This window comes from Lycium ferocissimum, chromosome 12, assembly GCF_029784015.1.
Source record: "Lycium ferocissimum isolate CSIRO_LF1 chromosome 12, AGI_CSIRO_Lferr_CH_V1, whole genome shotgun sequence".
Classification (NCBI taxonomy): Eukaryota; Viridiplantae; Streptophyta; class Magnoliopsida; order Solanales; family Solanaceae; genus Lycium; species Lycium ferocissimum.
Window position 1 is genome coordinate 36,605,511 of NC_081353.1, and position 72,089 is coordinate 36,677,599.

General features: G+C 34.8%; 4 protein-coding genes and 3 pseudogenes across 6 annotated transcripts; 2 read left to right on the forward strand and 5 right to left on the reverse strand.

Moving 5' to 3' along the window:
- Window positions 1–1,652: 1,652 nt before the first annotated feature.
- Window positions 1,653–2,374, reverse strand: LOC132039271 (putative F-box protein At3g47150; annotated as a pseudogene).
- A 1,833-nt stretch (window positions 2,375–4,207) lies between these two features.
- LOC132039272 (F-box/kelch-repeat protein At3g06240-like) lies at window positions 4,208–4,885 on the reverse strand. The gene has a single exon (XM_059429796.1). The coding sequence runs from the start codon at window positions 4,883–4,885 to the stop codon at window positions 4,208–4,210; it is 678 nt and encodes a 225-aa protein (XP_059285779.1).
- Window positions 4,886–12,214: 7,329 nt separating this feature from the next.
- Window positions 12,215–14,185, reverse strand: LOC132039273 (pentatricopeptide repeat-containing protein At3g24000, mitochondrial-like; annotated as a pseudogene).
- A 365-nt stretch (window positions 14,186–14,550) lies between these two features.
- Window positions 14,551–17,211, forward strand: LOC132039274 (pentatricopeptide repeat-containing protein At3g24000, mitochondrial-like; annotated as a pseudogene).
- Window positions 17,212–18,016: 805 nt separating this feature from the next.
- Window positions 18,017–23,845, reverse strand: LOC132038918 (uncharacterized). The gene is made up of 15 exons (XM_059429410.1): window positions 23,360–23,845; window positions 22,482–22,658; window positions 22,273–22,397; window positions 22,057–22,192; window positions 21,430–21,579; window positions 21,288–21,341; window positions 21,096–21,191; window positions 20,929–20,988; window positions 20,767–20,841; window positions 20,626–20,679; window positions 20,427–20,528; window positions 19,719–20,333; window positions 19,528–19,626; window positions 19,128–19,235; window positions 18,017–18,425 (listed from the first exon to the last, which is right to left on the reverse strand). Exons 1-15 carry the CDS (start codon window positions 23,783–23,785, stop codon window positions 18,276–18,278), a joined length of 2,427 nt encoding a protein of 808 aa, XP_059285393.1. The 5' UTR covers window positions 23,786–23,845; the 3' UTR covers window positions 18,017–18,275.
- A 3,618-nt stretch (window positions 23,846–27,463) lies between these two features.
- On the forward strand, window positions 27,464–30,218 carry LOC132039544 (scarecrow-like protein 3). Its single transcript, XM_059430022.1, has one exon. It carries the CDS (start codon window positions 28,674–28,676, stop codon window positions 30,021–30,023), a length of 1,350 nt encoding a protein of 449 aa, XP_059286005.1. The 5' UTR covers window positions 27,464–28,673; the 3' UTR covers window positions 30,024–30,218.
- A 7,008-nt stretch (window positions 30,219–37,226) lies between these two features.
- On the reverse strand, window positions 37,227–59,929 carry LOC132041200 (protein CHROMATIN REMODELING 5). Of its 3 annotated transcripts, none has more exons than XM_059432032.1 (31): window positions 59,626–59,916; window positions 55,491–56,231; window positions 55,061–55,116; window positions 49,993–50,433; window positions 49,396–49,620; window positions 49,171–49,254; window positions 48,589–48,648; window positions 48,403–48,506; window positions 48,180–48,231; window positions 46,837–46,900; window positions 46,536–46,629; window positions 46,321–46,408; window positions 46,100–46,234; window positions 44,638–44,829; window positions 44,456–44,523; window positions 43,683–43,776; window positions 43,434–43,558; window positions 43,276–43,339; window positions 42,509–42,721; window positions 42,067–42,309; window positions 41,818–41,928; window positions 41,570–41,656; window positions 41,214–41,396; window positions 40,884–40,964; window positions 40,563–40,793; window positions 40,184–40,339; window positions 39,925–40,102; window positions 39,637–39,818; window positions 38,522–38,875; window positions 38,333–38,426; window positions 37,227–38,105 (listed from the first exon to the last, which is right to left on the reverse strand). In XM_059432032.1, exons 2-31 carry the CDS (start codon window positions 56,128–56,130, stop codon window positions 37,684–37,686), a joined length of 5,121 nt encoding a protein of 1,706 aa, XP_059288015.1. In that variant the 5' UTR covers window positions 56,131–56,231; window positions 59,626–59,916; the 3' UTR covers window positions 37,227–37,683. The 3 variants fall into 3 exon arrangements, with proteins under 3 accessions (XP_059288015.1, XP_059288014.1, XP_059288016.1); XM_059432031.1 differs by having other exon boundaries at window positions 55,491–56,229; window positions 59,622–59,916; XM_059432033.1 differs by lacking the exons at window positions 37,227–38,105; window positions 38,333–38,426; window positions 38,522–38,875; window positions 39,637–39,818 and having other exon boundaries at window positions 39,962–40,102; window positions 40,204–40,339; window positions 55,491–56,229; window positions 59,622–59,929.
- Window positions 59,930–72,089: the final 12,160 nt, after the last annotated feature.

Genomic DNA, 72,089 nt, shown 5'->3' on the forward strand with positions numbered 1-72,089 from the left:
TAGTTTAGTTCAATACTAGTTTTCAAACAAATCGTTCAACACCGACCCTAGATACGGTCTCATTACCCATACTCAAAGTTCCAAAGTCACCCGGAGTATAGGATGAGAAAAATTCCTTCCGTGATGTCACATGAGATGGGGCACTGTCCACAACCCGTGACTTGACTCGTCACGCGGCAATATTTATCGAATCCGCATCAAGGATAGTAACAAGATCTTCGTAGTGACGGCAACACGATTGCCATCTTCTTTCTTTTCCTCCTTTATCTCTATTCTCCTTTTTCAAAATCCGTGAGAACTTCTTTGTGTGCCACTTTTTTCCATGAATGATAGCACTCGATATCTTTAAACGCTTCGAATTTGCTTCTATGATGTTCTCTATTTTGAAAACCACGATTATTGCCTCTCCCACAGTGTCGATGCACCAAGACATCGATGAGGAGGAACCTTGAGATTTTCTTCTCATCTCTTCATTTAAAAGTATTCTTGGCAAGATCCATAGAGATCACACCATCCAGAGCGATTTGATAATGAAGTTCTAATAATTTCCCAAGAATACTGGTAGGGAACCAAGTAGAAACAAGCCTTGAATTTCTTCATCAAAGTTAATGCCCATAGCGAGATACCGGTTCATGATCTCGAAAAATATTCGGATGATCTGTAATTACGGAACAATCGTGGTATTTTAAACCCGGCATTTGCTTTATCAAAAACATCTTGTTGTTACCGAGTTTTCCGAACATACAAACTTTCAAGATGCTCATAGGGTCTACATGTGTCTCCCGTAAATATGGTTCAACACATTATCGTCGACCCATTTGTCTAATAAAGCCGCAAACTCGCCGATGCAACAAATTTCACTCTTCGTCGATTTATTATCGGGCTTTTATTTGCAAAGACGGGTTGATGAAAATTCTTGACATAGAGCAAATCTTCCATTTTGCCTCTTCCAAATGGCATAATTTACGCCATTTAAAGTAACCATTCTACTAGTGTTGGCTTATCGTTTATCACAAATACAAATACTATTTTATTCGAAGACCAAAAGTAATTTCTTTTCGATGTGGAAGTTCGGACTATGCCGCAACCACGAGCATACTCGGACGAGAACCTTGGCTCGATACCATTTGGAATAAAATAGCCCCTTAAAAATAATATTCACGGTATTAGTGATAAACGCGGAACACTAATTTATGGTTAAATTAGCAAGAATAAAATGCAACAATAATGACACCAAGGTTTTACGTGGAAACCCTTAGAATAAGGGAAAAACACGGCCAAGAGGAGCGAGGTGATATCACTATAGCAAGGAATTTTACATTATGTAGTAACGAGTATAAATACTCCTAAGACCACTACACCCCAAAAGAAAAACACTCTTTTGATTTTTCCCACCTTACTACAATATCACTCCACTATTTTTCTTCACGAGACTATTTTCTTACGATCTATGGAATACCTCACTTTGGTCTCGCTCGGATGTATTGTACGAGATTTTCTTGGTGTCCTTTCCAAATAAAGCTTAGAACTCTATTTATAAGCTTCGTAAAACGCGTGAACGATTGCAAACGGTCGCCAAGCGTTTTATACGCGTGAACAGTACCACGCGTATTTACTATTCAACTCTGGTGGGCCCCACATGTCTGAGGGACCTACTCAACAGGATGTTTATTCGTTAATCTCCACGAACCACTTTTCAGCGCGAGAATTTCACTGCGAAATTTGTGATCAATCTTGAGGATCTTATAGTCCTCACTAGTTTAGTCATATCCCAATCCCCAAGTACAACAGTCCGCCGGTGGATATTCTGGAGGAGGAAGGACTATTGATTCTCTTGTGGAGGGGTTCCATAGAAAAAGTGTGATGTGGTTAGAATGAGAATATTCACGAACTCCAATGTCCTTTTGTTTTGTTGTCTCGAAGAGACAAAAGTACTCATATAAATGGTGCTAATTCCCGTAAGAGCCAAGCCATCGTAACAACAATATATTATGCAACTCCACGGTTTAAATTTTAAAGGCACTTGTACACCCTCAACCAGTTGAACCGATGATAAAGAAGAACAATACAAGGAAAACTTGTCCTTATGAGGGTACTATTGGCTAACAAGAATCTTTTGGGAATTTTGGTCATTCTTCGCATGATTGAGATGCTTCATCTTAAAGTAAGGCTCCGAGATTGACTTTTTCCAAAACTTTGAAACACATTTGAATCGAAGAAGAGACCACACAGGTAGCCTGCTGAGGATGTCCATAATTATTTCTTCTTGCATGTGAATTCCCATAGCCCCATCAATATCCATCTGCTTTGTTTCCTCTGAGTGCTTCACAACTCTCTTCCCTGCAATTAACAATTATGCTTAGTCCCACATAGACCATAAAACACAGGGGTGTAGCTGAGGCAAACATTTTGATTCTGTATGCCGAAGTCTCGGTATCTTTGACAGAAGCGAATTCAGAATTTTGAGTTTATGAGTTTTGGATAATTGAAAAGACAGCTTATTGGGTTCTAGAGAATTTATTATACATTATAAGTGAATTTTTTTAAACACAAATACAGGATTTTTGTCAAAGTTACTTGTTATGCCGAACCCGTTACCAGTTTGGAGATAGTAGGCAACACTACTAGAAAAAGAGGCTTTCCCCACGGTGAATCAGTGGGAAGTTTGTTCCTTAAACATGATTTTTTCCACCTCATTCCCACCGAACCAGCTCACTGAGAAAAAGTGGTGAGAAACAGGAAAGCTGGGAAAATTCCTAAATTTTCTGTGTGAAAACATTACTATCTTTTCTTTTCTCACTGATTTCTATGGGAATAGCCACTAAATATTTTTCGGTGGGAAAATATTGATTTTCTATTAGTGTAATCAACAAAATAGTCGAGGTGCTTAAAAGCTAACTTAGATGTTACCATTACAAGAAGGAGAAAACACACAAGCAGATAATACACAGAAACCTTTGCAAATATTTGTCTGGCAATTGGAAGGTCCTGATTTCTTCATCTGGTGACCTTTAAATATTTGCCTCTCTCTCTATTGCTTTGATTTTAGTGCTTAGGGTTTCTCGTTTTTAAATTTTTTTTTTTTTATTGGTTTCCTATTTTTTATATGGTAGTGTTATTTCCTTTTTCTTTTTATTGTTTTCGGTAATTTATTGTTAACCACCTTAAATCATTCACATTACAATACCCCAACCATCTAATATTACGTTGATATACTTTCTTTAACTTCTTTGAAAAAAATATTTTGCTTGTGAATTAGTAGATATATGAAAAGATCAAAACAACAATGCTTAGTTATTATATTTAGTTGAACAAAAACAATTGAAAATCAAAATAAAAGAAAAAAATAGGTTAACTCTTAAAAGAATAAAATAGTGTTACATAAATTCCGACATTGTAAATATAAAATTGAGGAACCTTGTTTGACATTATACAACGCGTCGACGTTCACATTAATGTAGTACTTTAGAAATTGGAGAGTCTTGTTTAAGAGGAATAATTTATTCCCTTGACATTTTTGTACTCATTTTCCTTAGTAGATAGTTCATCTATCCTGTAAAAATGTAGGTCAATTGATCAAATCACGCTAAATTATTCTCTGTTATACCATTATCTGACTATATACTTGTTTATTTATTAACTAGATGCATGTGTCGATGCGGATTTATGCTCGATGTTATTCGTTTTATGTTGTTAAACGAATAACTTACATAATTTTGAATTATTTTCCTCTTCGGGATGCATAAAGTAGTGTACTCAAGAAAATTGGAAGAAGCTAAAAAAGTTAAACAGAAATAATCTCTTAATAATGGTTTTAGTTTGAGTAGCTGACAGTAAAATGTAATTGTACAACAATAAATTAAACAGGCGTCTGAGCTATGGTCATGCCAATTTAACGATAAATTTATATCATTACTAGCTATTAGCAGCAACAACAACGCCTCAGTACCAAATAAGATGAGATCGGTTATATGAATCACCACAAACCATATTTCTGATTTAAATTCATCTCATTTTTCTAACTGAGGAGCTACACTAACTTCTCTTAATGGAAGCTTTGTGAGGACCATTCCAATCGCAATAATAGTACTACTTTCAACTATATTGCATCAGAAAGTTGAATTTATGATATTACAACGAATAAGGTTGTAACATGTTTAGCGAAGAACAAAAAGAAAAAAGTGTCTCGATTATACACAATCAAACATTAACTAATTAGTAATTTCAGAGATATAAAGCTATCTGTATAAACAAATCCTCCTTGAAAGGTATCATCACATAGATGTCGTAATCCAAATGGTCCTTTGGATGTCTTAAGTACGGAACTGCTAGGTTCTGAAGATTTGCACAAGAGTAGCACTTTATCATCTTCAAACCCATATTTCGGTATGATTGAATAAAGACCGGTTCCTTGTACAGTAAACACTTGATTCCAGGATTCCTTCACGCCATAGTCTTTCATTACCCATAGCTTAAAAGTTCCCTTCCCCTCACTAAAAGTAGAATAACCACAGAGCATTTCTCCCAATAAAGTAACGCCACGTTTGATGTATCGTAAGTTGAAAATCAAGCACATTTCCTCTGACAACGGTATCTCTCCGTACACCTCATTTGAAATACTAAATGAAACCACAGAATAACTTAGTGATGAACCAAGCCAATGAAATGCACCATTTACAAATGCCATAGAGTCCATACCAGACAACACAGGGTAAACACTGGTAGGATGTCTATCCATTAATCTCCACGAACCACTTTTCAAAGCGAGAATTTCACTGCGTAATTTGCGATCAATCTTAAGGATCTTATAGTCATCACTAGTTGAGTCATATCCCAATCCCCAAGTACAAAAGTCCTTCGGTGGAAATTCTGGAGGGGGTTCCATAGCAAAATTTTGAGGTCAGTAAGAATATTTATGAACTCCCATAAGAGCCAAGCCATCATAACAACAATATATTCTACAAGTCCATGGTTTACAGTTAAAAGGCGAATCAAGTTTCATTTGTACACCCTCAACCAGTTGATCGGATTCTGAAGAATAAGAATACAAAGAAAACTCGCCCTTATCATCGCACCATTGACTAACAAGAATTTTTTGGGAATGTTGGTTATACTTCCCATGATTGCGATGCTTCATCTTAAAGTAAGGATTGGCGATTATTTTTTTCCAAAAATTTGAAACACGTTTGAACCGAAGAAGAGACTGCATAGGTAGCCTGATGAGGATGTCCATAATTATTTCTTCCGGGAAGAGAATACCCGTAGCCCCATCAACATCAAATGCTTAACACCTCTCTTCCCTGCAATTAAAGTTCCTGGCTTCACCAAGGAGATTCAAAATATTATGAATTAAACATACAAAGAAGCTAACGAGATTCAATATCTGCTATAGTTTATTTATATATTAAAAACAAATTGACCTTATATATGCAGGTAATTTTACGGCGTACGCGCTCTAGCTCCACCCATGGGCAAGTTTTTCTTTTTCCATCTACCTTAGTCTTGGTATGCAGAGTTTAAGTTAGAGATAGTAGATACTCAGCGAAATGGTCAAGGTGCATAAAACCAAACCCAGAAATAGCGGCTACAAGAAAAACAAAAGCACACACAAACATAAGCATTACACCATCAAGGGTTCTGGTGGAGTGGTCCTTCATCCTTAACCAGAGGTCTCGAGTTCGAGCCCTAGGTATGGAATTGTCTTTGTAAGGGAGTGTTTTACGTCCAATGACTTCATGACACGAATCTAGATTTAGTCATGCCCAATTGTGTTTACCAACAACGAGTGAGAAACCAAAAACAAAGTAGAAAATACACAGAGATCTAACGGAAAGAAACAGATACCTTTGCGAATGTGAAAGACTTTTACATGGCGATTGAAAGTTACTGATTTCTTCTTTGATTGGCCTTTGAAAAGATTTTCCTTTCGTCTCATCTTTGAAAGGATGTCCATAATTATTTCTTCCTGGAAGAGAATTCCCATAGCCCCATCAACATCTACCTGCTTTGTTTTCTTTGAATGCTTCACAACTCCATTCCCTGCAGTCAGAATTTGTGGTTAGCCTTGTGCAGCTTGTGGAGACACTAGGATTCTCATCAAGAGGTTTCAAAATAAAAAGAATTAAACATAAAAAAAAGGCTAATGAGATTCAGCATCTACTATAGTCTATATACAAATAAAAAAATAATAATAATAATAATAAAAAAAATTGACCTTACATATGCAGGTAATTTTTCAGCGTGTGCATACTAGCTAGATCCTCCCATAGGTGGAGTTGTGCAATAACAACAATATACCCAGTGAAATCCCACAAACTGGGGTCTGGGGAGGGTAGGGTTTACACAGACCTTACCGCTACCTTTAAAGGTAGAGAGGTTGTTTTCTGTAGACCCTTAGCGGGTGGAGGCTGTGCAGCGGAGGTAATTTTTTCTTTTTCCTTCTACATAAGTCTTGGTATGCAAAGTTTCAGTTAGAGATAGTAAATATTCAGCGAAATAGTCGAGGTGCGTAAAAGCTAACTCAAAAACTGCCGCTACAAGAAGAACAAAAACACACACAAAAACAAGCAGAAAATACATCACGGGTTGTGGTGGAGTGGTCCTTCATATTTAACCAAAGTTCTCGAGTTCGAGCGCTGTATATGAAATCGTCTTTGTGAGGGAGCATTTTACCCATTGTAATGCTTCCCTGCATTTCTCAGGTACCGAATCTTTGGGTGAGAAACCAAAAATAAAACAGAAAATACACAGCAATGCAGCAGAAAGAAACAGATACCTCTGCAAATTTTACCGGCTTTTCTGTGGCTATTGAGAATTACTGATTTTATTTTCTTCAGTTTTCCTTTGAAAATATTTGTTTATTGTCTCATAATTTGGAGTTTTCCACATCTCTTTTGCTTAGTTTTGAATGCTAGTTTTTTTATATATATTGTTTGTACTCTCTTTTTCTAACTTTTATATGATGAATAATTTCCTTTTTCACTTTTTTGCAATGGTATTTTAATATTAACGCCCTTGAATCACTCTGCTAGTCAAGTTCCCAGCACACTCAGAGCCCGTTTGGATTGGCTTATAAGTTCTACTTATAAGTTGTTTTTGTTTTAAGTGACTTAAAATCATTTTGTGCTTAAAATAAGCCAAAAAATAATTGGATCCATTTGGCTTTTATAAAAGTAGTTTAAAAAAAAATAAATAAGCTAAACATTTTTTTTTTTTTTTTTTTTTTTTACTTATAAAGGCGTTTTTTTTTTAAGGAACTCTTATTTTTCGTTTTAAGGACTTAGAGGGTGTTTGGATTGCTTTACTAAAGTAGCTTTTGCTTTTGGCTTTTGCTTATTTTTGGTACTTTTTTAGCGTAAAAGTTGATGCTTATAAATACTTTTTGTCTTTCTGAAACCCACAAAAAGTAGAAAAGAGCTTAAAAGTCAATAAACACTTAAAATAAGTCAATCCAAACACCCTCTTATAATTATTTTAGTGATTAGAAATATGAATGCAAGGCACATAATTACAGAATATATAGTTACTCCCAACTTTGTATTAAGCTCAAATAAAAAAAAAATACACACAAGTTTAGGCACAATACATATAAATATTTGACTTTTTCCTACTTCATATGAACAACCTGAAAATGCTGTGACATGTCTCATAAGAAGTTTTCAACTTCCTTGGCTCTCCTAGCAGCACAAAATGCCCTAAACCTTAGGTTACGGTTGAATTAAAAAAAAAAACTGCTTGAATAAATGAAAATATCAGAACAATAATAATTTGCGAAAATCATAGTAAAAGAAAAATAGTTTGACTCTTCAAATAATGACAGGTTTGGACGTTGGACTTTGGGTGTTTATTACATGTTGGCTTGTAGCGTTTTCATCAGTAACCTAGGCACACAAGGCGATAAATTTAATGCTATGTTTTTTTTTTAACTTAACATATAAATATATTTTTACATGTAAATTTATTTGGCATTCCTTCTGTCCCGATTTATGTGATACCGTTCATATTTGAAGGGTCAAACTTCTTTATTTTGACCGTGAATTCCAACATACAATCTTTAAGCTTTTTGAAAAATAATTTACATATTTAGAAACTACATAAAAAGTATTATAAGTCATAATAATTAACAATTTAAAATATTTAAAGGACATAAGAATAAATCGCGATTAAAAAATTTCTTGTTTGACTCTAAAAATCCGAACTGTATCACATAAATTAGGACAAAAGGAGTATTTTCTTGGTTTAGTTTTATAAAATCAAAAACCTAAGTTAATTATTCATTACAATTGTAATTTATATAGAAACCTACGATTTTGTTAAATGAAACCTAATAATCAATTAGATAGAACTCAATTCTGTCATTTCATTCGGTTTTTAAAGAACCATTAACACCCCTAATTGTAATGGGAATGATTTAAGGATACGGATATGAATTTACCACATAACAAAAAGAGAGGAAAATTACGTGACATATCAAAAGTAGAAAAGAGTTAAAGGTATATATATATATATATATATATATATATATATATATATATATATATATAAACCCTAGTCCCTAGCTAGAAATATTAAGCAACAGAGAAGTAGAAGCTCCAAAGATGACACAAAAAGCAACTCCTTTCAAAGGTATCGGCTTGCGTACCCCCCTTTGTTATAACGGCAGTATGTGAGCCAGCTTTTACCTATCTCGATTATTGTGCCGAATACCTTTGGGTGCTATTTTGCTTGTGTTATCCTATATATGAAGCTAACCACGGATTATACATGGTTATCCACGTGAAATAGTACAGTCAAACCTCTCTATAATTGTCATTCGTTATAACAGCATTTCATTATAACGGTCTGATTTTCTCCGAAATCGATTTTTTCATGTTATATTTTACTTCTCTATAACGGCATTCTGCCTATAAAAGCAATGACATCCATTATGACAGTACACTCTTTGTAAAATTACCTCTCTATAAAAGCCTACTCAAATAGCGTGTAATAATATTTTGTAAGAAATATAGTATGTGACAACAAAAGTGTCGATGAAGAGCCTCAACCTAAAGCTACTTGGAGATAATAGAAGAGTCAACTGTTAAGCACTTAGACAGCCTTTGAGGGAAAGCTATTGAATCACCTTTTGCTGAAAGTTTAGACAAAATTCTTCGTCAGTTCAAGCATTATATTATCACTAAGAAACTAAAATTTATGAAACAGCCTAAATTGTAGAGTTCTTACGTCAAACTTGAAATATTTAAATTTTCAATTAATTTAAAATGCATATGTTCTATAGATTTTAATTATTTATCTGTGTGATACAACTAGTTATGGATTTAGTAATAATTTATTAGTCTTTTCAATTTTTTATTTATGAGATATGAAAATCAATTGAGATTCTAAAATTTACAAGTATATTGTTTTCGTTTATAACATAAAAAGTACAAAAAAGTTAATTGGTTGCGTACTTTTGTTTATAACAACTAAATGAGATCTAAATATCGAATGCAGGTATATATATGTCTGTTGTACACCTCACTATAACGACCATGAATTTTCGGACCGTATTTGCCACTATAGAGAGGATTGACTATATATTACACACATCTTTAATTTAGGACCACAAAATTCAAGTTCGTACTTAGTTAAACTAAGTTAAATTGGGACGGAGGGAGTATTATACAACTACCGTCTATTTTTAGTTTACGGATGGATTATGCATACATAATACAACTGCCGTCTATTTTTTGTTTAAGCGGCGAATGGACAGCTATTTAGGTTAATTCGTTTTAATTGCAGGGAAGAGAGTTGCAAAGCATTCAAAGAAGACAAAGCAGATGGATGTTGATGGGGCTATGGGAATTCACTTGCAAGAAGAAATAATTATGGACATCCTCAGCAGGCTACCTGTGCGGTCTCTTCTTCGATTCAAATGTGTTTCAAAGTTTTGGATCACATTGATCTCCGAGCCCTACTTTACGATGAAGCATCTCCATCGTGCAAAGAATAACAAAAATTCACAAAAGTTTCTTGTTAGCCAATGGTACCCTCATAAATACGAGCTTTCCTTGTATTGTTCTTCCTTATCGTCAGTTCAACGGGTTGAGGAAGTACAAAAACTTGATTGTCCTTCTAACGGTATGCCATGGCGTCACACATTATATTGTTGTTATGATAGCTTGGCGCTTATCGGGGTTTGCAATTATCCTTGTGAAGGCCTCATGCTTTTGCTATGGAACCCCTCAACAAGGAAATCAATAGTACTTCCCCATCCAATTTTTTTTCCAAATTGTTTATGTACTTGGGGATTGGGCTCTGACTTAACTAGTGATGACTATAAGATCCTTAAGATTGATGACAAATCACGCAGTGAAATTCTAGAGTCGAAAAGTGGTTCCTGGAGATTAACGAATAAACATCCTACTGGCTTTTGCCCTCTGTTAATGTTTGTAGATTCCTTGGTATTTGTGGAAGGGGCATTTCATTGGCTTGGTCGGTTAACCGATGTTGAATATCGGTGATTTCATTTAGTATCTCAGACGAGGCGTACGGAGAGATACCGTTGCCAGAGCAAATGTGCTCGATTTTCTCCTGGTTGTGCGGAAGGGGTATTTCAGTATTAGCAGAAATGCTTTGTGCTTATTCTCATTATTATGATGAGTCCCACACGGGGAACATATTTAAATTTTGGGTAATGAAAGACTATGGTGTCAAGGAATCTTGGACTGGATTGTTTAATATACGAGATACCGATCTTCATTCAGTCGTACCGAAATATAGGTTTTCGGATGGAGAAGTGCTACTCTGTTGCAGTCGTTTGAATCCTTCTTCTTATGTATTTAGGACATCCAGAGGACCATTTGGATTATGGCCTCAATCTGATTATGTCATTCAGCCAGTATTCGTTTATACAGAAAGTTTGATCTTCCCTAAAATAATTAGTTAGTATTTGCTTATATATGAGCGAGTCACTTTTTTTTCTTGTTTCTTTATTAGTCTTTTTTTATGGTAATCATGTTACAACCTCTTATGTCTTTTCATATCTCAAATTGACCTTTATTGTGCAGTGTAGTTGAATGCACTAGACCCCAATTATCCTCATGTATGGCATTTGTTTAATTTTATAGCAGTGGTGTGTAAACCCACCATTTCGCTCCATCTCGATTAATTAAAAAGATTCGCTGCCTCCCACATGACTGAAGATATATGGCGTGTATCTGCATTCTGCACCAAAAGAAAAGCTACAACCAATAACACTAGCTAGAAAAAGTAGAAGAGCATATGTACTTGCAAAAGGAGAACATGTAACTTAGGTAGATTACAGGTGCAAAATTTCCTCAAACAGAAACAAAAAAGAATCAGAACAACCAACATAAATATCGAACCAGCTCACCTCACGTACTCGAACAACATAATACAAACACTAAACATAGAAAGAATAAATCAGCGTATAGCTTAAAACAGAACTCAAGCAATTGGCGGTACCTATGTCTTTGCAGTCCATTAAGGAGGACCAACAAAGGATACAAATGCAAGTACACAAATCCGAAAAAAGGAGACAACAAACCTATGACCGAGCGAATGCTGAGGTCAGAAGATGGATAGTAGAAAGGCATAACTCCAGATAACACAATACAGGAAAACAGAACCATGGAGGTCCAGAATATAAAGCAGAAGCTGCGCGGTCAATCCTAACTGGTTCGGCAAAGTGATAAGAGATTAAATATGCAAAAACGAGGGCTGCAAAGTTAATTGAGCTCAACAGATGACACGATTCAGCGAGAAAGCTTAAGAACCATGCTGGAAATATGCACCAAAATAAAGGTGTTAATAGACCTGGAAGAATAGCTCAGGTCGCGTAAAACAAGAACCAATTTACCGGTCTCCCACACGAGTAAGCAAGTAGGACAACACATAGGCCCGTACTCGGCCTTAATTAATAGTGGTAATATATGTAGTATTTTGGATGTGGGAAGAGTTTTATTGTAACCAGGTGCAAATGTGTTTTAGATTGTTAAGAGAACTTGAAATACAGCATTTTTCTAATGATATCTAACATACATAAATAAGAAGGAAATAGATAAAAACTTAGAAATAAAAGCCTTACTAACAATCAGATTGAATACTACAAAAAGAAACCAAGCAAAACTCCAGAATTACTTCATGTTACCACGTGCAAACATGTCTTAGCTACATTGCTAACAATTGCACGTATGGACAATTATATTTTGCACTACCAGTAGTCTCCACAAGAACAAGATCCACTAAGAAAATGATGGAATCGTTTCGGGTCTCTCAAGATGATTTCCCTGTTCACCACCTTTGAGACGAGCTTAAATACAGTGTGGCCATCACCATTAACTCTAAAGTTCTTCTTGATATGAATAGTGGACCCAGTTGGAGTGTTTAGAACTGCAAATGTTAAAGCAAGTCTTTCGCTACTGTTTTGCAACCTCTCTTCCCTCTTCTGCCGATCTTCCACAAACCAAAGCTCATATGGCTAGCGTCTGGGACGTAGCCAATTTCCTTAATTTTATCAATTATCATCTTCCATATTTTACTTATCTCCTCAATCCGTGGATGGTCATCACCTTGTGGCATAAATGTATGAACAACATTCTCAATCTCCACCCAACTACAAGCAGGTTCTTTCTTGCTCCACTCGCATTCATCCTTTTTCAGACTCTTTTAGCATCTTTTATCCTACCGGCAGAAGCATAGATGTTGGACAGCAAAATAAGTGGCCCTGCGTCATAGGGATCAAGTTCAAACACACGTTCAGCAGCATGAACACCCAACTCCATATTCCTATAAATCCTACAAGTTCCAAGAAAACATTTCCAGGCATTTGCATTTGGTTTAATTGGCATTTCGTTTATGAACATTTCAGCACGGTCAAGTTGGCCTGAACGAGAAAGTAGATCTACAATGGTCGTATAATGTGAACTATTAGGAACTATCGTAGATTTCTTCATTAATTCGAAATAATGCATTCCTTCGTCTAGAAGTCCTGCATGACTGCAAGCCGTAAGAACACAAAGAAAAGTCACATCATTAGGTTCAAGTCCTATCTTACACATTTCCTCAAAGCATTCCACGGCTTCTTTTCCAAGTCCATGTTGAGCATAGGCGTTAAGCATCGAGCTCCACGAGACCACATCCTTTTCCACCAATCGATCAAAAACCTTTTTGGCATCATCAATGCTACCAGACTTAGCTTACATATCAAGAAGAGTATTCCCAACAAAATCAAGAAGTTTTAAGCCTGACTTTATCATATGCGCATGCACCCATTCCCGGGCTCAAGAGATCCGATGCTTGCACAGGCTGAAAAAACACTAGAAAATGTATAGTGGGTCGGCTGAAAACCACCTCTTTTCATCTCTGAGAAAAGCTTCAGGGCAATTTCTCCATCACTTTTCCTTGCATGTCCGGCAATCAAAGCATTCCAAGAAACCTCATTTTTGCACCTTAATTTGTCAAAAGCACTTTTTGCACCATCCGTTAGTCCACACTTTGCATACATATTCACAATAGCAGTCCCAACGTTCACTTCCTCCTCACATCCACCTTTCATACACGTCCCATGTAGTTGCCTGCCCGTTACGCCACTACCTAAAGCACCTGCAGCCTTGCAAACACTGCCAAAAGTAAACGGGTCTGGCATAAATCCAAACCTCAACATCTCACAAAACAAAACCAACGGCTCCTCAGCGTCCTCATTCTGCGAATACCCAGTGATTAACGCAGTCCAAGAAACCACATTTCTCTCAGGCATTTCATCAAATACCTTGCGAGAATCACCCATGCTCTCACACTATGCATACATACTGATCAACATATTATTCGGAATAATATGATGTCTAAACTTTGACCTCAGGAAATGCTCATGAACCACTTTTCCTTCTTCCAGCAGTTCACATTCGGTACATTTCTTTAATAACCGGCAGTAAAACTTCCTAAATTTGCATCAATCGTGCCATCATCAATAAGATTTAGCACTAAAAGCTTTCCATTTGGGGTCTTCTTAGTCTTTATCTCCTATTACATTAATAGATGAACAATATTTGTTTACCCTTTCAGGCTTTGCTACTACAGACAATGTAGATAACAAGAATTGCTGCCTAGCTATGGAAATGAATGAACTGAAAATTGCTCGACTACTTGTCACGTACATTTTCATGTTTAAAGCCTCCAGGATCATAGAATGAACAACCAGGAGCAACTTGTTATTTTTGAATTTTGAGAGTCTCTGACATGGAGAAAGGGACAAAACAAAGTCTGTAAAAGATGGACCACAAATCACTTTCGTACAGTAGTCAAAACAAAATTGAGATATGGTCTGAAGACTCTGAAATCAGAAAATGACAAAATAAAACTAATCACCTGTTGCCACGTATGTCATTTAATAAAAACAGTCTTTGTATGCATTGATCATCACTGACAGTACGTAAATAGAAAGTGTACGTGTACGTGTACGCACGTGCTAATTCCCTTTGCCATTTTCCCTTAATTTAGCTGTAATGAGCTGATAAAACTTCATACCCTGTAACTTTAGTTCATGTAAAAATGGATTATTGCGCCTATGTAAGTTTACCACCATGTTTTTGGCATTCTTGAACTGCCAATTTCCGTCACATAATCCAGCATAATTTATGTGACACTTTTTGCTTATCGAGATTTATTTTTCTGTGATCTTTGACTAATATTTTTAAATATATTTTTCATCGTATTAACATGAGAAAAATTGCAACTTATATTACGTTTCATAGAGTTTTTGAATATGTAAAATTTAGTTTTAAAATATTGAGTTGATCTAATCTAATTCAACTTCGAAAATTAATCAGATCCTCGATAAGCGAAAAATATCAGGACCGAGGGAGTACTTGTTATTTTCTGAATTCAGTCTCTGATCATATCAAATGGGATGGAGAAAGGGACAAAACAAAAGGCTGTAAAAATGGGACCAAAAATCAAACAAAATTTGCGATATGGTCTGAGACTTTGAATTACAAAATAAAACTAATCAGTTGTTGCCACGTAAGAACACAGTCTTTGCATGCACTGACAGAACACGTATATGGAGTGTACGTACTATTTCCCTTTGCCATTTTCCCTTTATTTAGCTGTAATGAGCTGATAAAATTACTCCATTAATACCTGTAAATTTAGTTCATACATCATGTCAACATGGATTATTGCGTCTAAGTTTTATTACTACTAATAGACGTGAAAATGAAACCCATGTACACCATGTTTTTTGCATTCTTGAACTGACTATTTCTATCATATATTCAGGTCAGTTAATTCATGAGCTAATTCTGCATGTTGTTCTATTTCATATTCCTTTAAACTTAGACAATATATATGTCGTACTATATAGATGATAAAAAGGCTAAGTAAATTGCTAGTGCTAAATTTGTTCAATCATTTGATAACCATAGTCATTCGCGATTAGCGACCCATTAAGGCTATAAACATGAAAAAGTACGTGACAAATAGTCGAGCAATTTTCAATTTGATAATCTCCATAGCTAGGCAGCAATTCTTGTTATCTACATTGTCTGTAGTAGCAGAGCCAGAAAGGGTAAACAAATGTTGTTCATCTATTACTGTTATAGATGATAAAGAGCTACTTAAGAAGACTTCAAATGGAAAGCTTTTAGTGCTAAATTTAATTGATAATGGCTTGATGGACACAAATTTGGGAAGTTTATACCGCCGGTTATTAAAGAAATGTACCGTATGTGAACTACTGGAAGAAGGAAAAATGGTTCATGAGCACTTCCTGAGGTCAAAGTTTAGACAAGATACTGTTCCAAACACCATGTTGATTAGTATGTATGCAAAGTGTGAGAGCATGGATGATGCTTGCGAGGTGTTTGATAAAATGCCTGAGAGAAATGCGGTTTCGTGGACTGCGTTAATCACTGGGTATGCGCAGAATGAGGGTGCTGAGGAGGCGTTGGTTTTGTTTCGTGAGATGTTGAGGTTTGGATTTATGCCAGACCCGTTTACTTTTGGGAGTGTTCTCAAGGCTGCAGGTGCTTTAGGTTGTGCTGAAACAGGCAGGCAACTACATGGGACATGTATGAAATGGGGATGTGAGGAGGAAGTACTTGTTGGGAATGCTATTGTGACTATGTATGCAAAGTGTGGACTAATTGATGATGCAAAACTTGCTTTTGACAAGTTAAGGTGCAAGAATGAGGTGTCTTGGACCTCAATGCTTACCGCCTATGCTCAACATGGACTTGGAAAAGAAGCTGTGGAATGTTTTGAGGAAATGCGTAAGATAGGACTTGAACCTAATGAAGTGACTTTTCAATCTGTTCTTACGGCTTGCAGTTGTGCTGGGCTTCTAGATGAAGGAATGCATTATTTCAAATTAATGAAGAAATCTACGATAGTTCCTAACAGTTCACATTACACGACCATTGTTGATCTAGTTTCTCGTTCAGGCCAACTTGACCGTGCTAAAATGTTCATAAATGAAATGCCTATTAAACCAAATGCAAACGTCTGGAAAGCTTTGCTTGGAGCTTGTAGGATTTATAGGAATATGGAGTTGCGTGTTCATGCAGCTGAACATGTGTTTGAACTTGACCCCTATGACGCAGGGTCACATATTTTGCTTTCCAACATCTATGCTTCTGCCGGTAAGATAACTGATGCTAAAAGAGTCCGAAAAGGGATGAATGAGAGTGGAGTCAAGCAAGAACCTGCTTGTAGTTGGGTGGAGATTTAGAATGTTGTACATACATTTATGGCACAAGATGATGCCCATCTACAGATTGAGGAGATTCACAAAATGTGGAAGAAGATGACTGATAAAATTAAGGAAATTGGCTATGTCCCAGACGTTAGCCATGAGCTTTGGTTTGTGGAAGTCCAGCAGGAGAGGGAAAAGAAGTTGCAAAACCATAGAGAAAAACTTGCTTTAGCATTTGCACTTCTCAATACTCCAGCGGGGTCCGCTGTCCGTATCAAGAAGAACATCAGATTTTGTGGTGATTGCCACACTGCGTTTAAATTCACCTCGAAGTTAATGGAGAGGGAAATCATCTTGAGAGACAGAAAGCGGTTCCATCATTTCCATAATGGATCTTGTTCTTGTGGAGACTACTGGTAGTGCAAAGAAATGTCCATATGTGTAACTGTTGACAATCTAATTAAGACACACTTGCACGTGGTAATATGAAGTAATCTCGAGTCTTGCTTTTATTAAAATCTATTTTGCTTCATTTTCCTCTGTGTTTATGGAGTTAAATCCTTCTGATACTGCCTCCGTTTTGACTTGGTCAGAGGTGAGTTTTCTGCTCTTCTTTTTTCGTCTCCTTTACCTGATTCTGTACCTTCGTTCATATCCTTTTTTGGCTGCTTACTGGCGTCTGAGAGCCAAGTTATTCCTCTTTGATGGACTGCAAATATATAGGTACTGTTAAATGCTGGCCGATAGTTTGTATATGCACAAATTTATTGTTATAGTTCTGTTTTAAGCTGTACATTGATTTATTCTTTCTTTGTTTACTTTTGGATTATGGTGTCCAAGTACATGAGATCAATCCGGTTCAACAGTTATGTTGGTTATTCTGGTTCGTTTTTTTTTCCTGCTTGAGTAAATTTTGCACCTTGAAGGCCGTTCCTTTTGTGCTCAGATATTGGTAATTGCTTTAAGCTGATAGTGCCTCTGGTGCACGAGATGGAAACAAAAATCCTTGTTCCTCGTAAACTTCTGTCTATTACACGGTCAGCTCCCTTTGTCTTGTTTAGTAACTCTGACTGACTGCAGACGTGGTAATCAGAGTAGAACAAAACTTTTCTTTCGATGTGTGACAGGCCCATAAGTAAATATTGTGACGAAACAGTTGTTTACCTTACAGGTAGGGAGCTTCCATGTTCAGAATATCATATCTATGCTGGTAGCATTCTTGCCATCTCAAAGATGACTAGTAAAATCTATAGGTCCCTAAATAGAGCAATTTTAACTTTTTCGTTCAAGCTGGAATAATGTTAAACTTACGTATCAATAACATTTGCAAGAAGATCTATAGTAAATTTATGAAAAAAAATGCATATGGAGAGACTACCTTTAAAGTTGTACAGGCAAACAAAAAGAATCGCCTCTGCTTTTTCGAATAAAAAATTACTCACTGACAGTATTGTCAACAATAGATTAGGACCAAAATTGCACAATCAAATATTGAAAAACAGCAATAATCAAGCAAAGCCCCTTTTCTGCTTCTCTGCTTTTTCTTTTGACAAAATTGGATGGAAGAAAGCTAGTTTTCTCTCTACTTCCAAGCTTTTCTCCCTCGAAATTGTTTGCCAGCGCGCGCATTCTTCCTCTTTTTCTCTATCTTAGATCTTGCTACTTTGGATCTCTTTGCTGCTAATGGCATGAGTTTTTTGTGCTCTTTTTGCTGATTGCTTGAACCACCCGTCTGCAAAATTGAAACAAAAATGTGATCACATCATCCAAATCACAAGTGCATTTCATTAGAATGGTAACCTTTAACTACTAAAGTTCCACATCCTTTTTGCGCAAAATGAGGACCTTAGTTCATGCAAGTGTGAAGGTTATGTGAGATGTGAAAGCAAGAGTAGGAAATTTGAAAGATAGGGAGAACAGGGTAGGAAGGGAAGAGATGAAGTTGTGTGTAACTGGTGCGGGAAAACAGGAGACTAATAAACAAAGTAGAGATCCACCTGATGGTATAACTCGAAACCAAAACAAAATTTTAGGAAGAAGTGTGGCTTTCGATATCTTGTTTTTTCAAAATCTTCCTAGTTCCAACACAATAAATCGACGAAAGAAAATTAGGATGTCTTTAAATTCTAAAGATCCTATAACATTCATAATAGATCCACAGGAAGTAGATGCAAAGTGCGCTTTGGATACAGGTATACAGCGAGTAAATCATCAAATCCCATTCATGCACTTCCAAAATAAAAATAGTTTTCTATGTATTAAAGTGTAAAGTTCCTTGTGAAATGCCTGAGTTCCCCATTCTTAGGAGAAAAAAAATAGGTAAGTAACTGGGAAACTTAGCCAATAGTAAGAAAAAGCTGGGCAATAAGAGAAATTTAGAAATATGCAATGCTAAGCTCATGTAAATAAAATCATTTACAAACAATAAATGTACCTTTTTCTTTTTCAGAGCAGTTTTAGCCTGGTATCTCCCTCTATCCTCTCTGCCAGCCCGAATAATCGCCAGTCTCTCTTCCTTGCTAAGCTTCTTTCGTATGTTAGCCTAGAGTACAAGACATAATAGCATAAGATGCATCCTGTTAGGGCAGAAGATTGCAATTAACAAGAAACAAAACAGCCAACTCCAAAAGTAAATCAAACAAAGGGGTGCAAAAGTTTGTGTCCAGCGATCAGAATTTGAAAGCAACTACAGCACAATCCAAAATCCTCTTTTATCAGCTTAACATGGGGGAAGCATTGTCCTTTTCTTCCCTCTTTTTTTTTACGGGGGAAGCATTTTCTTCTGAGCCAATTCGTAATTGCAAATATAACAGTGACTGTGTGAGGCATCTAACCTCAAGTTTAGCAGCATCAACTCTTTTAGTACTAAGTTGGTCTGAGGTGGGAAGCTTAAATCCATGTTGAGCTAAAACATTCCTCGCATCCTTTTTGGCCTAATGAGCAAGAACAGAGAACTAGTAAGGCCACAGAACATAAATAAAGGACTCATTGCAAGTGGGATTCAGTTTCTTCACAATCAGCATACCTTGAGTTCTTTGATTCTTTGGAAGTCCTCATTAGATAGAATACCATCCTCCTCTGTATTCAAGGCGTTAGGTTCCATTTTCACACCTGCTAATTTCTTTAAAGCACGAAGGCTATTACTGGCAGCATTTACATCAATATCAGATATTTTCCTTTTTATTCCTTTAGACTCCTTTTCATCCACATCATCATCTTCAGAAGCCGAGCTACTATTATCCTGAGTTTTACTGCCATCAACATCCTCTGCTTCACCATCACTCTCATCATCTTCAGAGGCACTATCACCTGCATCATCATCTTCTGAAAATTCTTCATCACTATCACATTCATCATCAATTTCAAGATCATCACCAGACTCATTGTTGGAAGCATTATCTCCGTCGTTTTCACAATTGATATCCTCTTCGCCAGGGCCAGCATCTTCATCACTTTGATCATCATGGTCAGACAAGCCAACAGACCCCTCCTCTATATCATCACTGTCATTATCCTCCTGATCCAGCAACTCAATGCCCGGAACGCTGCTGACAACACTAACCTCACCAAATGCTTTAGGCCTTGCTTTTGGGTTATTAGGACGCCCTCTGTCCTTCTTAACTAGAAGTGAAGGGCAAATCTGCAAGCAATTGTTGCGGTCGAACCAAATAAACCTCACGGATTCTTAACATGCATATTTAAGGACAGGGGGAAAGAGGGAAATTCTTCGTACCTCTCTGAACAAAGTAAGAAGTGATCGAGCCGCTGCTGAAACTGCCTTCTCATTCGATTTTTTATATAGCACAAGGTCTTGTAGCAAATCTTCTGTCATCAACTAAACAAAAAAGATGAGATGACAAAAGTTGTGAATATACTAACACGTAAAACAGTAAATTATTAATGCCAAATACTTGGAGAAATGTTGTACATACCAAAGGCATGCGTAAACATATTTCTCGGACTACATTGATTCCAACAGATATAGCCTGCAAATGTCAAATACAGAAATAACATGAACTTTATGTGCGTACAACATATATGATCCTAACGAGATATGAGGTCATTTTGAATACCTCAGGCCTTGAACGGTCATGCACAAACTGATTGACTACTTGTTTAAATAATGGTTCAACTGCATCAGGAGGCACCTGTCAAGATAAGATATCATCTGAGCAGGAGAGGCTAGCAAGTTGAAGATGAAACAAAAAGACATTGCAGAACAAAAAGCACCGTACCATATCATGACATGCCTGAACCGCTGCAGCAAGCAAACTTGTCACATCACGCTGATGGGGCTGCAATTAAAAGCACACCAACGCACCAAACTTAAGTATGAATGAAAAAGTACACTGCCAAAAGAAATATCAACTGTGATGCCAAAGGAAATTTCATAATTAGATACCTGAACATATCTCTGAAGGTACGGATAGAAGTTCAACAAAATCAAGTGATGAAGCCCAACTGTTCGGGCAATTACTTTCAGCATCATCATCTTAATCTGGAGGGAGTCAAGAAACGGAAAAATATGTAATTGGGAAGGTCCATTCCAGTCGTACCAAAGAAAAACTACAGGAAGTAAATAAAGGTAATCTACCTCAAACCTCTCATTGCAAGTCTGAAGACGTGAGAATAGCTTTTCAGCGAATCCCTGCAAAAAAATATGTACTATAGGTATCATTTCCACATATTCCAAATCACAAAGATTGCATCATAGAGTACTAAGAACTAAAAAAAACCTGAGCATCCTTTAAGTGGTTCAATGGAGAATAATAACTAGTGTTGTTATTTTCGGATTGCACGCGCTGCTGCTTCTTCATGCTGCGGACGACACGCTGCAACTTTGCTTGCTTTTTCTTTTTGCTGGACGATGTACCCTTATTATTTGCCTAGATGTGCAAGCAGTCGTAAGTACAACAGATTTGATGAATATTTACCACAACTGAGGACAAACTTTCATTACTCTCTTGAGAGTTTGAACTAAGTTAAGTATTGAAAACCAGAGACATCGGCCGTAAGTTGTTCCGACATTCAAAAATCAGAATATGGAAACTCATTATTCCACTCTAAAACAGAAGGATCAGGTCTGAATGCAAAAACTCATCTGCTTGTTTTCCAACCTAAACCGAAATGCACTACATCTTGAACAGACCGTTATTCAATACTAGTGCCAAAAGATCAAATCTCATTGAACTAAAAAAACAAAGAGTGGAACAAAGACGCTGACATGGATTAAATAACCATTTAATGAATGACACACATTAGAATTATAAACCATTCACTGTAATCACTAGTGCAGGCATCATTGCTCCGCAGACGTGTATTATATAAGGAATGTCCATAGAGGATTTCATATGAGAACCAACCTTGTAAATAGCCTCTTTATTTACCACAACCTGAGGATTGGCTGTCTGCTCATCTTCACTTTCTGCCATATCGCTATCCGAGTCATCTTCAATTTTCTCATAATCAAGAAGAAAGGATAAAGAGGCAATCATAATCCTGAGAAATTTAAACAAGTAGAAAGAGCTTTAGTTGTAAAGTGATGAATGCAGTGAGCAACTATTAGCAACAAAGCCTACCTCGATGATGAATGAAAGCATGCCGAGCATATAGCATTTGCTGTTCTATCATCAAACCACACCCTTCTTCGATGAAGCTCACAAAGTGTGATGAGTGATCTTTTTGCTTTTGCTTCATCCTCTTGCTATCACATTTACAAATAAGCAGAATTTCAACCTTCAACCAAAAAGAAATTCAGAAGGCATTACAAGAAAAGGCAGAACCAAACCTGTAGCAAGGCAAACAAAATATTCTGAAGTGCCCGATTCTTCGTATCATTCTTGTGCTTCTGATTCATACGTCTAATACTATGGACAATATGTGAGAAAGCCAATTTTCTCAAAACCCTATCCCCCAGAGTCTGGAGCTCCATGAACAATTCAAGTGTCTCCCCAATGTCAACAATCTGAAATACAACATAACATCAAGGTTGATCTACAGTAGTTCCTTTTTTAATTTGTTGGGTAAAATTTCATCAATGTTGATCTACATCAGTTCCTTAACCATCTGATTACAAGGTATTCAATTGATTCTTTCATGGCTAACAAACAAATGTTGAGTGAACTTTCATTACTAGTATTGTGCTGCTTGAAGTGAAGTGAAGTGAAGTGAAATTTTGTGCTGCTTGTTCTTTGAATAGATTCATAGATGATTTGCATTGATTGTATACTGAAATTAGTTCCATTCATAACCTTCTGGATCACATTTCATCTTTGATTGTAGAGTTTCTCTGGATGTTAGTTCTGATTCGTAACTTTCGATTAATTAGTAAAATCATTACCTTTCTCTTTTTAACCACTACGTTATTATTTTCTCAACAAATCAAATTTTAGACTACGTGCCCAATCAAACAACATCACATAAAACGAAACGAAGGCATCAGTACAATATATTACAACAATAACTACAACTACAACAACAACAACAACAAGTACAACTACAACTACAACTACAACTACAACAACAACAACTATATTAATATATTCTACACAAGTCAAATTTGAACTACGTGCTCAATCAAACAGCACCACATACATTACGAAACGAAGACATTAGTACTATATATTGAATTCAACATTAAAAAAACATCAAATTGAGAACTAATACCTTTCGATTAATGAGCAAAATCAAAGCTTGAGAAACACAAACACGTAATCCAGACGGCAACGTCCTCGCCGAAGATTTCAGCAATTTCGCCAACTCTTTCGGGAAATTAACAAGTAATTTAGGGTAAAAAGGCGTAACATGCGCTAAAAACATCGATCGATCACCTAAATCCTTAGAAACATTCGTATCAGTTGATACACCACTAAGTGAAGTGAAATTACGTGCTGCTTGTTCTTCGAATAGATTCATAGATGATTTGAATTGTTCGTATACTAATAATAGTTCCGATTCGTAACCTTCGGGATCGCATTTCATTTTTGATTGGAGAATTGGTAAGCTTAGGTTTTCCGATGATAAACCTGAGGCGGCGATACCTTCGGCGGTGAGTTCTGACGGCGGCGCGCGGCGGCCGGAAAATGGAGACATCGCGGCGGAAATAGGGTTTGTGTGTATGGAATTGAAACCCTAATAAAACCCTAGAAAATAGGGATTTTGAGATTGTGACGGTTTTCTAAGTTGGAAAAGGGTATTTTTTGTACAACTTTCGGGTCGGGTCGAGGTAAAACAATGGGTCGACTGGTTTTTAATGGGCAAGTTACATGTTTAGCCGGTGAGCAAAAATAATTACATCTCTAAAGGATTTTTTTTCATGAGAAAGTTACGAAAATATATTTAAATGGGTTACATGAAGTAGACGTGAACTCCTATTTACTGGGTTAAATGACCATACATAAGCATGCCATAAATGTAATAAGATTTGTTGAGTACATATTGTGTCCATGTTTTGTTAACTAAGATGGGAAAATTGTATATAATTGTAATTTTTTCTTTTTCTTTGTTTTTGTTTGAGCATCTAGTAAATCTTTGATTATATTTAATTTTTTTATTTTTTTTCTTTATGCATCGGTTCTTGAAAGTATATTGGAGTGATTAGTTTAGATGCACCAAGAAGGTTCACTATGATTTCCAGTACTCACTTTATATGAAATTTCAGAACTGAGCAAGAAGACACTTCTTAGTCTGAATATTTCTCAAAAAACAATTCAACTGTCTAAAAGGGTTGAGGAGAAAGGAGCTGAGACAGAGGAAAGAAATGAGTTGTTGAGTGCTCTTAAGTTTTAGAGCAAGTAAGCAATTTACAAATATTCTGGCAAGTAAGAAAAATGTATCAATATCTATCCTTGAGATCAAGATTCCATCACATTACGTTAGAGTTTAAAGAAGTTTTTGAACTTCAGAAGTGTGTTTAAACTTACAACGAAATGCCACAAGTGGGTCTGGAAGGGTAAGATGTACGCAAACTTACATTTATCTTTACGAGATATAGAGGTTGTTTCCAATAATGTATTAGAATTTAAGGGGTAAAAGCTTCGATCTCAAGCACATTGTTCGTAGTTTTTTCATATTATAGCTAGGTGAATATTTTTTTTCAAAATTATTCTAAAAGGTAATTAATTTTCAATTATATTTCAAATTGTGGCTAAATTTTGTGGGGCAATTTGCACGGTTTTCCTTCGTTGGGTGGTCTTTAATTTTTGCCCCTCAAATTGCTGGTCTTTAATTTTTGTACTTCGCCTAAAATATGCCCAACGGTTCTTTAGGCCATGAAAATAAATAAAAAATCGCAAGGCAAGGCTATACGTGTGAAACTTTTCCTTAAAGATAACTAAACAAGAAGACACTTATTAGTATAATTATTATTGAAATTTTTTCAACTTTAAGCTACGGCAAAGGAAGAAAATAAGATATTTTGAGTTCTTACAGAAAAAGACAAAAAATTAAAGAATCAATTTTAGGACAAAATTAATCCGCACAAAAAAATGAATTTTGTTATTTAGTTTCTGACACATGAAATCTTTAAATTTTGCCCAAGCTTAAATACGGGTTAGGTTCGAACCCCCCATCAAAAATTTTAAAAAAAATTGAGTTCAAGTTCCATCACATTATGCTAAAGTTTATAGAAGTTTTTGAACTTCAAAAGTGTGTTATTGGTCCGCATAAAAAATCTTCACCGCAAGATAAACTTGTAAAAACTTCGATCATACTTATGCCAGCACATTGTTCGGAGTTTCTTCACATTATAGCTAGGTGAATTTTTATTCAAAATTATTCTAAAAAGTAATTATTTTACGGTTATATTTCAAATTGTGGCCAACTTTAAAATATTGCATACACTGCAACTTTTTTTTAAATTAGAGCGGGGGTTCGAACCACCCATGATGCCGAATTTGCAGGCGCAAAAATAAGTTATTGGGATAATTTGTATGAAAATACCACCCCAAAAGAAGGGCAATCCGCGCAAAAAAATGAAAAATAAAGCAGGCCTACGAATGAAAAAGAATGCAGGTATGAGCCTAAAAGCCCATAAATAAATTCAAACCTGACCCAAAACCAATAGACAACGTGGCATTCTTTAACAATGTAAACGTGGCTATTCTTTCAACACTATCTTTAAGATTTCGCTTACATTTCAAAATTTTCAAAAAATAACAAAAGTGGTTAGTTGCCTTTAATTTCCCACAGGATTGCAAAAACCAGCCAAATTTTCTATTCATTGTTGTGGCTAAGAGTCTAACAAGTGGATGACAAAAACATAAACGGTGGAGTCGACATTTGGCTGTTTCTTTAACTCCTTTGCCTCTTTGTCTTGTTATTAATAGGACAAAAGAAGATACATACTAATTTGAAAAGTCTTTTGGCCATATTATACAAACAAACAAAACATTACTTGCCATTCCCACTATTCCCTACTAAGGAACAAAAGGAAATGATGGCAATTTTTCTTTGTCTTTATTAGGGCATGTTTGGACTCAAGTAGCCTTTTTAGAATATTTAATCTTTTTAGCCACCCTTTGATTCCCTATACATCTTATGTCATGACAAACATATAACCAAAAAGTAGTTCCACACATTAGATTCTCTTAGAGACAAAGAAAAAGGTGGTGGAGAGGTGGGGACTAGGGTTTGATTTATTTTTGTTTTTTCATTATGTTTTCAATATTGTATTAGGTCTCGACTTATTTAAATTCAAATCTCATAAGGCCATCTTAAAAGAAAAGCGCTATTTACTAAATATTTCTCCATGCCTAATATTCGAATACGAGACCTCGGATCAAGAAGTTTGATTAATTAAGCTTTAATAAAGTCTTCTCTGAATATATTATCATATACTTATATATGAGTAATAATTAAAGGTAGTCACTATGCAACAAAACGTTTTACCTTTTCCCTCTTTTAGTGATTAATAAAGTTTAAGTTTTTCTATCATAGGAAGAAGAATTTCAAATTAACAAATAAAATAGTTCTTTTCTTAAACTTTTTTGTCCATAGTCGACGAACCAAATTACACTAGTTTGTCATGGTGAAAAATAAATTTGAGATAAGAATATCTAATGATTAACTCGAGGTGGAAGTTATAGCTTTTTTGTCGTAGAGTTTAATTTTATATGTTACATAATCATTTAAAGACTCTTTACATTAACGAATTACTCAAACACTAACCTAACATGGAAATAAGATGTAAAATCAATAAAAGTTTGTTGGATTTGAATCAATTTAAATGATTCATAGAAATCCAATATCAAGTCGATAAGAGTACAAAAATTATTTTGTCATTCACTAAATTCTAAATTGTACGTCGTAGATTATGGTTATAAAAAAGCAAGATAAAGTAATCAACTACCATCATTAAGATAAAATAAAACACTAATCTTAATTTCTAACGAACAACAAAAACAAGTTCTTGTTTGATTTTGGTGGGAGTGGGTGGTGACGGGCTTTAATTTTATTCAAAATATAAAAAAGTAAATACATTAAGAAGTCAAAGCGAATTTAACGTCTATTATATATACATACAAAATAATTTTAACCATATATAAACAGTATAATTTTCTGCCGACCGAACCCCCCGGCCCATCCTCCCTCCACCCCGGGGTGTGTGGGGGAGTGGGGTTAGAGAGAGAGATTTTTGGAAAGACTAATAAATGCTTAACACAAAGTGCCAAAAAAGGGAGCTCATTTTTCTCACAAATTCCATGTTATTCTGAAAAAAGATGCAAAAAGACAATGACAAAAACAGTAAGGACAAAAATCACACCCACGCCATCGTAGACAAAAAACGTAGCCATGAAGAAATTCTTTCATAACCTGACACATTAACTCTTTCTCTCTCTCACACACACACACACATTACATACTTTAATTGAACCCCAAAAGTCCCAATTCTTCATTCACTACTTCTATCTTTCTTTCTTTAAAAAAAAAAACAGAGTCTTGAACTAGTTTTAGTAAATATTTCTCAATATAGCAAGTGAGTTTTGAGGAATTGTTTTGTGTTTTTTTGTGGGGTTTTGATGATTTGAAGAACCCTTAAAGGAATTTGTTGTTCTTTCTCTATTTGGTTAGTTCTTGCCTAATTTGTCAAATTACTCTGTTTTAGCAAAGATTTGAAATTTCTCATTATAGCAAGTGAGTTGTGAGGAATTTTTTTGTGTTTTTTTTAGTGGGGTTTTGATGATTTGAAGAACCCTTAAAGGAATTTGTTGTTGTTCCTCTATTTGGTAAGTTCTTGCCAAATTTGTCAAACTACTCTGTTTTTACTCTGTTCTCAAATCTTGCCATATCCCAATTCCTCATTCATTTCCTCTCTCTCTTTCCTTATTCAACATCAAGTTAAAAAAACAGAGTCTTGAACTACTAGTTTTAGCAAAGATTTGAGATTTCTCATTATAGCAAGTGAGTTTTGAGGAATTGTTTAGTGTTTTTTTGTGGGGTTTTGATGATTTGAAGAACCCTTAAAGGAATTTATTGTTGTTCTTCTATTTGGTGAGTTCTGGCCAAATTTGTCTCTCCTTTTACTGAGACTTTAGCTCTGTTTTTCCTCTGTTCTCTGCTTGGTTATTTTTCAACAACTGAGCCAAGATTTCATTTTTGCTTTTTTGCTGAACTTTTCCAATTTGGACTGAAATAGTAGTTGAAAAGACTGGAACTTTTGCTTTATTTTCTGTTTGGTTATTTTTCCCTATTCATTTTTGCTTTTCTGCTGAAGTTTTACAATTTGGACTAAAATAGTAGTAGTTGACTCAGCCTCTTTTCCTTGTTTCACCTATTTTTAGTATTGCATCCAGTTTAATATGCTCTCTCTATGCCCTTTTCCCCCTCTAAGTTGTTCTTAATACTTTGTAAGAACTTCCTTTTGTTTTCTTGATCTGATATATTGGGAAAGTTTGTGTCTTGATTCAAGATTCTTTTTTCCATTCAACTTCTTGTTGTATTGGGACACAACAATTCCTTGTTGTAATTCAGTTTTGTGACAATGTTACAAGATGATGGTTCATCATCTGTAACTTCATCATCACCCCTTCAAATAGTTCCCATGATGTCATCAATATCACCTAGCTTAGGTTCATCAAATCAGTGGCTTAAGGAGCTAAAATCAGAAGAAAGAGGGTTGTATTTAATACACCTTTTACTTGCTTGTGCTAATCATGTTGCTTCTGGTAGCCTTGAAAATGCTAATATAGCACTTGACCATATTTCCCAACTAGCATCTCCTAATGGAGACACTATGCAAAGAATTGCTTCGTATTTTACTGAGGCTTTAGCTGATAGGGTACTAAGGAGTTGGCCTGGTCTGTACAAGGCCTTGCGTTCAACTAAGTTATCAGTTGTCTCAGAAGATATTTTAGTGAGGAAGATGTTTTTCGAGTTCTTTCCATTCTTGAAAGTGGCGTTTGTGGTCACTAATCAAGCTATAGTTGAAGCTATGGAAGGTGAAAAGATGGTTCATATTATTGATCTTAATGCTGCTGAACCCTTGCAGTGGCGCGCGTTGCTTCAGGACTTGAGCGCTCGTCCTGAAGGACCGCCCCATTTGCGTATTACTGGGGTTCACCAGCAAAAAGTGGTGTTGGAGCAAATGGCTCATGTGCTTACTGAAGAAGCCGAAAAGCTTGATATCCCTTTTCAGTTCAATCAAGTAGTTTGTAAATTGGAACATCTTGATGTTGAGAAGCTTCGCGTTAAAACGGGGGAGGCACTTGCGATTAGCTCAGTTATGCAGATGCACACTCTTCTTGGCCATGATAATGAAAAGAAGTCACCCTTGAATTTTAAGCATTCAAAAGATATCGCTAATGGTTATAGTCCAGGCAATGACACGGCTTCTTCGTCCCCTCTATGTTCAACTGGTTCAGCAAAGATGGATAGTTTCCTCAATGCTTTGTGGGGTTTGTCACCAAAGGTCATGGTGGTAACAGAACAAGATTCTAACCATAATGGAACAACTCTCATGGAGAGGCTATCAGAGTCTTTACATTTCTATGCTGCATTATTCGACTGTCTAGAATCCACACTACCAAGAACATCATTAGAGAGATTAAAGGTGGAAAAGATGCTACTAGGTGAGGAGATTAAGAACATTATAGCATGTGAAGGGATCGAACGAAAGGAGAGGCATGAAAAGCTCGAAAAGTGGTGTCAAAGATTCAATACATCGGGTTTTAGAAATGTGCCTTTGAGTTATTATGCTATGTTGCAAGCAAGAAGGTTGTTGCAGAGTTATAGTTGTGAAGGATACAAGATCAAAGAAGAGAACGGTTGCGTGGTGATATGCTGGCAAGATCGAGCCCTTTTCTCCGTTTCGTCTTGGAGATGCAGGAAGTGAGATTAAACTTAATTCTCATTGTACGGTTTTAATTTATCTCTTCTTTCTTGTTTTGTAACATAATTTGTAGGATGAACTTTTGTAAGTGAGACTCTTCATTGACATGTTGAGTCACTCTACCATCTTTTTTTATCTAAGTCGCGCTTTTGTTGAATTCCATTTAGATGAGGATCAATAAAGATGGTATTTTCTTGATGTTCTTGAATAAGGTCACATTTCTCGCTATGTGTTAGTGCTAGCTAGTGACATTAGAGAACTCTCTGATTCTACGTTATTGTTGCATATCAAAAATCTGTTTAACTAGCGAAGAATCAATTTCAATCTGCTATAATGTATTGGGTAATAAAGATTGCAGCATGTAAACAGAAATGACAGTCAGAGGCGGATTCGGGATTTGAAGCTTGTGGGTCCTAGCTAGCAGTGTCTGTTATTACTAGGTTATCAGCTCAAATTTCTTATATATTCGAAGGATTTCACATTATAAATATAAGGTTCGGATAAAAGTTGTGTGTTCCCGCGAACTCACACCCAATGGTGTGGATCCGCCCCTGATGACAGTAGATGTTACGCATCTAAATTCATAAAGTTCTATTTTGGTCAGCTGATTTTGCTCATCACTTTTTTTTATCTATCGCTGTAGAGCACCATCATATTTGTCTTTATAGGATAATGTTAACAACGGAAATAGCAACAACATGCCCAGTGTAGCCCCACAAATGATGTTTGGAAAGAGTAGAATGTATGCAGATCTTATGTTAAATAATCATTTAATATCCATTTCCTTCTGCGACAAAATGACCATGTCACCGCCTTTTTGATAGATGAGATTAGGATGAACGCTATTTAGCCCAACAACTCGTATCTCTGGCATGCTCTTTCAAATAAAATTACTTCTTCCACTCAAAATATTGATTTCTTATGTGATTCAACAAAAAATCATAAATCTGAAACTGAACTGTCAAATAAATGTTTGTGACATAGCAACAGTGTAAGCTTATGCCTGTTTGGATCATCTATAATATACAAAGGCTCCTTGAAGAAAAGTATACATCTTTCTTGGTCACTGTATATTTTGTTCAGTTGTTACTTTATACTTTTCACATGGTAACTACTTGAATTCAATTTTGATCCATCCTCAAAATAATGCCTAGAAAGAAAACTTAATCATACCTAAGTGGAGAAGCTTATAGTACTGAACTTCAAGTTCTTACCACAAGCTTAACTATTGTAGCAATGTAATATTGAAACTTCCTTCGTGAGAGGTGTCCATGACATTATTAATTGATCAAAATGAAGCAAAAAAACCTAACACCAATTCTTCTATTTTTTATAGAAAAAATACTGATTCAGGTAGTCATTAATCATTTGATATAGTATTCAATACTTATGTCGAGTAAGAAATAAGAGTAGTGGATCATATTCAATGAAAGGAAAAATAATAATTTGAATCCATAGATCTTTGGGGATGATTCCGTACTACAGTTCGGTGGAGGAACTTTAGGACATCCTTGGGTAATAGCTTACCAGCACTCAAATTGGTATATAAGATAATTCAATTAACTAGGGTCGATTTATCAATGTTTCTTTTTTGACAATTGTGGTGCTTGGGCACCGCGTACCTCAACTATTTCGTCGGGTATCTGCCACCACTCACCAACACAAGTATCAAATCATTCTGTCCACTAAAACAATAAATTCAAGTTTAGTCATCTACAAACATGATTATATTAGGCATTGGGCTTTTTTCTCATTTTTTGCTGTAAGTTATTATATTCATTTCTCTTCCTCTCTTTTTTTGCTCATGGGATTTATTTAGGGAAAAGGACATACAATGGCCAACAGGCCAAAGTAATCCCACATTTGGCCTACATTTGGGCCTAATACCGTGAGCCATTTGGTACGCCCAAACTATTCCCAAGCCAGCTGTCGGCCTAGCAAAATTTCAAGCGCCTAAAAAAAAAAAAAAAAAAAACTTTCTTTGGCGACTTTTTTTATCGCCACTAAAGATCAACCATTTTTTTTTTTTAGTTGCAATTCAAAAAGTCTCCACCAAAGGTTAAAATTCATATTGAGCCTTCAACAAATATTCCAAAACATGTATAATATGTGTATATTTATACGGTGATTGAACTTTCAAAAAATATTCAAAAAAATGTATAATATGTGTATATTTATATGTTGATTGAGCCTTCAAGAAATATAACAAAACACTTTTGTGGTGACTTTAAAAAGGTTCGCTGCAAACTTTCGTTTATTTTCTATCTTCTACTAGGGATTAAAAATAAATAAACTAAAGTAACCATCATCGAAAACTTAACAAACTAAAATATATCAACTACAAACTAATAAAATTATTAAGTATACATTAATTATACATTTATTAAACATAAATTATACGTTAATTATACATTTATTATACACATATTAATTATACATTTATTAAACATAAATTATACGTTAATTATACATTTATTATACACATATTACACAATAATGATACAGTTTCTATACGTATGATACATTTTCTATACATATACAGTAGTGATACATATTCTATACAACAATGATACAGTTTCTATACGTATATGTATGATATATTTTTTATACATATGATTCACTTTCTATACAAGAATGATACAGTTTATATACATATGCTAGAATCATCTATACACTTTCTATATAAGAATGATACAGTTTATATACACTTTCTATACAAGAATGATACAAGTTATATACATATGTTGGAATTATATATACACTTTCTATACAATAATGATACAGTTTATATATTGTATATGTATGATATATTGTCTAGACATATGATACACTTTCTATACAAGAATGATACAGTTTATACATAAATTATACAACAATGATACATTTTCTATACCTATGTATAGAATATGTATAATATGTGAATTATTAGTGTATAATCAATGTATAACTAATGTATAATATATGTATGATTAGTGAGTATACGTTGATGATACATTTATTATACACAAATTACACAACAATGATACAAACCTATGATACATTTTCTATTGATATACATTTTCGATACATATGTGAATCATTAGTGTATAATCAATGTATAATGTACATACTAATGTATAATATATGTATGATTAGTGAGTATACGTTGATGATAAATATTATGTATGAAATATATATAATATGTGAATCATTAGCGTATAATCAATGTATAATGTACATACTAATGCATAGAATATGTATGATTAGTGAGTATACGTTGATGATACATTTATTAGACACAAATTACACAACAATTATAAAAACCTATGATACATTTTCTATACATATACGGTAGGGATACATATTCTATACAATAATGATATATTTTTTATACGTATGATACATTTTCTATACATAGTTGTGGCTTTTACTAAAGAAAAAAAAATTGGATCTTGTTGTATACAAAAAAAAATTGGATCTTTTAAAAATTGGATCTTGTTGTCCTTTTCCACATAAATGATAGAATGTCTAATGAGCCATCCCAATATGAGATTTCTCCAAACTAAATTTGGGCCTGCATGAAATTGGGCTGTCCTGGTCCGGTTTCGTTACTGGATTGGCCTAGGCATCAAGCCCCTTTACTGTATTGGGCCTGACTGCTAGCCCAGTTTACATGTTTCTAGTATTTAGACTATTATTATGTGAAACTTACATAAACAGCTACTTTTTACTAACTTTTAACAATTTATAACTATTTTTTCTATATTTACAAATCGTAGCTAGTTTTTGTTGAATTCTGTTGTATTTCGTGTTTTTGAAATACACGGAAATATAAATCGGGCAGAGTTCGCGTTTTTGAAATACACGGAAATACAAAATCCGACAGAGTAAAAATAGGCTATATTTATATGATCCGCCCATAAATAAGTATTCACTTTTCATTTTAAATGGTAAGTCAAATTAAATCAACTACGCCTTGTGAATTTTTTTAATATTTGTTTTTCGTATATACTATATTTTAAGTTCCATAACAATTCACGTCTCTCACTCCAAATTATCTATTCCAAATTTTTGAATTCAAAAAAACTTTTGTAACGATAATTTTTCAAAAATACGAAAGTATCCGAATACATTGTTTTGTTGGATTCGTATGTATTTCAATTTTTTTTTTTAAATACACATAAATACAAATGGAATGTATTTCATCATTTTGAAATACAATATAAACACAAATGTCCCAACATTAATCATGTATATCATTATTTACAAATGTCCAAAATTCGGAACATTCACTATATTTACACCAAAAAAGATGAATACAATGAAATATAGCGAAATATAAAAATCGTGAAAATAAAGTGGAGTAAAAACAAGCTTGATATTTGGAACATTCATTATATTTATATCAAAAAAAAAAAAAAAAAAGATGAATAGATTGAAATACAGCGAAATAAATAAATCGTGAAAACATAGTGCAGTAAAAATAGGCTCTATATTTGGAATATTCACTATATTTGATTATTCAAATACACAATTTCTACTTCGAAATACGAAAATACAAGATAATACAAAAAATACACTCTAAGTAAAGACTAAGGAACACTTGTGAAACTAGTGTTGTTTAATGGTGGACGGGCGTTGGAATTTGAGGGCGTGTTGATACACTGCACTTTCTTCGCCTTCACTACTATCCTTACGAGAAATCCCATGTTGTTTACTCGGTGAACCGCCGCCGCCGTGGAGAAGAAGTCTTTTTTTAACGAAAATTTGGGCGGCGTGAGCAAGTTCCCGCAATGGAACTCAATAACCAAAAGGACCTCCATTTCATTGGAATCCACCGCGGCAAGTACCTCGGATCCTTAAGCCGCATTCGATTCAATCTAATTAAAAAATAGTATTATGAGATACAAAAAAATAAAAATAAAACCCTAGAAACTATATTGAAACGAAAATTTGTAAAAGTAGAATAGAGAAAGCGAAAGAGAGAGGATATTGTTAGGGTGAGTGAGTTAGTGGGAAGGAGAGAGAGAGAGAGAAAGGGGTGAGAAGCGGCGAGGGGAGGGGGAAGGAGAGGAGAGAGAGGGGAGAGGAGTTTTTTTTAGGGTTTGGAGAAGATAAAAATCTTAAATGTGTAGTGAGGGTATTTTGAAAGTTCTTTGGACCAATTCTGGAATGTAATTTAAAGCTATGAGAATTAATAAAGAATAAAGTAGTTATTCTTCATAAATAAGTCTTAGAGGTAGCTATGACAAGTAAATTTTCCTATTATCTACTCCCCTTATCCCAATTTGGGCCTGGAATCTTCAAGTATTTTGAATAAAATTTACATATTTAAAAATTACGTAAAAATTATTATAAGCCACAATAATTAACAATTTAAAATATTTAAAAGATTTATGAAAATATTAAGGTCACAGAATAACTTGTTTAAATCTCAAAATCCGAAAGGTGCCACATAAATTGGGACGGAGGGAGTAATTGAAATAGTTTTGGAAGATCATTTAGGTACCAATGGATGAGAGGGAAAACATGAAATGTCTTTTGCAAAATATGATGATGGTAGTTGAAGATTGTGATTGCGCAGTAAAGGCCGGTGGTAAAGGTACTTTGTAGTAGTGGCAAGTTGGTGGAGGTGACCGGTGGGGGTTGTGGCAATGGTGATAATATATAGAATAGCGATAAATGTTACATTTACAAAAACCTTTAAATGATCGTCTAAATGATTTTAAGACATCGTACAAGATCTACACGATATAATTCTAGTAAGAGAGATCATCTTAAAGATTTTAAGACATCGTACAAGATCTACACGATATAATCTAGTAAGAGCTAATAAATGCTTGTGAAAGAAAAAAGAAAACCCTTCCTAGGGCTAACATATAAATCATTTAGATCCAAACTTCCATTAAAGAGCAAACAAATAGGGCCGAAATCCTAACCTCAACAAGTTAGCATGGCCAATATGGATCTTTCAATCTTACCATATTCCGTTGTTAGCCAAGTTTGTAATTTTGTATTGCTTTTGAAAGTTAGTATTGCTCCAACTTCTCATGCAATTTTAGGTTTGCTTCCTCTTTATTTTAGCACATCTCGTTTTAGAACATTCACTCATCATAACATCAGTATGCGTCACATCATATCCGGAGGTCTACGTAGAACAAAACCAAACCATCTCAAGCAACGCAATCGCACATCATCATCCATGCTTGCTACTTGCACCATCTGTTAAATGTGATCATTTCTAATCCTACATCACGTAACACGTCCATCTTAACATCGCGTAAATTCAAAACATGTGCACAAAAGAAAAGATACCCAGTACTACTGGCATTCTACCAAAATGCAACCCCAATACTGTATTTCCAACAATTGACTAACATTTTATCACAATTGGTTCTTTCATGGAATGTAGAAACTCATTACTACCATGAGAACTAGCGCAAGAAGCACATTTGCCACAACTGTCGAGAATTAGATACAAACTGAAAGTTACTTTTTCATAAAGCTGCAAGATGTAAATACATCGATCGAAATTCGAACATTATGAGATAACAAAGATGGCATCTAATTACCTGATTACCATTGATGATAGTTTTTTTTGAGAAACTGGTACTGAATTACCATTGATGATAGTTGTTCGTGACTTCATCAGCATTACAACTACAGAAAACCAATCCTGCTGAGTTCAAACTAAAAAAAGAATCAATAGCAAAGTAATGGGAAGTACAGCAAAGTTAATATTACCAGAATCAGAAACAAGATCAGGAGTTAAACAAAGACCCTCAACAGAGTAAAGAATTTGAATGTGAGCTGGGCTGACAAGTATATATTTGTGAGCTGTACCTTATAGTAATACTCCCTCCGGATCAAAAAGGCTGTCCACTTAGCTATTTGCACACCTCTTAAGAAAATACTAACTTCTAGACAAAAATAGATAATTTGACTAAACTGCCCCTAATTAAATAGGTTTTGGGATTTGATCACATAACACTTAATAGGAGCAAATCTGAAAAAATAAGGTCATTCTTTCTTGATTTGATAAGTGGACACTCTTTTTTACTCAAGAAAATAAGTCTAAGTGGACACTCTTTTTGATCCGGAGGGAGTATAAGATAAAAAAGACTCTAAACCTAGTAAAAACACATTGGCATAGTGCCAGCAGAAACCAGTAAATGCAGACAATTAGTTGACGGATAAAAGAGAACTAGTCAAGTGGAGTCACCGGTGTAAAGAATAATGTTGAGTTATTGAATAAGCAAAATTTGATAATGTACACTTCGCGAAGAGCATAATACATACAGACTGTGACATACTGTCACATGACCTAGGGAAATGCTCTTTCACTATCCACTATATACGTCAAAATTAAAAAAGACTGGGACTTATATCTATAACGGGGAGAGATTTGTGCCCTAGAAATTTCAATATATCCAAATCTTAATCTCCTGGATCTACAAAAGGGCCTTCGAGTTCACTGCTTCTGGCTTGTAAATGATGCAGTCCTCTGGTTCACAGTTGCTTCAGAATAGCAGATGGGCGGCCAAGGAATAGGCAAAAATTTGTATCCCGACGGGCCAACACAATTCCAGGTAAAGAATATAGACCGAAGCAGCTCAAGCCACTGAGGCAAAATTGAATGGCTTCACTGTAGGGGTACCATGGCAGTTTATGTCCAGTAGAAGAACTATCTGGGTCTGGACGAGAAACCTGGTCTTTGAGGCAGGCCAGACTGATGTGTTCTGTAAGGCCTACTATTACCCGACTGTTTGCCATCTAAAGGAGCTGCGCCAAGAATCCCAGACGATAAGTTCGGTTCAGGAAGGCGTGTACCATTAGTCAAAGTTCTTTGATATTGGGGCTGAACTTGGGAATGAACATCAGCATCAGCTCTTTTCCTTCGTTTCCATGCTTCAAATTTGGCTGCATCAAAACCTCGGGGTTCAAACCCTGTTGTTGGATGCCCGGGTGCAGAACCATTAAATTGTGACGGTCCTACCCTACCTTCTACAGGTTGGTCCGGTTTAAGTTTAGAATAAATCTGACGAAGCTTCTCGCCAGACAAATTTGAAAATGTTGATACATAATTCCATAAACGGACTGTCATCCCTGTAGCAAGATTTTAAACGAGCCTGTTAACTGAACGCGTTTAGTAGGAGAGAAATTAAGAGAGCAAGCATAGCACCATTTCCACACTCATCTACTGTTTCATAACTAAGAGAAAAGGAACACTGACGCACCCACACGCTCCATGTCAGGTAGAGAGGGGCTCAAGTAGTGGCAGTAATTTATAAACTATTAGCTTCAGCCAAATAATGATAACATAAGAGGCTTACTTTCTTGCTTATGCGGTTCCTTCTCGTATTCGAGAACTATTTGATCAATCCTGCGACCAAGAAGCTGCAAATAGTTCCGTACTTTGACTACCACCTAGTGTGATAAAAAAATCAGACCCATTGAAGAGAGAGAGAGAGAGAGAGAGAGAGAGAGAGAGAGAGAGGGAGGGCTGAAGGTAGTAAATTAACCTTGTCCTTTGGGAGATCATCACTAGTAGTCTGCAATCTGTGGAGACGCTTAAGCGTCTTTTCCTCCTCCGCCATCACATCTTCGCACCATTCCATCCATTTCACCTCTTTAAACTGCTCATAAACTTCATCATTGTCTGACATTTCACCTTCCTCTTTAACCAATGGTTCAACCTTCTGACCTTTTGCAGCTCTGCCTCTACCCATTTTAACATTTAATCCGGATGAGCTTAATTTACTTTGCTTACCCTTTCCGAGAGGTGCTGTGGAGCTGGGAAGGCTTTCTTTTTGCTTGTTGGAAGCCTTACGGCCCACTTTTAAATTAGCGTTCTTCCCACCAACAGCTGCAACTTCCTGGTGGCAAGACTAACGTGGGTAAGTTATACAAGTAACTGAAAAGCTAAAGTTCTTAGAATCAACAGACAACAAAAAAAGATCAGTGAACTTCCACATCCTACAGCTGGAAGAAAAATACAACCACAAACACAAAGGAATTTCAAGAAGAGGCAACTGTATGAATTCATTGCACTTGCTGGGAAGCAGGTATCAAAGAAGCAACTAAAGACCTTATGGTTGAACAAGTCCAAGATATTGGTACAGTTCACCATTGTAAAGATAGAGATTGTGTCATGACTGATATAAAGCAGCAGCATGAGAACCACAGATGGAGGAGTTCACTATTTATGTCAATCACTCCCACACAATGAGACCAGAACATACTGATACGACATCACTGTTTTCCTTCTTGAGGCAAGAGAAAGGGAAGCGCAAAGGGGGCAGGTCAATCTTTTTGTGCCCACGGGAAGAATTCATCCTTCGCCTTTGTGCTGTTTAGTACAACTAGAGGAGGTGAATCTAGGGCCTTGGTCTAAGTGGTAAGAGCGAAAAGTGTCGTGTGGATTAGGTGAGCGGTCATGGGTTTAAACTCTGGCGCAAACAACAGCTTGGTATTTATTTGTCTCAGTAGCGAAGTATACAATGCTCTCGACAGCGATTGAACGCAGATCAGTGCATGTATACCAAAAAGGAGAAAGGAGAATCATGACATAATAATGAAGAGATGGAACTAACAAGCAATTTTCTTGAATATAGACATGAGAGTGAGTTTTCTATACCATTTGCAGAAGTTGAGAAGCTCTCTCCTTCAACTGCGGAGCCCGTGGCAAGAAAGTCTCATGATGCTGTAGTTCCACAGGAGCAATCTTCTTCATGAGGCCAAGTTTTTCATCTAACCGTATATTTTCCCAATTGCCAAATCCGTGATAATGAATTCCGAGAAGCAGCCTGGCGTCATCCTCTACCAAATAAAGGAGTTACAGCAACCACAGATAATTTTCCAAGATAGAAAGGGGAACGCAAACAGAAAGAACAAGAGTTGAACAATAAAAAGGGCTTCAACTTACTCTGGTTCCAGCCACAACCTTTAGACCAAGTTGCAGGTTTTAGATTAGCCAAAGCACGGAACTGTGAGACGGGGTCCTCATACCGATAAATACGCTTTGCTAGGAGTTGAAGTTCCTCAACACGGCCCAGTAGTTCATCAGCCTTCACAGGAACACCAAAAAAATCTAAGAGTGGCCCCTGAAGGTGAAAACACAAAATGTCAGCTCAACTGCGTCGTCGCCCAATCTTCAAAAGTACATTATGAACCAATATACAGACCTTTGGGTCAGCAACTTCACCTTTAACTGCTTCTCTACAGCCATCAATTAATGAGTCAAAAAGCTCAACTTGAGCCTCAGTTGGCGCCGCTTGAACTGCCCCACCAACCTCTAATGAAATTTTGTCAATTTGGCTATCATTCCCAAACTTCTTGACCTAAAATTAGTGGGAAATAACAGATTAATGATTTTGATATCTACACAACCAAATAATTTGATCAAAGACTATGTGTTACCACGAAGAAAACGCATACGGACAGAAAGAAAAGAAAATCACGCAACTGAAGAAACAGAGGAACTGTTCACTCCAACAAATACATTTTACAAGTTTAACAACAGAGCCAAAATAAACTTAAAAGTACATAATTAATTAACCCTACCTCACGGGAAAAACGTGTGGCATCTCTCTTTGACAAGTTCCCATAAGACCATCCTCTCACTTGAGCGGATGCACCATCAATTGCCGGAAGTGTGCAGCTAAAATCTCCCTTACGACGCTTTGGGAACCTCTCCTGAGCATCAACACCCTTCTTTCTTTTATTAGTTTCCACCAGAGGGCTAGCTTCTGCATAACTCTTTTTATTTCGAGCAGCTCGAGGAGCCAAAGCGTCCTATCAAAGCAAATACAATAAAATAAATATTCATCAGTGTAGGAACCATTAGAGAAATGCATACAACCCTACTAAAGTAAGGATATATACTTCAGCGTGAGAAACAGCTTCTGGCTTTATCCACCGACTCCAAAAAGTTGCATCATCTTCAGCACCACAGAAATTGGCAACCTGCATAGAGAAATTGGAAAACACGGGTTATACAGGGAACAAAGAGGGAAAAAAGGGGGGAAAAAATTGAACTCTCAAGCATGCCTGACCTCCAATCTGAGAGAAATAAAACTTAGCGGGAAGAAAAGGTAAGAAAAGTAGAAAAAGGAAAATCAAAAGAAAAAGATGTGCTGCATAAGTCGGAGAAACCAAAAGAGGATAATCATGGGAACAGCAAAAATATCTGACAGAAGGAAAATTGCGACTTGCCTTAAAAGCACTCAGCAACTCATTTCCTTCCTCTGCCTCAGCTCCTCTCTCTTCAACCTTTTCAGCCCGTTCAAGAATTTCATCAATATCCATACTAAGAAGCCTCTTCTTGCTCTCTTCATCATTTTTGTCTTCCTTAAATAGTTCCTCAGCCCCAAACCTCAAAATTGCAGAGAGCTCATTCTGCAATCACAGCAGGCAAACAGTAATATAAAAACTATCTAAAAGAGCAAGTATGTTCTAACAGTATAAAATTTTATCTTCATCGTATCATTTGAGTTCCATCTATATCAGAACAAACAAAACTTAACAACAAGTCTATCAGATATTTGTGACTATACCATTAATATCCTTACCTTATCAAAGAGACTTCCTTTCTTGGTTTCTTTCTTCTCTAATTTACCCTCTGCATTCAGTTTCTGAATCACCAGATGGTCAAGAACCTGCAAGGAAAACCCGACCCATAAAACCTTCATGCGACCAATATACAAAATGGAAAAGTTTAGATACTTGACGAGTCACGCCTGATTCCTCAACAACATATTATGTCGCACCAAAAAATAATGGCATTCAAACATTCAAAAGCATCCATATCTTGTCTTACCATCTTCTTTTTAGCACGTTCCAAGATATCTTCCTCCACACTTTTACTTGTAACAAATCTGTAGATGTTGACAACATCTTGTTGCCCTATCCTATGAGCTCTACTCATTGCCTGTTTAGGACAAACAAAGATGATATAGCATAAAAAAGCATGTTAGACAAGGCAATTTTTTCACAAAAATATTTCCATCTTTTGATTTGCTCATAGTAAGCCTTTATGCAACACACTAGATAACAAGTTCGTCCTAACCTGCAAGTCATTTTGGGGATTCCAATCAGAATCAAATATGATAACTGTGTCTGCCGTTGCAAGATTTATACCCAATCCACCAGCTCGCGTCGAGAGAAGAAAACAGAAGTCATCACTACCAGGTGCATTAAAGTGGTCCATAGCCTGCTGGCGTAACTCAGACTTAGTACTACCATCAAGCCGCTGGTATTGGAATCCTTTGATAGACAAGTATTCTGCCAGTATATCCAGCATCCTAACCATCTGCAATCAGAAGATGATTGACAAAACTTACTCAACTAGTTGAAAGCACAGGTGAACATCATCATGACTCAGGGTGAGCCTCAAAACATGCCTTCTATAACAGTTCCTACGGCTAAATTATGCTTCTGCCTAAGAGTAATCACATAAATGTTCTCTCTATATATTTTAGACCGGCTCATAGGGAAAAGGAGTTACCAACCTGAGAAAATATCAATACTCGGTGCTTCGTCTCATGCAATCTGTCCAGCAGCTTGTCAAGTATAACAAGCTTACCACTGCTAAGTATAATTCTTTCCAATTTTGTGCTGCCAAAATAATTTGCATCCCCACCATAACCATGGTCGGCACTTTCAAATAAAAAGGGATGATTGCAACATTTTTTCAACTCCACCACAATATTTAAAAGTGAAACCTACAAATTTCACAAGGCCAACATTAGCAAAATAATAGTTCTTTATGTCGCATATCAAGAAAATAATCTGTACTGTAGACAATTATTTTAGTATGCGGTTATATAGGTCCCAAAAAAATATTATCGGAACATATAAGTAGAACTCACTGGAAGATCATGCAACTTCTCTTCCTATTTCTGACGTATTTGGTCATGAAAATTCATGTTTATGGAGAAACCCCACACTGCCGCTCATTCAAATCAAAAAATCACGATCTCTAGTTTGGGAAGATTAAATTTGATACACATTGTAATGCTATTATTTATTCTCCCTTACTAAAGGAAAGAAACAAATTTGGTGTTTGGACACGACATCAACCACTGCCCGAAAATAAAAGCTTTCCATTTATCTACACATTGTGCAAGTAAAACCAGGATGATCAATTTTAAACAATGGCAGGCGAAGTAAGCAGTTAAACATCTTTAAAGAAATATAAGAGATATTTAGAAAATACAGCAAGGTAAGTGACTATCCATATGAAGGAATTGAAGATTCACAAGGGTCCTTTGACAACCTGATTCCCACGAACACCTTTATTCAAGTCTTGAAAATTCCTTTCCAAGATCCATTTGTAATACCTGCCCAAATATAACATGGAAAATGATCAAATTAAGAAAACTAGAAGATGCTAACAATTTAAAGGGAAGTATAAATTATGTCAATGGGCAATACTGTTTCTGAAGCGGTGACATCTCAACCCTAAGAATTCGTTCAATCTTTGGAGGAAGTGACTTCTCCACATCTTTTATGACTCTCCTGAGAATGTGAGGCCTCAATTCCTTGTGAAGATTTGCAAGCTACAACACAACATAATATTATCTTAAAAATTGTATGCCCATGCAATGGCCGCAAGACTATAACAAAATTGCATCCACAGAGAAAAGACAACCAGGATAATAATAACAATAATTCTAAAGATACCTCCAGTTCATTAAACGAACTAAGATTCTTATAATTCTGAACAAATTCATCCTTGCTCTTGAACTTATCAGGATCAAGAAAGTGGAGTAAGGCCCTGCCAAGGTCATGAACAAATAGACATATTAACCTACTGAAGGCATATAAAAGCTTTTACAAAATGACGGATCATTTCTTTCTTTTCGAGGTAAAAAATGGCGATTCTATTTTAACCAGTATGCAGAGGCAAAAACGAATAGGCTAGGAATAAGACACTCTCCATGTTACAGGTGATAAAGTTATACAAGAAATGAATGAATGCAGTTCTATACCAAAATAAACAGAAAGAGACTAGTTAGAAGTTACTCCTGAAAGAAGGAGAGCACAGTTCTTTTTTTTTTTTTTTTTGATAAGGTAATAAAAAAAGAAAGAAAGAAACTGGTGGAGGTTACTCGATAAACGAAAACCATGTAGATTGATTAGCTACTCCTGACAGGGAGGAGAATACAATTTAATATTCAATTTTAAAGCAAACCATCAAAATGCTTATCCAGAGTTTCCTCCCCCGATTTTTTCAAGAAAATGCATTATTGGGCTTCCGTCAAGCAACATAGAGAAGAATGACACTTCATCATCAAAAAAAAAAAAAATATATATATATATATATAAAAAAAGAAGTCAAAAACAAAAGGTTTTGCCGCAGATATGCTTATAAAGAGCGTCTTAATTTATAGGAGCCTAGAACCTCAAAATAAAATCAAATATAGAAATACAACAAAAGAAGAGAAAGCTCCTACCATAGTTCTTCAACGCTGTTCTGCAATGGAGTACCAGTGATAAGCAACTTGTTTTTCGTGCTAAACTCCTAAAAGATACAAAGTAAAACAAAAAAAGAAAAAGAGAGCAAATATCTGAGTGCTCAGAAATGCCAGAGACATATACATGCATGAAAGAAATTCAGCAAGAGAAGTGATCATACCAAAAGTGTTGTATAAAGAGAAGCCTCGCTGTTCTTTAACCTATGCGCTTCATCAACCATAAGGTAGTTCCACCTTATCTTTGAAAGCACAGCCTTGTCCTTCAAAAGTACCTCATAAGTAGTAAGCAGCGCATCAAATTTGATAGTCCTGCCAACTTTATTATCATTGTAGAATTCGTATTGTTGACAGACCTGCCGAGATCACAGGCAAATAAAATTCAAGCAAAAAAAGATCAGGACGAGCAACAACAGAAAGTCATATCTATTCAACTAATTAAGAAGTAATTGAGTATAACAAGCATGGTCAGGAGAACATATAAGAACGAAAATTCCCCCACATTGCAGCCTATAAAGAGATGAGAAAAATTCAAGAGCATTTCTTTATCAGGTAAACGTATTTTCATTCATAAAATAAGTCAAGAGTATTTACAAGTGAGTAAAGTCAAGATATCTGACAATAACTTTTGGAGAGAGACGTGGAGCAATCTCAAAGCTAGTAAAGGTTATGCAAAATATACTAAATCACCAGCCTAAGATGACAATTCAAGGACAGCAACTCAATGACTATATTACATGTAGTTCCAACTCTTCCCTCAAAAACCTTTTATTCGAAATGCAATCCTCAAGTGACATCTGAAGCCATTTAGTTTGCTCGCCTGCTTGCTTCCCCTTTTGAACTAAATTTGGTATTTTGCTTCAGAGCATAATAGCAAGAATTCTGGTCTAGCAATTCTCACTTCAGTTCATGTAGAAATTAGAATGAAATTTTACGGCCTAAACTTAACAGAACTATAGCATAGCAACATCCAAGGCAAACACGAGAAGAACTGACCAAACAATACATTCATTAAGCCATGTGTATCCACTAAGATTCTTAGCTAATAGCAGCAAAACCAATAATGATCAAATTGGTCGGGTACTACTGGAGTTGCACTATAACTATTAACAAGAGCAGCTATGAAAACTAAACCTATTTTTTAATTAATTCAGGTCTAAAACAACCAATATTCACGGGCACAGTGTTCTCAAATTGGTCCGGCTTGGACCAGTAATTTCTCTGTGTGTGTGTGTGTGTTTTTTTTTTTTTTTTGGGCGGGGGGGGGGGGGGGGGGGGGCGGGGTTGTGTGCCTAAAGCTCCTCCAGTGCCAAAGCCAGTGTTTGCTCAAAAAAAGAATGAATGAAAAGTAAATTACATCGAAAAAGAATACACATCCTTCTGTAGTAGGCATAAACATCAAACCCAACAAAAAAGGGCTGCCATGCGCAGACAGCATATTAAGTAAAATAATAATGTACAGACAAGTAAAATAAGGATGAACAGACACCAGTAGTAAAATCACACACATTCCTGGAAAAAGAATACAGATATCATTTCCCTAGAGCATTAAGTTAACAACTGAATAGCTAGATAATTACCTAATCAAACAAAAGACAGCGTGATCACTGTATAATCCAGACTTACCTCACGACTAGCACGTGCTCCAACATAGATAATAACGTTCATATCAGGCAGCCATTTCCTAAATTCTTTTGCCCAATTGGAGAGAGTTGATAATGGGACAACAACCAGAAATGGTCCATGAATTTGCTGAGCGTTCTGCAGGGACAATACAACAATCCAGTTTACCAACGACGTAATAACAATACTTTGCAAAGCAAAAAAAACATAAGAGAACCGAGCACCTGTAGAAAACCGAGCATTGAAACTGACTGAACAGTTTTCCCGAGGCCCATTTCATCAGCTAATATAACATTAGTATCATTCCTCCAACTGTACTGTGAGAAGACATATCAGAAGACAAAACTATTGGGGAAGAAAACACAGTGCAATTACTTTTTTGAAACTGAAACATTGTGCAATTACATATTTAACCACAATGCGGAGCCAACTTCATTACCTGTTAACCATAAAATTTAACCCTTCTAGCTGATAATCTCGAAGTTTTCCACCCTTTAACCATTCAGGCTGCTCTTCAAGCTTCCTCAAACTTCCTAATAATGTATCAGTTTTAAATTGACAATGACAGGAACATTCAACAGGTAAGAAGGAACAGAAGTAACAATACTATAGAAAAGACAGATGAGGTAACACAGAAAGAGAAATAGAAGTATGGAATGACAAGTTGAGATTGGATAGGGCAAATGTTAATCACAGAATAAGAGGACGAGGTTAGATGGAAAAGGATAAAAAGTTGAAACCTCTGCTCTTTTTGCGCTGGAAATCCACTGATTTCCCTTGTACCATAATGGCAGCCTCACGAGCCTGCAATTTGCATAACATTATAAACATTGAAGAAGAAGATAATCTCACCATGACCAAAAACGAACTAGATCAAATACTTTTAAAAAGATAGCAAAGGAACTATGAAAATAAATGACTATGAAAAAGGGCAAATATAACAAGAAACCGCTAAATTGACTTGTCTAGAAAAGGAAAATGAATATGACCTGCAGCTTTTAGTAAATAAGAAAATGTGACGGAAGAACAATAGTGTTGCAAATACCTTACTATCAGGGTAGGATGCAAAAGAAATTCTATTCCTATACCACAATCTTGATCACGTTAAGGTAACAAGATCCCGATATCAGTTCTCAGGAGGTAAAGATTCGGATTCAAAAGTAGTTTAGTAAACAAACCTTCTTGACCTTAAAACATAAAGAAAATAGACCTTTTTCCAAACCCAACCCACAAAGTTCAGCTCATCAGGTGAGAATTGCCCAAAACCATAAGGAGACAATGGTCCATTCCCTCAATCGATGTGGCACAGTCAATACTTCCCTTGCCCCTTGCACGCTCATGGCTGGACATCTCAGTTGGACAGTATGACATGGGACCCAACATTGGGTAACCAAAAATAGGCATGGGTTTGACTAAAATACCGTGATAAGAAAATGGGCCTCAGCCCAATCCAAAGAGACTACAACTTCAACTTATGTGGAATGCTTTATCACACATACCCCCTCTGTAGCCCCCAAGACTGGATATCTAGAGCATGGATAGCATAGCATGGAGACACAAAAACAAGAATGGGAATGTCTCTGATGCCATGAAAAGAAATGGACGGTCTAACTCAACTCAAAGGTTAGCTCATGAAGTAAGAATTTCCCAAGACTTTATAAGGAGACAACGGCCCATTCACTTAACCAATATGGGATGGTCTAACAAAGACAATCTTACTGGTCACTTATCAGAATATAGAAGTATTGTACATGTTATCAGGAGAACACCCAACTTTCCTATGTGATCTTCTCTATCAATAAAGTTGGTGGCATGCTGATTTCATTCATCAGTTAATATAAAGCAGCAATTACTGTGTGCTCAAGTTTCTCAAACACTTCTCCAGAAACAATAGGTATCCAAATATGTTCACTCATTAGTTCCACACTAAAAACTCAATATATATGATCATATATACTAATAACATCTACACATACACCATCACTTAAGGAAATGAAGGAATTAATTGGTAATGCTGCAGAATAGGAGGTGGATCAAAGAGTGATATGACATAACCATAATGTGTATGCTACCAAATTGCTACCTTGTACTCATCGATGGCATCTTGACCAAAAGCAATATCAACGTCCTTCTCCCTGAGATAACATGAAGGAGAACCGCTAAGCACTCAAGTCTAATAATACTTTATACAGCTAAACTACAACAAAATTTGTTCTGCAGATAAAACAGACCACAAAAAACATTGCCTTTAAACAAATCGACAGGCAGGGTAAAAAGAACAAATAGAATGACAACAATCTGCATACCAAGTTGCTTCAGCATAAGATAGCCCTTTCCATTTAACTAAATACTCTGGAACCACGTTACCACAACCATCTTTGCTGATTCTGTCTGCAATAACTCTCTCAACCTAAGGATGCATCAACCAAAAACGAGCATTAAGAGCTGTGTGAACTGTGCATTGAGGTGACAGAGGTCTAAAAACAACAAACCTGACTGTTCTGTTTGATGATATCCAAGTCCATTTCCTTGCTCACATCATTTACCTCGATCTAATGGACAACAGAAAAAGGGGCCATAAGAGAGGATGCTGTAAATAATTTGTAAAAAAATCCTGCAGCTCCCCCCCGCACAAAAAAAACCCCACAAAGTTCATGTATGAATTTTATCATTTCCATGAGAATCAGATATTTTCATATCCACTTAAATCTCTTTAACGCAAGCCAAACCTCTGTGTGTGTGTGTGTGTTTGGGTTTTGGAGGGGGGTTAGAAGAAACACCTATCAGATAAATCAGTGACTCCTCTTTCTCATTTATCAGAAATTTCAAATGTTCTGACAAAGTCAGCTTCTCATTTCATATTAGCTAAAAGGTCGAGAACCCATGCAAAAAGTCATTCACAAATCAAATCTGAATGTAACTCCATTCTATAACTATCAAACTTGGTTTAAAAATATTTACACTATGCACACGCGAGAAACTAAAATAGCCCATGCAGATCAAGTCCTTTCTAACTATGAAGTATATATATATTAAAAGATTCTTGAGAAATAGTGTATAAAATTCTCACACACCTCCTCGCGGGATACAGTCTTCCGATACTTCACATCCTCCATGACCCTTTTGGTATAATTCAAGACCTTCTTAAACCCACTAAGCTGCACGAGCATGGAAAAAATCAAGATAAAACTGAATTTCATCACTTCAATATGATGCTATCAAAACAGAATATGTAGCCAAACATAAGAACTTGCAACAACATGAATTTGTTACTTCAATGCAGATCCGAAAAGGCTTACATTTTGTAGCTCAACAATTGACTTCCATTGACAATGCAAATGAGACTGGCCTTTCCATTTTATTAAGAACTCCATCTCATTCCAATCTGGTTCAGAGTCATACAAATGACTCAACAACATTGGATCAGCTGATTTGTTATTCATTCTAGCTTCTTCAGCCATGCCCTTTGGCTGATGCCACAGAACTTTCTCAATTGAGTCACCATCTTCCTCTTCAATTTCTTCCTGCTGCAAGAAATAATTATTAAACACTATCAATCAGGACTAGAAAAGATAACAAGGACATGAAAAAAGTCACTGATGTGACATAATAAGCAAACATATTTAAAGCCAGATTCACAGAGCACTAGCACTTTCGCCAGAAACTTTTGTTTTTGATGAAAGGTAAAGAAGCAATTTCACCAGGCACATGCAATTTGTATGAAGGGCAAACTGCACATGCATTGTCCAGTGAAAACGGTCATCGACATAGATGGCACATGAAATAACGGTAAGAAGGTAAAGAAATTAAGATTCAAGCTATAAAATACATCCACCAGAAGTTCAAACAACAGATATTGCAGAAAAACGTAGTATGCATGGAACACATGATAGCACCTTTTGGCTCTTCTTTTGCTTGCTCTCATCAATTTCTTCACTTTCTTCACTCTCCGCGTATGAAACTTTCCGAGCAGACCGACGACTCGAAGTTCGGACTTCAGTATTCCTGCCAGATACACTAGCAGCAGTAGATCTACCACCATTTTTCAGGCGGAGATTTGCAACTCTCCTAGGTTTATTTCCAAAATCCTCATCGCTTTCGTTTTCAGAATCATGTTCTGATGATTCTTCCTCTTCATATGTTCTACCCCTTTTCCGTCGAGCAGATGTAGCAAGAGACCTAACTTCTCTGGTAGATTTTACACTATGCGTGGCCCTATTCTTTTGCTTGCCTTGAGGTTTTCTGTAATATTCTTCATCTTCATCGGAGATGCCCATCTCATCATCATCACTGTTGACCTCGTCAGACTCTCCACCTTCCCAGTCGTCATCCTTGTCCTGCGACAGTAAAAGCAAATGACTAGGTCACTTGAGGAATACAATTATATTTAGAATTGTTTGACAGAAAAATTACCCCCAAAAAAAAAAAGGAAAAAGGGAACAAAATCACCATGGCACTTGACTCTCAACTTACTGCAATGACAAGAAACTGAACAAATGAAAAGGAGAACGATTTACCAGCTAAGCTTACAGAACAATATAATATTATTTAATAAGTTGCTTAGAGAACAACAATCCCAATATACAGTTCATTCCACAGCATATAAAGAACCGAGATTGTTGCAATTTCTAGCACATCCTTAAGGTACTTTTGTTTGATATAATTAACACTAACCAAAAAAAAAAACACTAAAGAACTAAAAGCTTTTCAATATCTTGGTCAAGAGTTAAACAGGAATGTTTAGGGGAAACACAAGATATTTTTGATGTTCTAGACAATTTGTAAAAGAAACATAGCTAGAATGATCCGACTTTTGTAATTGTCTACTTGGGGACTATACAGTTTGGTATAATATACCTGTTAATATATAGAAATGTTACCATTGTCAAAAAAAAAAAAAAATATCTTCGTCAAGAGTTTACTTAAATGGAAGTGGTTACTAGGTAATTCGTTTTAACAAGTATGGATTTTATTGAAGTGGTTAGCAAGATTTTCAAATACTTTTTTTTTTGGTTTACCAACGAAAAAACTATTATTACAATCCAAGGATTATTAAACATTTATCCAACTTGAGAACCTACGGAGACCAAATGCTAAAGACTTTCCTCAAAATATCATCCAAGATATAATTTAAAAAATGGTATTTAGTCTTTTACTGATCACAGACTCTGTAGGACTAAAGGAGCTAGTCCAGCCATCCATTGTTTCAACAAACTTCAGATTTGAAGAAAGGGATGTAATTTGTTTTAACAAGTATGGATTTTATTGAAGTGGTTAGCAAGATTTTCAAATACTATTTTTTATTTTTATTTTTGCTTTACCAACCAAAAAACTATTATTACAATCCAAGGATTATTAAACATTTATCCAACTTGAGAACCTACGGAGATCAAATGCTAAAGACTTTCCTCAAAATATCATCCAAGATATAATTTAAAAAATAGTATTTAGTCTTTTACTGATCACAGACTCTGTAGGGCGTAAAGGAGCTAGTCCAGCCATCCATTGTTTCAACAAACTTCAGATTTGAAGAACGGGACAATTTAAGTTACATGGCGGAACAACATATATCTACTTTCTCCTTTCTGTTTTATTTTTTCTTCATAGTTCAACTTCACTCCCTTCAAAAGAAAAATTGAGCGTGTAGCATATGTCTAATCAGCGCATGAACCTTATTACCTACAAATTGAACACAGGTAGGGTCTTCATAGATCATGATACAGCATGATTAATTAGTTGCTAGTGGTTCCCTAAATTAGTTGCTTCTGAAATCAAAGAACCTAGTTAACCCCAAGCTGATGTAAGAAGAGCATGGGAGTCCAACCTGATGCAAATGTTATGTTCTTCAATTGCTCTTTCTAGAGTTGACTTTATAGTACTTTTAAGAACAAAATATAGGAACCCGTTGGGCTTGTAAATATATGACAATTGGACCGAACTCAACCCCAAAAGCTAGCTCATGAGAAGAAGATTGCCCAAACCCATATAAGCAGCCCACCAGTCCATTCCCCAACCAATGTGGGACTCTGACCTACTCTAACACCTCGCTTCACGCCCAGGCCCAACTAGAACGTGGACCGAAAGCCAAAACAGGGATGGACCTGGCTCTTATGACATGTAAAGATATGGCAGTTCAGCCTAACTCAACCCCAAGAGCTAGCTCATGAGAGGAGAATTCTCCAAGTCCATATAAACAGACCACCACCAGTCCATTTCCCAACCAATGTGGGACTCTAACCCACTCCAATAAGCTAGGGGTAATGATTTGGAACACAAACGAGGCATGGAATGCATAAATTTAAAATCAAATAAGCAAGAAAAGATCCACAAAGGACCGTAAAAAGAACCCACATCAAGATTCTTCAAAAATATTATTGGTGGTTTTAATACAGCCAACATAAGTGACAATATTGGTACATATAACTCCTACTCTGCAAAGAATGGGAAGAAAGTCCTGCTTACCATTTCCGCAACTTTTCCAAGAACAAGAACCAAATACCAGGATTTTTTATCAATCCAAATTTACCTAAAATACCACAATCAACTCGCTATCTTGACTTCTCAAATGATACTAACAAACTTACACCAAATATAAATATGCAGGATTCAATGATCAAGTGGATGAAAGTAATAATAGCTAGAAAATTTAGCACCCAAGGGTGTGGCCCAGTAGTCAATGAAGTGGATGAAACTATGGGAAGAATGTTAGGTTTTGTTTCAATCTGCCTAAAAACCTTGGTGGGCAGGTCACCGGTACTAGTGGTGGTGAGAGGCAGCAGGTACCCGGTGGAGTAGTCGAGGTGTGCTAGATAGACTCAGACACAACTGGTTATTCAAAAAGCCAAATACATAAATAGCCCGTTACAGATGACATGAATTGCCAGTTCGACACCTTAAATTTGCCAATGACCAAGCAGGCACTTTCTGACACTGTGACACATCGGATGACTTATGCCTCACGGGACAAATCTTTTTTAAAGAATAATTAACAGACTTATGCATGAGATGCAGTCACAAATTACGTGTCAAATAAACAAATCAGCAAATGACACATATATTCCTTTTTTAAAGAATAATTTTAACTTAGTTTGTAATTTAAAAAGAAAAAACCTCTCCCCTCATCTTCTCCTTCTAAATCGGGAAAAAAACTTTCCCCTCCCCCCTCTTCTTCTCTTCCCAATCGGAAAAAAAACCTCCCTGTATCTTTAGAACTTCTGCTTTCTGCAAGCATTTTTCCATTGCGAATATCATTACATGTGGCTTCTCTGTTCTATCACTGTTTCTAGCTTCCTTCTTTGACCATAGAGTTCTTAACCCAACGACCTTTTACGTGTTCCTTCATGATTTGTTAGGTCCGTAGTCTCTTCTATGGTGATTGATGGGTCAGGTAATGGAGCTTCTTTTTTTCTATGTTTATGTGAATTATGTATTACGTCTGGAAGAAAGGATGGCATGTGGATTCCATTGATGAACGATCACCGGAAATGATTCGCCAGAATATCCATATTTTCCAGTGAGAAATTGCAGGCCAGAATATTTCTTGTTTCCAGCATTTTTTTTTGATGAAGTAATTGATTTTATTCAAGGCATCAGAAGATGCAAAGTAGTTACAAAAGATTGAGCACAAGAATGTCAGCTCTAGTACATAACTAAAGAGCAAACAAGGTGGCAGTGGGTGGAGTTTGATGGTGTTTGTGAATTGTGAGTCTGTTGAGTGTTGTTGTATATGTAAAATGCATACATATACTGCAGAGATCATGAAGGAGGTAAGTTGTCAGCCATGGAAGCGAGAGAGAAAAGAGAAGTGTTTTGGGCTTTAACAAATGACTCACGCACTCTTATATTAAGTAAAAACACACACATGCCATGACAGTCACAGGTATTCACAAAATACACTATAGCAGAATAGAGGGGTCTACCTGGTCACAAGGCTAGATAAGGTACTTAATTGACAGTTCATGCAAACTCTAAGGGGTTAAAATATGTATTTGGCCTAAAAAAGTTGATAACTTACTAAATTTAACATTAAGGCAGCCAACAATTCTGATCTTATTTTTCTCAAGTACAGTTAAGGTCATACAAGCATAAATGATTATCGGAAAAAGTACAAGATAAAACATGAGATAGTATTTTCTGCTCTTTTTGAGTCAAAAAGACCTGCTATAACATACGAGCTCGCCCTGTCATAAGAACCAGCTTATCATAGCACCTTTAGGTGACATTAATAAATTACTATTGTTGTATTTTCTTTTTATTGAGTCCAAATCTCAAGTTAACATCTTCACAGAGGGCTCTAATGTTTATAAACATCGGATTAAACTGAAGGATAAACCTTAACTTTCACAAATTTTCGTATGAAAAGACAAAACCTAGGGAATTACAGCATGGAAAACAACTATCAGAGTCAGGTGTGCTGAATTAAAATGCTTTTCTTTAACTCTCTTAATTAATCATTCGGCATGATGCGACTTAATCCTAACATATTTGTATATGTGCAATACTATCGCTGCAATAATCTAGTTGTCATGGCAACTGACAAGGACCTTGTTAGTACGAATTTTGCTGCCTACCAAGTAGCTTAATTTTCATCTAAAACCATCTCGAATCTTCAGTACCTCAATCTCCATTTTCATGCAACATAAAGAGTACAAAATCGATATTTAGACCACATATTACTCATTGTCATTTATCATTGAATTTCATCCCAGTATATCAAATACATTATTATGACAATCTACAGGGATTTTCAAGTATTATATTTTGGAATAGGTTGCGACATGAATGATAAGGACCAAAACTTCCTACTGCAAATAATCTAAAGGTGGACATGCTAAAAGGTATGTCAAATGCTAGGCGGGCAAATACTATAGAAAAAGCACAACATTCATCACATAGCGTGAAGTACCAGTAACAAGGCCAAACAAGCCGAATAGAATATGATCAACACTATGCATAAGAGCACACCTTAATGCCCTTTCCACGACCTGTGCTACCATAGTCAGGATCATCGGGATCGTCTTCTGCAAGAAGTAAGAAAAGACTTAATAAAAAGGTTACAGTGAAAGACAACTATGAATCCTATCACACATTTATTCTAACAACAACTTCTTGACCACTAGCAAGAAAAGAGAAGAGGTTGATGGAGTAATCTATTAAATGGGTGGTTATTTAGTTTTATTCTACTCCCCTACTTTATATTCACCCAGTCCTCTAATTTTTCACTTTTTTCCACATACACATTAACAATTCATTACAGTAACTTCTAACAAAATATCAATTTTCCACAAGCATGTGTGCTTCGCGAGTCCCAACACATAAGAGGAAAGAATTGAAAATCACGATGTCCATTACATTATATCTAGAAAATTCAATGTTCTATAAAAATAGAATTTACCATCTTCGCTGTCATCATCCTCATAATCAGCATACTCGTCATCATACTGACCTTTCGAAGCTTTTGACTTCCTACCTGCATACTTGCTGGCAACAACAGGCCTTGACTGCGGCTTTGAACTATACCCGCTTGAAGGGTTAGCAGCTCTGTAATGTAACGAGTCACTCTGATCATCACCGTCTTGTTCATAATATTCATCAGATAACATCTCATCCACGGGGACATTTCGACTCTTCCCCATTTCCTTCCGCCTTCCTTCATCTTCCGACTCTAACTGATCTTCCCTACCATCAGATACCTCATCAAATTCTTCCTCATTCTTATACTCAGATCCACTCTTCGACTCCTCTCCAGAACCAGACCTACCCGAGGGGCCCATCGGTTGACAATCCTTCCAAAACCCAGAACCCCATTTCCCAGCCAAATTAACTCTTCTTCCAGGCGGCACCTGATCCTCCGCCGCTGTTTCCACTTCTACACCAACTTCATCTTGTAGCTGACCATTATCATCATTATCACTCAAACTACCTTCCAATTCCTCATTTCCTACATCCTGATGTATTCCCTGCATACTCTGTTCCCCCTGACTTTTGTCATCCAATGTAACCGTTTCATTCGAATAGTTCCTATAAAAAGCCATACCGTTTCTTCACATTAAAACTTCAGTGGCTCTTTATTTTCCCAAAAAGGTAATTGCTTTGAAATGTATTAATGCCAGTTCTCTTCCCTCCAAAAAAAACTCTGAAGCAGAAGGAAAAGAAATAATCAATAAGCAGAGCATTTCTCAACAAATGAAATAAAATCGCTAACAGAATGTACTAAAACAAACTAAAGTTCATTTCAATAATAGCACAAACAATTTTAATAATATCTGAAATTGCTCTGTGTAATGCAACAATCACACCCATTGAACCATGTTCAGTGAATTTAAATTCAGATACCCAATTGCTTAAAATCAGCAAACATATGATCAGATATCCAATGTAACTGTTTCATTCGAATAATTCATATAAAAAGCCATACCGTTTCTCTTCACATTAAAATTTCAGTTGCTCTTATTTTCACAAAAAGGTAATTTCTTTGAAATGTATTAATGCCAGTTCTCTTCCCTCCAAAAACCTCTGAAGCAGAAGGAATATTCAGAAAATGATCAATACTCAGAGCATTTCTCGACAAAAATGAAGTAAAATTGCTAACAAAACGCACTAAACCAAACTAAAGTTAATAATATTTAAAATTTCTCCGTTCTGAAATTTCAAATTTATCTCCACATGGGTTAACATGATCTAAAAAATCATAAAAATCAATAAACACACACCACACAGTGTCTTACACTAATAACAATGGATCGGTATACCAAACAAAATCAATACAAAAACATCACTAATTCCATTTTCCTAACCCTAAAAACTAAATCTAAAGCCTCGAAACCCTAATTCCACACGAATCCATCAACCAAAAACAATACTACACAAAAAACAAATACCGCAAATTAATTTCAAAACACAACACTCAGTATTAAAGCAATAAAAAACACAATTAAAACGACATTGTTAAGTAATCGGAAACGCTCACCGGACACTTAATTTATCGGCGAACAATTAACTCGCCGGCGACAGTAAAAAAGGTTGAAGGTAATACGTCTAGTGAAAGGTTTGTTAATTGAATTTTTCCCAAAAAGGTAAATTCTTTGAAATGTATTCCCTCCAAAAACCTCTAAAGCAAAAGGAAAATTCAAAACTAATCAATAAGCAAAGCATTTCTCAACAAAAATTAAGTAAAATAGCTAAAAAAACACTAAAAACAAACTAAACTTCATTTCAATAACAACACAAACTATTTCAATAATATTTGAAATTGCTCTGTATTAATTCAAATTCATCTCCCAATTGCTTATAATTAGCAAAAATATGATGCAAAAAACAATAAAACTCAATAAAAAACACAACACACAGTATCTCACACTAAAAACAATGGATCAGTTACTACTCACTGAATACCAAACAAAATCAATACAAAAACAAATACTATAAAAAAAAAAAAAAAAACACTCATACCACAATTTATTTTCACAAAACACACAAAACTCAGTAATAAAACAATAATAAAAGCACAATTTATAAACGACGTCGTTGTGAAGTAATCAGAAAAGCTCACTGGAAACTTACTTTGTCGGTGACCGAACAGAAAAATTTCAGTTGCTCTTTTTTTTTTTTTTTCCCTCCCAAAAAGGTAATTTCCTCCAAAAAACCTCTAAAGCAAAAGGAAAATTCAAAAACCTCAATAAACAGAGCATTTCTCAACAAAAATGAAGTAAAATAGCTAATAAAACACACTAAAAACAAACTAAACTTCATTTTAATAACAGCACAAACAATTCAATAACATTTAAAATTGCTCTTTGTATCTGAAATTTCAAATTCACATACCCAATTAACTTAGAATCAGCAAAAATATGATCCAAAAAACCATAAAACTCAATAAAAAACACAAAACACAGTATCCACCTGTAAACAATGGATCGGTTACTACTCACTGAAGACCAAACAAAATCAATACAAAAACTTCACTAATTCCTTTCCCCTAACCCTAAAACAACTCCAAAAAAACTAAATCTATGACCTCAAAGCCCTAATTTCACACCAATCCATCAACACAAAACAATACTCCACAAAAACAGATACTCATACCACCAATTAATTTCAAGAACATAAAACTCAGTATAAAGTGACCCAATAAAACACAATACATACGATGTCGTTCGGAAAAAGGTGAAGTAAAATTTCATTTGCTCTTTATTTTCCCCAAAAGGTACTTCCTCCGTCCCAAAAAGATTGTCTTAGTTTGACTTGACAAAAGTTTCAAACAAATATGAAGACTTTTGAAAAAACCAAAACAACTCAGATAAAAATCATGTCATAAAGTTAAATTATTTCTAAATATAGAAATATGCCAATCTTTGGGACAAACTAATAATACAAAACAATCAATACGGAAAAAATTGCTAATTTCATTTGCTCTTTATTTTCCCAAAAAGGTAATTACTTTGAAATGGATTTCCCTCCAAAAACCTCCAAAGCAAAAGGAAAATTCAAAAACTAATCAATAAACAGAGCATTTCTCAACAAAAATGAAGTAAAATAGCTTACAAAACACACTAAAAACAAACTAAACTTCATTTCAATAACAACACAAACTATTTCAATAATATTTGAAATTGCTCTATATGATGCAACAATTACTACCATTGAACCAAACAAACACCCAATTGCTTATAAATCGACATTCGAATAATTCCTATAAAAAGCCATACATGTTTCTTCACATTAGAATTTCAATTGCTCTTATTTTCCCAAAAAAGGGTAATTCCTTTTAAATGTAATTAATACCATTTTTCTTCCCTCCAAAAAATTCAAAAACTAATCAATAAACACAACCTTTCTCAACAGTTTTGAAGGGCCGTTTGTTAAATAAGAATTATAACTTTTTCCGGAAATTTTTTTCACTTTTTGTTAATGAAATTTGAAAATTCCAAAAAAACTTAATTGATAATTCGAAAAACAAGAAAAAACTTGACTTTTTTAAAGGATTTCAACAAAAAAAATAAAATTTTAAAATCGGCCATGATGAACAATGAATCAATCCAAAATTACCAAAAAAAAAGTGAATTTTTTTTTTTTTTTTTTGGTTTCTATGGCCAAACGCCTACTAAGTAAAATAGCTAACAAAACACACTAAAAACAAACTAAACTTCATTTCAATAAGAGAGAAAGAGAGATATTTGAAGCCTAATTGCTTAAGAGAGAAATATGATCCAAAAAACCATAAAACTCAATAAAAAACACAAAACACAGTATCTTATACTAAAAACAATGGATCGGTTACTACTCACTTAATACAAAACAAAATCAATACAAAAAAAATCACTAATTTCATTTTCCTAACCCTAAAAACTAAATCTAAAACCTCAATATACCCTAATTACACAATCTATTAAATAAACACTACACAAAAAAAAAAAAAAAAAAAAACAAATACTAATACCACAAATTAATTTCAAAATATAAAAACAATTAAAAAAAAAACACAATTTATATAAAACGACGTCGTTATGAAGTAATCGGAAAACACTTACCGGAAACTTACTTTATCGGTTACCGATTAACCTACAGTTTGAAGGTTAAATACGACAACGTATAAGTTAATGTTTTGTTAATGAAATTTAAAAAAAAAGCGATTAATTGATAATTAGAGAGTAATTTAAAGGATTTAAAAATTGATTAAAATCGGGATGATGAAGATGAATCAGGATTTACCGGTGTGGTTTTTTTTTTTTTTTGTTTGATGAATTTTTTTTTTTTTAGAGAGAGAAAGAGAGAGATGTGGGTATTGTAGAGAGAGAAACAGAGAAGAAGAAAAAAAGGCAATATGGAAAAATATGGGAGTAAAAAAAATATTTCTTTTTCCATGTATCTTTGTTATCTGTAGTATATTATATATATAGCCGTTTATATAGTGTGTATTTATTTATAAAAGGTACAAGCATTTAAGCATATAGTGCAATACCTTTTCCAATAATAGATATGTTGAGTTTAGATTACTGGCAACTCGACTATTTGACTGAGAACATATTAAGTAGGCTTTTGGCCATGAAAACCAATTTTTTTATTTTTTAAACTTTCTTTGGAATTTGAAAGTTGAAGTTGAAGATGGAGTTGTGTGTTTTTGTTAATGTATCGAAAGTGAAAACAGGGTTTTAGGTGCTTTTTGAATTCTGATTGTATTTGGAATTTTCCTGGATAAACGCTGATTTTCAAATAAAGTAAGAAAAAAATCGAAAAAAAAAAAGGTGAAAAATTATCATGGCTAAAATGCCAAATGGGTACTTAACTCTTGTCTCTCACGTGTGTGATAGAATCATCACCTACCCATACAAGGTACAAGCATTTAAGCATATAGTGTAATACATTTCCCTATAACAGATGTGTTCGGACTAGATTACTCGCATATTGATTATTTGGCAGAAAACACATTAACTCTTGTCTCGCACGCGTGAAAGAAAATTGTTTACCTACCCATATAAGGTACAAGCATTTGAGCATATAGTGCAATACATTTTCGTAAAACGGTTGTGTTCGAATATATTATGCATATCTCGACTATTTGATTGAAAAAATATTAACTAATCTTGTCTCTCACGTGTGGGACAGAATTGTTACCTACTAATATAAGGTACAATCATTTAAGCATATAGTGCAATATCTTTTACTATAACAGATGTGTTCAAACTAGATTGCTCAGATCTCGACTATTTAACCGAGAAAATATTAACTCTCATCTCTCACGTGCGAGGGAGGATTGTTACCTACCCATGTTAGGTACCGTCGTTTAAGCATATAGTGCAATACTTTTTCCTATAATGGTTGTATTCACTCACATCTTGATAATTTGACCGAAAAGATATTACTTCCCGCCTATCACGTGTGAAAAAAGAATTGCTTATCAATATAAATCTCATAGGGTATTTGATGAATTGCATAAATTTTTCCTTTTTATCACCTTGATAAAATTCTTTTATGTACTTATCAGACAATGCGAAAGGTCCGATAGGATAATATACAAAACGTCACAACAGCTTATTTGGATGATTGTTACATATCGTTTCATAATGTATTGTATTGTATTGACAAATACAATATTTTGATAGATCGTATTATTTTTCGTTGTTGCCCGATGCCACGCACCAGTAATTAGATAGATCGTATCGTTTCTAGACCTTTTAACCATTAAAACTATTGAATTAAAGACAAATTTTATTAAAGTTAACTTATTGTATTTTCTAAAGACAATTTGATGTTTCTAAAACAACTACGTCTATAAAACAATTAGCAAGTAAAGGATCTGCCACTTGCCAATTGCCATTTGAAGGTACAAACATTGAACCATGTAGTACAATATTTTGCCTTTATTTCCTTTTTTTGTGTGTCAGTAATAAACTGAATGAAAGATATTTGTGACATGAATGACTAGTTTGAGATAGATATTAACAAACTACAGTTTCCCAATTATGGCATTATACTTTAGCTTTTCAAAAAATCCATTTTTTTTTTACTTACCAATCCATTTTTACCTTGTGGTAGTAGGAAAGGGCCAAACATACTCTGTTGTTATTCGGTCCAAATATACCCCTCTCGTTATATTTTTCGGGCAAAATATTCTCCTCCCAGTATACTCTGGTACAAATTTATCCTTAATTTTAGCGGAGGGACACGTGACAAGCTTAGAATCAAATTACTATTGCGCTTTTTAAATAATAGTAAAAACTTGAGGAGCAAATTTTGACATTTTATCTCGAAGAACTTGGACACGTGAGTCTTTTAATTTTACATTGAAGCTCTAACAAGAACAATATTATGGGACAATATAATTTACTAACGTCAGATATTAATAGACCAACAATTTAGTAGATGACAAAAATGAACTATTTTAGACAAAACAAGAGATAAACTTTAACCTTTACACTAAAAAAGAAAAATTCCCTATATTTTATTTTTTATATTTGTTAATGTTCGAAATGAACCAACGTGCAAGAAACAAGAAATAATTCAGTGTTAAACTCATCCGAACATGTGTCCATTTATTGGTCTTTGGGGTCTACCCCAAATGAAGATCATGCTAAACGCCAAAAGCTGTGAAAATGGGGCAATTCGCACGATTGTCTCTGGGTAGTATTTAATTTTTATTCCTCAAATCGTTGGTTTTTAATTTTTGTGCTTCGACACTTTAAGTAATAAAAAATTGGTCACTATTTCTGACATTCTGGGTTCGAACCCCAGCAGAGTCGGAAAAGAAAATCGCAAGTGAGATTTCATAACAAATTATGCTTATTCGAGTAAAATTACATAAAAAGTATGCCTTGTCCGGCATAGTTTTGTAGGATATTATGCTTTAAGACATAACTTTACCCTAAATAGACATAATTTTAATGAAAACCTTGTTTTGCGAATTTGTTTTATTTTTACTCTGTTGGGGTTCGAACCCAGAAGCTCTGATTTTATAGATCAGCTAATGAGGGTTCTCTGACCCACAAATTTTCATTATGAGAAGTAGGGACAAAAATTAAAGACCATGATTTGAAGACAAAAATTAAAGAGCAATCCCTATGAAGGATAATCCGCGCAAAAAAAAAAAAATGGTGAGAATCCTCTTTATAATAGAGAAGGTAACTTAGTGGTCAAAACTTTAAAGAAGCTTGAAAAAAGACACATAAAATAATGAAGATAAACCCGCATATTTTTCTCATTTTACTACTATATATAAGGGCAAACTTAGGAACTTTTGTAGTCCTCACAAGAATTTTCAAATTTTTTTAAAAACTTTTTAATTAATTACTTTTAGGTCCTAATCTTATTCATTTAAGTCAAATTTTTATTTTTATTTTCAAGGTCTACTTTTCAAAAGCTATCGAACCTCCTACCTCATTTTTTATGTTCTTTGATTTTCTGTTTGGTGCTCGATATCCGCATTTGAGCCCAATTAATCCAGATAATTCGCACTGTATCGCGCCCATTCGGGAGAAGCGCTCCCTCCAAAGATTTTTTCCATATCCATGTTCGAACCCCTAATCCCTAATTAAGGGAGGAGCAGCTCCATCCGCTGCACAAGTTAAATTATGTATTTATCTTAAAAGTTCATTAACTATGTATAGATTATTTATTTAGAACTAAATAACTTTTAAAAATTAGGATACATAACTTATAAATGTCAAATTCTGGCTCCGCATTTGATTTGAAGTAAATAATTTCATCAAAATGGAAGTTAAATTATTAAAGGAGTGGAATGAAAGTTTTGCTTTCATATATTGAAAATATACTTATATAAAATTTAATTATTACTAACGTAATTACCTACTTGTGGGACTACAATGGGTATATGGTTGTTGTTGTTGTTGTACACTTGTACTAATATAAATTATATTTCTTTAATTAAAATATCTACTTTTATATCTTGAGTAAGCCCGGGCCTCACATAACTAGTTCTTAGTATATATTAAGAGAGAGAAAAACAGAGAAAAAAACTAAATTAATTTCTTAATACCTTTCATGAGTTATATGCATGGTAGAAATCAGTCATAAAAATAAACTCCATTTCCTTAAACGTATCTTTCAATATTTACAAATCTTTTTCATATAGTGACCTTGTTTGTTGGAAACTTCAAATATTTGTTCGCCTCTCTCCAAAGTCCAAATGTGTATAATAATGGGTCGTTTGCACTTTCGACCCTATTTTGCAGTGGTCTTTAATTTTTGTCATTCAAAATCGAACTTATGCCTAGATGGACATAAATTACGCATCATAATATTTACAAGTTATGCCAGCTACCATAAATAACTTATGCCCCGCTAGCATAAGTTAAAGGACATAAATTAAAGACCAGTCCATTTGAAGGACAAACCGGGCAATTACTTCTATAGTTTTGTTCACTTCCCACATTTTCTCATCTTCTCTGACACTAATCAGCATGTCAACTGGGCTACCAATAAGGCCCAATCCAGTAAAATGGGCCAGGACAGTCCAGTTTCCTGTAGGCCCAAATCTAAATTGGGGTGGTCCGTCAGGGAAACACTATGCTTAGTAGAACCATGTTGCCAAATGAAGTTTAAACTTGTGTTTACTGCGTTTAATGGACCGTAAAAAAAGCAGCCCGTGCACAAAGCATTCCGCGTTAGTAGGGTTCGAGAATGGCCCGCATCCCAAAGGGTGTGATGTAGACTGTGTACCGTAATGCAAACATTAGTGGCTACTTCCACGGTTCAAACTCATGACCTAGAGACAACTTTACCATTGCTGCAAGACTCACCTTTAAATTAATGAGTCGTGAATTAGATATATAAATTAATGAGTGATATAACGACGAAATTATGATCATTGTAAATAAAGTATCATTCTAGTTGGAAAAATTGTCTGATACTTCTATTAGTGAGGTGTAGTGGATAATCAGGCGCGTGCAATTTGGTTCAAATACCACTGCTACCCAACTAAAAAAACATTGATAACTCAATTATTGTTAACTCCACTTTGTGAGATTTTACTGGGTATGTTGTTGTTGTAAATCGACTATAGTTAAGTAAATTATCTTACAACCTAAGTCTATGCGCTTTTATGATTATTTATTTTCTTTTTAGGCATTATTTTGATGATATATTGAAAAAATTCATCTGGCTACTGGCTCGACTCCACCTAGTGCACAGGTTTGAAACTCTGGAAGAAGGATTGTCCCTTTACCTTCCTCAATCCACCACTATCTTACTACCGACCAACTCGATTGTCGATTGCTATTATCAATCGAGAATGGCTTTTTGGTCCCTTTCGTCCAGTGGTTAGGACATCGTCTTTTCATGTCGAAGACATGGGTTCGATTCCCGTAAGCTACTTGAAGATCCTTTCATCTCTTCTTTCTTTGTGAAAATTGGGTTGATTTGAAAATCTTGGAAGATCCATAGAGACATACTTTCTTTTAGTAATGGGATCAAAGCATTTTGTGAGGGAATTCACCCCAAAGCGGATTTTTTTCGCTCTGCTCCTCTTGATTCTGTTGTTCTAGACAAAAAGATGAGAGCTAGTAACCACAATCGCCAACCATTCCACCACCAGCTTCTATTGCGCAGCCACTACCTAACCACCATCAACCTCTTAGCTTCAACTAAAAAATTATTAGCACCAACCACCCCACCACCAATTACTACCATCAATCTTATTACATCCACCACCAACACACAATCGCTATCGGGCACCATTATCCAATTGTCATCCTATACTCTACACAACCACAACCATTACAAACAACGACCTTATAAATATCATTGCCAACCACTGTTGCGGTTGTCATTGTTGCTAGCTTTTAGATACGATTCATCAAAGATACAATTAACACGATATCATATAAATTAATATGTCTCTAATATTTGTGTATATGATAATTATACTAATTTTTTGAATTATATATTTATTAATTTTTAAGTAAAATAAATTATCCATATTCAAATGTAAAAAAAAAAAAAAAAAGTTGTAATTATTCATATTCATATGCAATTTCTTAATATTTGAATCTACATTGATTTAAGCATCTTTTTTCATTATAAACAAACAGTGCCTTAATCTATGGCGGAGCACGTTGATAGCCCCTTAAACTTGTCAGTATATTTTATTTAGACATTCGGATCATGACATGTTTCAATTGAATACCTAAATACATAATAAAATATTCATATTAGATACTTCCAATTCAATTTTTTGAAACGTTTATGCGCATGTTCTCAAATACTCATTAGGTATATAAGTTATCCACTTAAATATGTTACCTCATATAATTATACACATTAAGCTCAATTAGAATAGGCCCGGGACTTATAACTCAATTAAAACCGATACATATAATTAAAGGAGATGGACATATTTTAGTTGTGACCCAATGAGCGCTTGAGAACACACATATAAACATTTCCAAAATATGATTTAGACAACTGTCTAATGGAAGCATTTTATCATATGTTCAGGTGCTAAATTGAAACATACATTGGTTTGAGTGTCTAAATGAAATATAATACGTAACAAGTTTAAGGTTATGTCAATGTATTTCGCCATATATTATTTTAGTATAAGAATCGGTGTAAGATTCCGAAAATATCAAGTAAGAAAATATCATTTGCAAGGAAAAAGTGATAAGAATAACTTTAATGTATGAGTTTCAATTAATATTATATAATCTTTGAGTTGGATTCACGAAATCAGATATATTGTTTAAAGCATTTAAATTTTTCACTGGAAGATTGAATGCTGGAGTATTTATTATCCTAAGAATACATACATAAAAGGCAGAATATCTTGGGACCCCTCTGAACTTGTCGATTTTTATTCGGTGTACACCTAAACTATGCGTTGGCTTAATTACCCCCCTGAACTTGGTAATATAATAGTCTCGACCCCCTTAGACACTGACAACCCCTTGACGTGTGACACACGCGCTGCCACATGGATTTTTTTGTCCATGTGGCATTTTTTAAGGATAAAATATATATTTTTTACCTTTTTAAGTTCACCAATTATTTAGATCATTTTTTTCGGGCCAAATCTGTAAAAAAAGAACTTGAAACAACAATATTTTGACCATACTTTTTTTTATTTGGCTAAAGATAATGATATTCTAATCAAGTAATTTTTATATATTTGGCCAGGAAAAGAAGAAATACGCAGTTAAAGCAAATAATCATTGTATCTAAAAATAAATAAATAAAATATCAACTAAATATTTTAAGAATTTGACCCCAAAAAATAATGCAGAATTGAAATAAATAGTAATTGCATGAACAGAAAAATACACAATTTTTTTTGTAGAAAATGCACCGTCTAAACTTCATTACTTTTGTTAAACCTTCTTTTTATTTGGCTAAAATAACTAGAGTTTCAACTAAGTTATTTAGATTTGGATCCAAAAAAAGAAAAAAAATACATAGTTGAAATAAATAATCATTATATCTAAAAAGAAAAAAATACAATTGGGATAAAATATGTAATGATTATTAAGAAAAACCAAAAAGAAACACAATTGGAAAAAATAAATCATTATATTGATTATATGGCGATTAATAGTTGAAAAATACTCTACTTGGAAGCTGATTTTTTGATTTTTGACCCATCCACGCGCCTAAAAGAGAGTGTGTTCACGCTCTTTGCCACATCAGCGTCTAGGGGGATCGAGACTATCATATTACCAAGTTCAGGGGGTAATTAAGCTAACGTATAGTTTAGGTGTACACCGAATAAAAATCTACAAGTTTATGGGGTCCCAAGCTATTCTGCCATACATAAAATATTACTAATAGAACTTTACCACAATCCTAAGACCAAAAACGGAAAAAAATAAATTATCATGATTAAGCAATTAGCTTCACGTCAAAAGTTGCAACAACTTTTGTATTATGCTAACAGATAACACCAAATGTCATAGTTTACCACTTTACCCTTGTTTTAAGTGAATAATAATAGAATAATAAAATTAAAATAATTTTGTATTTTAGTATTTATGGGTATTATTTTAATTAAAATATTAAAAAAAACAAATTATCATGATTAAACAATTAGCTTCGCGTCAAAAGATGGAACTTTTGTATTATGCGACACATAACACAAAATGTCATAATTTACCCTTGTTTTTAAGTGAATAAGTAATAGAAAAATAAAATTAAAATAATTTTGTATTTTAGGTATTTTATTTTTATAAAACTAATTCTTGTATGAGTTATCTTATATTGGATTCATTATAAATAATACGAGAATTATCTAGAGATCCTTTTAGCGATTAATAGAAGGGTTAATGCGTTTTTAGTTTTTAATTATTGGTAAATTTAAATTTAATTTTTGTGATACTTGACTAATTATATTTATCTTCAGTTACTTGAAATATGCACTTTTAGTTCATTTTCTATAAATATTCACAAATTTTCAGAATTATTAACCATTTTATTATTTATGTATAATGTTAAATTTGTATTGTTACTTCATCTTTGAGGGTTATAATGAAAGCATATATTATCTCTTTTCATCTTTCTTTGAGCCGAGTTTCTATCGGAAACAACCTCTCTACCTTCTTCAATATCGGGGCTAAGATTCGCGTACACTACCTTTCCTAGACCTCACTTGTGAGATTACATTGAGTTTGTTGTTGTTGTTATTATTATTGATACTTCTCAAAGTAATCTAAATATAACATATTTCATTCATAACGGGACCCAACTAACACATTTTAATTAGTTAAAAATCAAATGTGTTAGTCATATTTCATAAGGACCAAAAGCAAAATCTATAAATAATTGAGGGACCAAAGGTGATACAAATTATATAAAAGAAACCCAAAAATGGGAAAAAGAAATGGAAGTATGATTAGCAAAATCTAGTCTAGTTTAGAGTGTGAGCCTCTTTGGATGGGCTTAAAAAAAGCAACTAAGTTGCTTTTCTTAAGCTAAGTCAAGCGGGCCAACTTATTTTTTTAAACTTATTTTAAACACAAAATAACTTATAAGCTGACCAGTCAAACACTCAAAAAAAGCTGAAAATCACTAACTTATAAGCTAAGCCAAACGGGCTCTATAATAGAAGTGGGGTCTTTTTTTCTCTCCACAAAACAAGTAGTAATAATTAGTTAAAATAAAATGTGTTAAGTCAAATATGGACCAAAAGCAAAATCTACAATGAGGGATCAAAAGTGATACAAATTAGATAAAAGAAACCCAAAAAGGGAAAACAAAAATGGAAGTATGATTACCAAAATCTAATCTAGAGTAAAATAGGAGGAAAATCAAAAAAACTAGTGACAAAGCTCTCAATTTATCATTCACTCTTGCTAAGGTGAGCAGTCAGTTTATATGTTATTTTATTTTTTATTTTTTTAATGCTGCTCAATTTTAACTCTTTTTTCCCTATATGTTTCAATTCTCATTCATGGTGTGTTAATTCACGGAATTGTTTGTATAGATACATTATATCTGTATATATGCATTTAAGTTTTGTGGGGTTTTATAATCTTGATATTTTACTGAATCATTGAAGGTGAATTACTTCATCTAAAAGCTTAGAATAAGGTTTAAGTGTAAAAAAATTCAATCTTGTTTGTTCTATGTTTCAATTTTCATTCATGGAATTGTTTTTATAGATACATTATATCTGTATATATGCATTTAGGTTTTGTGGGGTTTTATAATCTTGATATTTTACTGAATCATTGAAGGTGAATTACCTCATCTAAAAGCTTAGAATAAGGTTTAGTGTAAAAAAAATTCAATCTTTTTTGTTCTATGTTTCAATTTTCATTCATGGAATTGTTTTTATAGATACATTATATCTGTATATATGCATTTGGGTTTTGTGGGGTTTTATAATCTTGATTTTTTACTGAATCATTGAAGGTGAATTACTTCATCTAAAAGCTTAGATTAAGGTTTAAGTGTAAAAAAAATTCAATCTTTTTTGTTCTATGTTTCAATTTTCATTCATGGAATTGTTTTTATAGATACATTATATCTGTATATATGCATTTGGGTTTTGTGGGTATCCAAAATCTTGGCTTTAAAAGGAATCATTGAAGGTGATAAAAGCTTAGAATTCAATCAAGTTATTCCCCCTCTCTTTGTCTTCAACTTTTTACTGTTAAAAATTCACTCTTTTTGCTATATGTTTCAGTTTTCATTTATGGTGTGTTAATTCATGGAATTGTTTAATAGATGCATTATATCTGTATATATGCATTTGCTTTTTTTTTTTTTTCCCTGCATTTGACTACGTTTCTTTTGAGCCGAGGGTCTATCAAAAACAACCTCTCTACCCATAAAGGTAGAGGTAAGGTCTGCGTACATCTTGCCCTCCCCAGATCCCACTTGTGGGATTACACTGGGTATGTTGTTGTTGTTGTTGTTGTATATGCATTTGGTTTTTGTGGGTATTCAAAATCTTGGCTTTTAACAGAATCATTGAAGGTTAGTTTTACCTCTGTCTAAAAGCTTAGCAGTTAATCAAGTTTTGCTCTTTCTTTGTCTTCAACTTTGATTGAAGGTGAATTTAACTTTTTTTTTTTGCTATATGTTTCAATTTTCAATCTTGGTGAGTTAATTCATGAAATTTGTAAGTGGCTGTTTTTTTTTTTTTTTTTTTTTTTTTTAAGTTGTTAAACTGACACACATCATATATGTATATATGCATTTGGGTTTTGTGGGTATTGAAACTCTTGGCTTTTAATGAAATCGTTGGAGGTGAATTACCTCGTCTAAAAGCTTAGCAGTCCAATGAAGTTATGCCCTTTCTTTTTCTTCAACTTTGGGCGGAAGGTGAATTTCACTCTTTTTTTTTTGCTGAGGTCTATCGGGAAAAACCTCTCTACCCCACAAAGGTAGGGGTAAGGTTTGCGTACATCCTACCTTCCCCAGACTCCACTTGTGGGATTACACTGGGTATGTTGTTGTGGTTATATATACACATTTGGGTATTGTTGGTATTGAAAATCCTGGCTTTTAATGGAATCATTGAAGGTGAATTAACTCGTCTAAAAGGCTAGCAGTCAATCAAATTATCTCCTTTCTTTGTTTTGCTATAAGTTCCAATTTTCATTCACGGCGAGTTAATTTATGGAATTTATAAGTCTTTGTTTTTATTAAAAGTGACATACATTATATCTGTGTATATGCGTTTCGGTTTTGTGGGTATTCAAAATCTTGGCTTTTAACGGAATCATTGAGGCGAACAATTCTAAAAGCTTAGCAGCCAATTATGCCCTTTCTTTGTCTTCAGGTTTTACTGTGATAAATTTCACTTTTAACTGTGTAATCACTCCATCTAAGAGGCTTGCTTTATTTATATAGTTATGGCTTCGACATAAGTTATGATGAAAGGTTATCGTTATTTAAAGTGATAAGGTCTTCTTTATAGAGTATCAACTGTTAGGACTTCACATAAAGCTGGCTCTTTTCCCCTTCAACAATGATATTTCAGCTGGATGTAATGGAATTTTTAACAATTTATAGGTTTTGTAATTTCAGATGTGTGTGAATGTAATAATTCAAGCATTTTAGTTATCTTTAATATTTATATAGTAGAAAACAAACATTGGCATGATTACAAAGTTGCTCCTTTGGTTACATGCAGGTCATTTGTTCAATACGTGGAAACAACCTCTTCGCATATATCCAAAGCGAAGTTTGTAGATAATATTTGTCCACCCTTCTACCCTGTGGAGCATTTCATGTAAGGGACATGCCTTTTTTTTTTTTTTTTGTACAAAATATTTTTATAGCCTGTTTGACCAAGCTTCTAAAATCAGCTTATTTTGAAAAGTAAGTTTTTGTAAAAGTGTTTTTCCAAAAAAGTACTTTCGGTGGAAAGCATTTTGTGTTTGGCTAATTAATTTAATAAGCACTTTTGAGCTGCAATTAGTGTTTGATCAAACTTCTAAAAAGTGCTTCTAACTCTATTTTCTCAAAAGTGCTTTTCAAAAGAGTACGTTTGGGGAGAAGCTATTTTTTTTTACACAAAAAACAATTCTTCTTCTCCTAAAAGCTTGGCCAAACACCTCAACTTAAAAAAAATAAAAAAAATCACTTTTTGGGTTGGAGAAGCTTGGCAAATATTAGTCAACTTACATTGAGTATGTTCTTTTTCTTTTGCCTCTAATCATTGTTGGTCTGATCTGTTTGTTATTGAAAGCTTAATCCCATTAAAATGGCGCGACAACCCTTGGAGGGCTTTGAAGTTATGTATGAAGTTCAACGTTTATCGAGAGAGAGTGCACTCAGTGTCAAAAGGGAGATCAAAGAATCGACGAATATCGATGAAGATTATGCACATATTTTGATGCTTTCCCTTGACTATCATAAAGAGTCCACAAATGAAGGTTCCGCTGTTGTTAGAGATAAGCTTAATAATGATGTGGACGAGTATGAGCACGAAAACGAGGATGAGGATGATCCAGATTACAAGAAGTTTTTGGCTAATTCTAAGCCAAAAGGGAACTCATATGTGCTCAAAATCGATAGAAGCGATGGGTTTCCTCTGTGT

Excerpts from the sequence above, each read along its gene's own strand:
- LOC132039272 (XM_059429796.1), bottom strand. The coding sequence starts at position 4,885 with ATGGAACCCCCTCCAGAATTTCCACCGAAGGACTTTTGTACTTGGGGA.
- LOC132038918 (XM_059429410.1), bottom strand. The coding sequence starts at position 23,785 with ATGTCTCCATTTTCCGGCCGCCGCGCGCCGCCGTCAGAACTCACCGCC. Across the intron at positions 21,580-22,056 it reads ATAAAGAGGCTATTTACAAG|GCAAATAATAAGGGTACATC; the intron begins GTTGGTTCTCAT and ends TTGCACATCTAG. Across the intron at positions 21,192-21,287 it reads CTTGCAATGAGAGGTTTGAG|ATTAAGATGATGATGCTGAA; the intron begins GTAGATTACCTT and ends GACTCCCTCCAG.
- LOC132039544 (XM_059430022.1), top strand. The coding sequence starts at position 28,674 with ATGTTACAAGATGATGGTTCATCATCTGTAACTTCATCATCACCCCTT.
- LOC132041200 (XM_059432032.1), bottom strand. The coding sequence starts at position 56,130 with ATGGCTTTTTATAGGAACTATTCGAATGAAACGGTTACATTGGATGAC. Across the intron at positions 49,621-49,992 it reads AGCAAAAGAAGAGCCAAAAG|GAAGAAATTGAAGAGGAAGA; the intron begins GTGCTATCATGT and ends TTCTTGCAGCAG. Across the intron at positions 48,649-49,170 it reads AGACTGTATCCCGCGAGGAG|ATCGAGGTAAATGATGTGAG; the intron begins GTGTGTGAGAAT and ends GTTGTCCATTAG.